Here is a 72089-nt window from a genome sequence, read left to right on the forward strand (position 1 = left end):
CCATCTGTCGAGCCGGTGCCCCTAGGAAGTTACACAAGTGTGTCAATTGATTAGCCACCTGCCTATTTGTTTTAGCAGATTCCTGTATCATAGGGTTAAAAATTGTACCCATTTGATTAGTTAACATATTAACCAACTCATGATTATTATCATCCATTTGCTGCCTCAACGCCGCTATTGAAGTATTCGACAATAACATGGTTCTATTCTGAGTATTATTCCTATTCTGAGCATTGCCCCCTTGCGCTAATCCCTGTAAGGATGGACTCGTATTTTGAGCGTTGTCTGAAAACAATGTTGCACTTGATGTTGACTGATATCCTGGCATTAAGGAATACGACATTCCATAAAGAGGATCTGTGGTGCCAAAGTGAGGCACATAAATTCTGAACGTCGTTATCGTTGATCCTGAACCTCCCGGTGAAGGTAAAGGAATTGATGCTCCAACCGCACCTGTAGTCGACATCGTTGAGGCTGCACTTGTCATCGGAGGCAAAGTTGCAACCTGTGAAATTACTGTTTCCCTAGTGGATAAAGTCCCTTGTGGCACTTCATCTGTATTGGAGTCTGACATTTTCACAGTTTCTTGTGGTCTACTATATAGTTTGCCACTTCTAAGTTTCATGCAATTGCGTAACTACACTAGCACTCGTCCCACTGGGCGTGCCATTTTGTTTACTGTGAAAATTGGTAAACAACCGCTGGTCCTCCCTAAGCCTTAAAACTAAGGGTTACTTGCAGGATCAACCAGTTGATCCTAAGACATGTGCTAATGTAACAGGGTAACTCGTTCAATTCGACGGACTATTAATTTTGTGAGAGACGGCTTCTGACAAAATATTGAACAAGCAAAGGTTTTTCCACACGAAATGATGATGCTATAGACTATGGGTGACTCGTGACCGACAATGCTATAACATTCAAAAGACATACACAACGAACACGCTTTTGGTGAATTCTATTATCGTAATAGAATTAGTGTCGACAGCGTAGACGACAACATAAAAGGATAATTCAAACGTAAAAGAAATTAAAATGAAGTGTTCAACGGGAACAATTGAAAAATAAGGAAGTTGCATTGAAGTAAATGTGGTGATTCACGTACATAGCACTCTTAAAAACTCTTGCTTCCTCGCGCTGGAAATGTGAAGTTTTTACAAGTGATTTTGATACAAAGTGAACACCCGGAGTCCTCTGTGGGATCCCCTATTTATAATGAACTAAAGAAACTATCTACAAGCAAAACTACTCAAAAATAATTGTCTGTAGACAGACGTCGTGCCACACGATCTAAAAACTGCTCCATATCTTTGGCGCTCGTTCTCCTTGTAACTGCTAGTCATTTTGAATTTCAAACTTATCCTGCTCAGGTATTCATGTCGACACCATCCCCTATGTGTTTGGTACAGTCAAGAATTTCTTAAGTCCCAATCTCCGGTCCAGTCGACAGAACGGATTTCGACCAAACTTGCTTCTTCCGTCGATTTCATCTTCTGGTAACTTGTGGTTTTCCCAGCTCTTGCTTATCTTGGGCTCAGCTTTTCTTTCAAACATCCCCTTGGTGAGGTATAATCCTTAAATCCATAAGGCGCTTTCATTAATTACGCCTTCAACATGCCCTATCAATTTCTTGTGGTAACACGCACATGTGGCGTTTTTTTTTCTTTTTTTTATTAACAAGTGACTTATGCTAATGGATAAACTCAAATAAATCAATACAAACAAATATGTAATTTCATTGATCTTTTAATTTGTTAGTTTATTTAAACGTTAGTTGAATTGCTTATTAGATTTTTAAGTAGATTAATAGGTTAATTAGATTTTTGAAAAAGTTTAAACTTAAACCTAAAAATAAACCTATGATAGTTTATAGACCAAATTTAAGTTTTGAGTTTTTTTAGCAAATCAGTCTCAAACTCAATAAAATCTAATTCGGTCCGGACTATTTCCACTTCTACTATCAACCAAAACTTTAATAAAAATTCAACTTATAACTTTTACATCAAACTTTTATGCTCAACTTAAAATCTTTATATCTTACAAATATAAAGGTTGTAAGATTTAAAGTAACAGTTATAATTGATAGGAGTTTCTTTATTATTACATGATATATATTAAATTTATGAAAATTATAAAACAGAGTGTGAGATGGAAAGAAATTTTATAAAATTTTCAATCAACTGTTGTATTTTACAAATAATCAATAAAAAAAATTTATATAGTTGAACTGTCATAAATTTTTGTAAATAAATAAAAAAAATTGTTGAAAAATGAAGTTCAAAATGTATTTTCTATCCACTAAGCCAACTAATTAAGTTATCTACAATATTGCAACACAAATATATTTTAAATAGGTATTTCAGTATTATCAAAATAATTTATTAAATATTTTAACTATTTTATATTTCAATTATTAGTATTTAATGTTTAAATTATTTAAATTATTTAAAAACTAAATAATTGAATATTAATAGTTGAACTATTAAATAATTAAAATATTTTATAAACTTATTATTTAATAAACTAAATAATTGAAATATTTTATAAACTAATTATTTAATAAACTAAATAATTTAAATATTAATAGTTGAAATATTTTATAAAATGATTATTAAATAAATTTAATTAGTTTATTTAATAATTTGTTTATAAAATATTTCAATTAGAAATATTTAAATTATTTAGTTTATTAAATAATAAGTTCATAAAATATTTCAATTATTTAATATTTAGACTATTAATATTTTAATGATTTATTTTATTAAATAATAAGTTTATAAAATATTTCAATTATTTAATAGTTTAACTATTAATATTTTAGTTATTTAGTTTATTAAATCATTAGTTTATAAAATATTTTAATTATTTAATATTTCAAATATTAATATTTCAATTATTTAGTTTATTAAATAATAAGTTTATAAAATATTTCATTTACTTAATAGTTAAAATATTAATATTTAAATTATTTAGTTTATTAAATGCATAATTTAAAAAATATTTCAATTATTTATATTTCAATGGATATTTCAATTATTTATTTATTAAATAATTAGTTTATAAAATATTATAATTATTTATTAGTTTAACTATTAATATTTTAATTATTTAGTTTTTAAATAATTAAAATATTGAAAATTTGTAAATATTAATAGTTAAAATATTTAATAAATAATTTTGATAATACTAAAATATTTATATTATATATATTTTATTGCAGTATTACAAACAACTTGATTAGTCGGCCTAGTAGATAGATTCTATTATCGAATCCAAAGGTTATGGGTTTAATTATTTATGAGACTAAAATTTTGGATTTTTCCTTTTAAGTTTAAGATTAAAAAAATGGAGTGAAAATACTTATAAATAAAAAAATAGAAAATAAAATTTGTCACATATGCGTCGTTAACCAAGTCAACGTTTTCTTAACAAAATTTTAACTCTAAAAACTAACAATAACAAAAAAGTTAAATATAAGGATTCAGACAAAAAAACTTACCGGTATTAAAATTAAAAACTCGCTAATTTATAAGAATTACAAATTATTTAAGTCTATTTTTTATATCATAGAATCTTTAATTATTTTTCTTTTTTATATTTGTAAGTCGGTGTTCCACTTTTATTAATAAATAAAAGTTTTTAATTAAAAAATGGTAAACTAACATTATATGCCTTCCGTTTATTTTTAAGTGTCATTTTCTTGAAAAAAAAATTTTTTTTTGAATTATCATTTGTAAATTTTAAGGTAGTATTAATTGCACTTTTATCAAAAAGTCCTTAAATAATTATTACGGAGAGAGAAAAAATAAAATAAATATGATAAATAATTAAGGGTATTATAAATAAAAGAAAAATTATTATTTAAAAAATAATAATTATTATTAATTTTTTTTAATATGGGTAAAAAATAAAATAATAATAAGTAAGGAGGGAGTATAGAATAATACACACATAATCTTAATAATACTAGTATCTTAAATAATCAAATATTTATTAACACTTGACTATGATTGGATAAAATTTTGATAAAATGTGAACCCGCTGTATCTCGTTCTTTCCATTACATTGAGAAGAAGATTCGACAGTTATCTAGAACAAAACAAAAGAATTATAGATGGACCCACTCATGCCACGTAAGCGAGCAGTTAATCTCATTCTTCTCTTCGCTTCTCTTCTCTTCTTCTAGCCTCATGAAACTTCTCGAACTTTTCCAAACCAACAAACAACCTCTCGTATCCATTATAAATTACTCTATTCTCCTTCTTCTTTCTCACATTATCATAACAGCATTTGAACAACCTTAATTCTCTCAAATATCATAAACATTTTTCAGATTATCAAAACATGATGCATTTTAACAACAACAGAACCACAGCACCTTTCCACTTGTACGGAGCCCAATTGGGTGCTCCTCGTTACAGCAAGACACCGTCAAAGGTGGTTTCCATTCCGGTTCGTTTCGTTGGGTCTGAGAGAAATAGAACCGATTCAGCCACCAAGATTCAGAAGGTTGCAAGAGGGTATCTTGTAAGAAAGAGTTTTAAGAAGATGTTGAAGATGAAGGTGGAGTTGGAGAAGATTGACAAGAATGTCAATAATGAGGAAACGGTGAAGATGATGAAGAAGGAGCAAAAGGAGAGGATAAGGATGGGTGAAACCATCATGAATTTGCTTCTTAGGTTGGATTCTGTAAGAGTGTTTCATTGTTGTGCTCTTAGGGACTTGAGAAAGTTGCTCATTAAAAGGGCCATTTTTCTTCAAGAATTTGTGGATCAAATTCAAATGGTGATGAGTCCGACATATAATGTTGAAGAGAACTCTTTGGAGAAGGAAGAGGTGGGGTGTGAAGAGGAACATGAGGGTGGTAAGAAAATTGAAGCTTTGGTGAGTGAGGATGGAGAGGGTAACTGTATGGGGAAAGAGGTGAATTGTATGGAGAAGGGAGAAGGGGGGTGTCAAGTGGAGAATGAGGGAGGTGAAAAAATGGAACTTTTTGTAAATGAGGATGATGTTGAGGGTAAATGTGTAAAAGAGGAGAATTGTTTGATGAAGGTAAAAGAGGAAGGGGGTCAAGATGAGGATGAGGAGAAGATGGAGATAGATGAGATGGAAGAAAGTGTCGGAACAAGTTTGGTGGAGGAAGGAATTGAGGATAATGGTGTGGATGTGAAAGAAGAGGAGAATTGTTTGATGAAAGTAAAAGAAGATGAGAATGAGAACAAGATGGAGGAAGAAGACAATGAAGAAAGTGTTGGTACAAATTTGGTGGAGGAAGGAATTGAAGAGGATAGTGTGGATGTGAAAGAAGAGGAGGGTAGAGATGTAATTGGGTATGAGGAGGAAGAGGAGGAGAATTGTTATGAGGAAAAAAAGGGTGGGAATAGGGAAATGTTGAGAAGGATGATGGATGATAATGAGAAGATGATGAATATGATGACACAATTGTTTGAGAAGAATGAGAAACAAACATCACTTCTCACATCTCTCACACAAAGAGTGGAACAGCTTGAGAGAGCATTCACTTGTGACAAGTTGAAGAAGAAGAATAAGAGGAGGAGACATGTTGATGCCAAACATAAATATCAATAATGCTTGCATATAATGGCTTTTGCTTTTGTTCTCTAAAGTAGGTGTCTTTTGTGATCAATGTAACTCTACTAAATTCAATGAAGTTTGCCTATCAATGAAGTTTGCTTTTATAAATGTTTTGCCTTTTCTTTAATTACTCTTGATAGCAAATCTTATTCTAAAGAACTACTAGTATATAAATAAAATGTATATTACATGATTACACCAAATCAACAGTGGAACACAACAATGCTGTAAAAGTTTGGTTTGGAGCTTCTATTAAGTTGTAGTGAAAGTAGGACCATTCACGCGATTAATGTCGGAAGCCTGAGGCGTGTTAAAAGTGTTTTGTAATGATCAACCAGAGACAGCATTCTCACCCCCAACAAAAATCTTACTCAGAAGCAGTCAATTGGCTTTGGAAAAGTTGTGCAGCAGTCTTACCCATGATCCATTCTAAATCAGATGAAGGCAAAGATATTTGATTGCCAATAAGTTTCACTGCTTCTTTGGCTTCTTTGTAGCCACATTCAGGAACAACAAATGGAAAATCACTGCAACAAACAACAAGGTTGATAGAAGAAGCTTAACATGATATTTTATCAACAGAAATTCTTACACTCCTTTTCTTGTTTTTCCTGTATGGAAGTTGCGTACCTGCCCCATATTACATGGTTGGCACCAAAGCTAGAGACTATTTGGGACAAGAGAGGAGATAAATCCAGATAAGGAAATTGTGTCCTTGATACTCTGAAGAGTGCACTGAATTTCACATATACCTGCCATCATAAATTCAAAAAATTTTACTATTCCTGATGCTAGAGTGTTCGCATTTTAACGTGTTAAAAACCGAACCAAATCAGCTCATTCGACCAGTTGAATTGAAAACAAGACAGTTTGTCGATTGGTTCAAATGTTGAAATCGATTGAACCAAGATCTAGATGTCTTACCAGGTTAATTTTCGGTCCGGTTTAGGGGAAAAACAAGAAAAAGATACAATTACTTTGACAAGCATTTTGTAGAGTCACATTAAGGAATCATATCTATGTTCAGGAAAATGAAATTAACAAATTAACAAAGGCATGCTTCACTTACTTGAGGGAATCTAGATAAATTTAAAAGCTTGGAAAACACAAGACCTTCTTCATCATTTCTGCAATAAAGTATTCATGTAAGTGTAACTATCTAAGCCTTTGAAACAATGAACACAGTGTGGCTTACAATGGTGGTTTGCAGAAGGCCAAGTGATCGAGCAATACAACTGTTGATGGAAATTCTGTGCACAGTTCCTCAATTTCAGAAATATGCAGATCAAGCCCCTGAAATTATTCATCCGTCTCTTATATTTCGATAAACTAATAAGGATTAATCAAACGGATTTAACAAAATGTTAGGGACGTAGTAATCGGATATGATGAACTTTGAATAGTAATTACTCGTTTTGAGGAAAAAATCAGAGAGAATATGTAAGTGTGTGTTTGATTTTGAGGTGACGAGAACTTCTTTTGAATTAATTAATTAATTCCATAAAACTAACTTCTGCTAAAAATGAGTTAAATATAAATGAGAAAAAACACCTTCATACACATGAAGCCCACTGATACATTGAGTTCACCAGCCCTTTTGAAAATTGCTTTCCCTATTTCATTTGTCATCTGCAATGATCATTCAAATATTAATCGGGACAATTTCGATAAAGTTCCGGTTACTAATAAGATGTGAGAAAAGAAAAGAAGTTTCCTACCTTTTCACCAGATGGCCATAAATAAGGGTTGAATCGAACAGCGCGGTAGCCATCCTAATACAAATAAAAAGAAAACATCAATATTTGTAAAGAACTCAATCGTGTGATGTGATTTATGAAGCACTGCCAAAGACACAGACACTATCAACACAGAGATAACTGATTGAATGTAACCACATGTGTTAGTACTGCATTACGGTATGACGCCAACATGTGTTTGACACTGGATACACCTTCATTATAAAGTGATTATGTTACGTAAAATGTGATAGCTAAAAATGAACCATTAGACCTTGAGAACAAGATGTTCAAACTCCTTAAGCCCACTTCCATCATCAGCTGGATTGGCAAGACAACAACCGACAAATTTGTTCGGATATTTCTTCAAAACACTGACCAATACACAAATTCATATGAAAATAATCACATACATATAACATTATAAAAATCTAAAAGAATTCATTCATTATATTAAAGATGTATATAACACATTTAGCAGAACAGTTGACGGTTAATCACGTTAACAATAACTTTGAAGTAGAACACCCCTATCTTAGCAAATCTAGCATGTATAAATGTCAAATGCTGAGATATCATATTAAAACTAGATGTTTCATCTTTGAATTGTCTACGGTCTTGTTTGAACAAACTGCTTAATTAAGCACTTATAGCATACGTTTATTATATAAGTACTTATGTATAAGTTATTTCTGTAACATAAGATAAAATAAACTTCTTTTAATTTGATATAAGTTATAAACTCTTTTCATAAGCTATAATAAAAGATTACAGAAATAAGCTAAAAACGGCTTATGGGTATGTCAAAAGTTGTTTCCATTGACACTCTCAAACAGTCTCACAAATGTTCAGTTTATGGATATGTTAAAACATGTTTCCATAGGCTCTCTCAATCAGTCTCACAAGTGTTCATATTAGTATATAAGTTCAAATATACTAATCCAAAAACAGGCCCTAATAGCAACAAAAGCACTGAAATATTGAGTTTTCCTTCCATCAAACATAAAAAAACAGAAGTGAAAAGAAAAATTGAACATATATACCTTGTGACATAACTATGATCAAATCTATGATTAATTGGCTGTACAATGAGTGCACCATCTACTCCTGCTTCCTCCATACACTACAAAACACAACTAATCAGAATCAGTTTTTATCTAACTAACTCAAATCAATGTTTTAAAAAGCGAACCAGTCATTTCAATTTCAACCAGTTGAACCTTGAACCAACATTTACAAAGATTCAGTTTCTTTGGCGGTTTGATCATGGTTTTATTCTTGTTCAAACAATTTAAGAAGGTTGAACCACTACTAAGAGGCCTTAGCGGTTCGGCTATAAAACACCAAACAATTAGGATTTAAGTAATATTATGATTGTTTGGTGTTAAAAAACGGTTCGTTACTGCAAAAACGGCCGCCACAAAACAGTATAGGAAGGTGCTGCAACAGATACTCTTATTCACCATTTTTGCGATAAAAAACAAATCGCGGTTAATTCACACTACGACGACCACCATCAATATTTGCAACACTTATACCGACCAAAATCACAATGTCGCCACATTGCTGTTATTTAAAACCTTAGTTAGTATCTCATTCCATAATCTATAAATGAAAGTGTCAACATTTGAAACATACAAGGATTAGGTCTCTACAAACTGTTTGAAAGCAAATATACAAAATTCAGCGACAAAATCATTAAAAAATGAGCACAAAGAGTCTAAAATACAAACCTGAAGCAAAAAATCAACATTTCCGGGTAAATTGGGCTCTTGTCCAGGAGAGTAAGGAAATTTACTAGCCTTAACATTCAAAATCATTACAATCATATCAAAACTATAACAAAATTTACACATAAAGGTAAAAAATCGTTAATTTTTTGAAGTTTGATGTAAACAAGAATTAACCTATTTGTTACCTCTTGAAGGGAAGCCCATACGTGGAGATGAGAATCAATGATTTTGGAAGTTGAAGTTGAATTTGGGGTTTGAGTGAAAGCCATTGTAATTGAATTTGTAGCAGCAAGAGTTGTGATTTTGAATCTGAAAGTGGGTTTTGTTGAACAATGATTTGAAGCTATAACAGAAACGGAAAAGAAAGTGCTACTCAATCTTAGCGCCATTTCATGTGATGAATGAATGATAAATTACCTCACTCGTGGACTGAATTTCTTAATAATTTATTATTATTATTATTTATTTATTTTATTTTATTTTTTATTCTTTTTGGATATAATAAGTATTGTTGTTTTTATAGGATTAATGGATATTTGAAAAATGTATTTGAGTTGTTTAAATAATTAGAAAATGTGAAATAATATATAATAGTGAGTGAATTTCATTTTAAAAAATCAAATAGGTATGATGGATGTGGATGCTCTTATAAAACAAAACAAAACACTAAAGCTGGAAAAAAAAAACATCAAATTGAACACAGCTACTGTAACACCCTTCTAAATACCCCAAAATATTTAATTTAAAATAATAACCTATCAATCAGAGTAATTATGCCCCGAAGGGTGTCACACAATCATTTCACAACATTTATCAAAACATCCTGTCATGCTCATTTATTTATCAAATAAAACAGTTGCATAATACGCAGCGGAATAGAATTCAACATCAGCATGAGACATGTAACACCATACATGTAAACTAATTCAACAATTTCCAACAATACAATGAAAAGGTTCCCTCCCGATGTTACATCTACCAGAGCATGACCCATAGGACACTACTATAGACTCCAAGCGTTAGCTTCTATTCAACTCATTTCTCGTTACCTGAAAAATAGGTTGTAAGGGTGAGTCCCTCAATCAATATAATAAGCATTATAGAACAACATGTAATGCTAAGTAAATAACACATCAATTCACCCTAACCAGACTACGCATTCAGCAACGGCAATATCCGTCCAAACATCATATTCAACAATAATATATTTCATATGTATAATCCTCAAACCATATTCAACACCAACAACACAACACAACGATTTACTCACTAATTCCTCACAATGGGAATTAGCTACAGCCCCACAGGCTATGCCATGCATTCATTATGCAATGAGACTCCATGAAATGCGGTACCGACTCTTCTCGAACATATAGTTCAAGCTCACCGATCCCTCCAGATACGGCTACTGAGCTCACTAGTCCCACTCATTTGAGACCTAGTGACTCACTCACTAATTCCTCACCATGGGAATTAGCTACAGCCCCGAAGGCTAGACTATGCACACTAATCATCTAGTATGCAAACATCAACAACAACCCACAATGGTTCACTCACTAATTCCTCACTATGGGAATTAGCTACAGCCCCGAAGGCTATGCCATGCATGCTAATCATCTAGCAATGCAACATCAACAATAATTCAAGAATAAACATATGCTCACACTCTGAGCCATACAACAGTCCATTCACACATACATGCATAATATATACATTCACAGCATCATGTACATCATTATACATCATCAATCTTTCATCACATAAGCACGTCAGATTATGCCAAACAACAACCACAATATTAGTACATTTCAATATTGCATATACTGCTCAAAACAGCGGGAATTAATCCCTATTACACCATAGGCAACATGGACCAACCCTCACATAGGTACACAACAATTAAAACAACAATTTTTCACTTCTGCAACAGTGTTAACCGGTTAACACCCTGGGTTAACCGGTTAACGCAGGACAAAACAGCATTTTCAGGCAAAACGCAACAGTGTTAACCGGTTAACGCCCTGGGTTAACCGGTTAACGCAGGCAAAAACTCAATATTTTCACATTTCAATACAGTGTTAACCGGTTAACACTCTGGGTTAACCGGTTAACGCAGACCAAACAACAACTCCTGCGCTAACACACGGCAGCGTGCAGAATTCCGCCGTTGGAGGACCTTCCGGACCTCCGATTCCGATTCCGTAAACAGCTATACGATCGGGAAAACATTACTCACACAAATACCGATTTAATTTCAACTTTCAACACAGTTCATCCAACAACATTTCAACATTTACAAATTCCAATTAGGGTCAAATTAACGGCTTATCACTACCCATGACATATTATCCCAAAATACCCATTAATCGACGATAAACCCCCCTTACCTTAACAATCCGGCAGAATCTTTGAGCTTCAAGCTTTCGTTCCCCAACCTTGGCTCTTCAGCTCCTCTTCTCTGCCCTTTTTCCCTTTTCTCTCACGATGCTTCTCTGTTCTGTTTTCACGTGAAATGCTTTTCCCAATGAGAACTTTTCCTTATTCCAACATATATATACTTTCCAATAATAATAATCCAAAAATAATAATAATAAAATTTCCAATTATTTAATTAAATTAATAATTAAATTATTAACTCAATTCAAATAATTATTTTATTATTATCGGGGTGTTACAACTCTCCCCCACTAAAAGAGTTTTCGTCCTCGAAAACATACCTCAAGCGAACAACTCTGGATAAGACTCCTTCATCTTACTCTCCAGTTCCCAAGTCACGTTGCCACCTGCTGGTCCTCCCCAAGCTACCTTTACCAAGGCAATCTCTTTACCCCGCAACTGCTTCAACTCTCGATCCTCTATCCTCATAGGTGATGTTTCAACAGTCAGGTTATCTCTCACCTGTACATCATCTATTTGGACTACATGCGACGGATCATGAATGTATCTCCTCAACTGAGACACATGAAAAACCTCATGCAAATTCGCAAGCGACGGCGGTAAAGCGATACGATAGGCTACCTCTCCTATCCTCTCCAAAATCTGATAAGGACCAATGAATCGAGGTGTCAACTTCTTCGACTTCAAGGCTCGACCAACACCAGTTATCGGAGTAACACGAAGAAACACATGATCTCCCTCTTGGAACTCAAGTGACTTCCTCCTCTTGTCATGATAACTCTTCTGACGACTCTGAGCAATTCTCATCTTATCCTGAATCATCTTAATCTTTTCCGTAGTTTGTTGAACAATCTCCGGTCCAACCACAGCACTCTCACCGGACTCATACCAACATAAAGGTGTCTGACATCTCCTACCATACAAGGCTTCAAACGGTGCCATACCAATGCTCGAATGAAAACTATTGTTGTAGGTAAACTCAATCAAAGGTAAATAACAATCCCAAGCACCTCCCTTTTCCAAAACACAAGCTCTCAAAAGATCCTCTAATGACTGAATCGTCCTCTCAGTCTGACCATCAGTCTGCGGATGATATGCAGAACTCAATCTCAGCTTAGTTCCCAAAGCCTTCTGCAAACCTTCCCAAAATTTCGATGTAAATCTAGGATCTCTGTCCGAAACAATACTCGACGGAATACCATGCAAACTTACAATCTTCTCAATATACAACTCGGCTAATCTCTCTAACGGATAATCCATTCTGATCGGAATGAAATGAGCCGACTTCGTCAATCTATCAACAATTACCCATATAGCCTCAAAATTCTTACTTGTCCTCGGCAAACCAGAAACAAAATCCATACTGATACTATCCCACTTCCACTCTGGAATAGCCAACGGTTGCATTAGCCCAGACGGCTTCTGATGCTCAATCTTTGACTTCTGACAAGTCAAACAAGAATAAACAAAACTCGCAATTTCTTTCTTCATTCCCGGCCACCAAAATAACTTTTTCAAATCATGATACATCTTCGTAGCTCCAGGATGAATACTCAAACCACTACGATGTCCTTCTTCAAGAATGCTCTTCTTAAGCTCAGTAACATCCGGAATACACACCCGATTACCAAATCTCAAAACACCATTCTCATCAACTCTGAATTCACCACCTTGACCTTGATTCACTAAAGTCAACTTATCAACCAAAAGCATATCGGATTTCTGACCCTCTCTGATCTCATCCAAAATATTACTCGTTAACTTCAACATTCCCAATTTAACACTATTGTGAGTACTCTCACACACCAAACTCAAGTCTCTAAACTGCTCAATCAAATCAAATTCCTTAACCATTAACATAGACATATGTAATGATTTCCGACTCAGCGCATCAGCCACTACATTTGTTTTACCCGGATGGTAATTCAAACCAAAATCATAATCCTTCAGAAATTCTAACCATCTCCTCTGTCTCATATTCAGCTCTTTCTGATCAAACAGATACTTTAAACTCTTATGGTCACTGAAAACTTCAAATCTTGACCCATACAAGTAATGCCTCCATAACTTCAGAACGAATACCACAGCTGCCAACTCTAAATCATGCGTCGGATAGTTCCTCTCATGAACCCTCAGCTGTCTCGAAGCATAAGCTATAACCTGCTTATTCTGCATCAACACACCACCTAAACCCAACAATGAAGCATCACAATAAACCTCAAATAATTCCGACGAACTCGGTAATATCAAAATAGGAGCAGTAGTCAACCTTCTCTTTAACTCTTGGAAACCTTCTTCACATTTTGAGTCCCAAACAAATGCTTGTCCCTTTCTAGTCAACATCGTCAACGGTAACGCCAACTTAGAAAATCCCTCAATAAACTTCCTATAGTAACCAGCCAAACCAAGGAAACTTCGAATCTCAGCAACAGACTTCGGAGCTTCCCACTTAGACACCGCTTCTATCTTAGAAGGATCAACAGCAACACCACCTCTTGAAATCACATGACCAAGAAAACTCACCTCTTCTAACCAAAATTCACATTTAGAGAGTTTAGCAAATAACTTCTTTTCTCGGAGAACTTCTAAAACCACTCTCAAATGCTCAGCATGCTCTTCTTCAGATTTCGAATACACCAAAATGTCATCAATAAACACCACGACAAACTGATCTAGATACGGATGGAAAATCCTATTCATATACTCCATAAATACTCCAGGCGCATTAGTCACACCAAACGGCATTACAGAATACTCATAATGTCCATACCTTGTTCTGAAAGCAGTCTTCTGAATATCTTCAGTTTTCACACGTATCTGATGATACCCAGATCTCAAATCTATTTTGCTGAACACACTCGCACCAACCAACTGATCCATCAAGTCATCAATCCTCGGCAAAGGATACCGATTCTTGATCGTCACTTTATTCAGTTGCCTATAGTCCACACACAACCTCATAGTACCTTCCTTCTTCTTAACCAACAACACTGGTGCACCCCACGGTGACACACTCGGACGAATAAATTTCTTATCCAACAGGTCTTCCAGCTGACTCTTCAATTCAGCTAACTCAACAGCAGACATACGGTACGGAGCCATCGATATCGGTCTAGTACCAGGTACCAAATCAATCGAGAACTCAACTTCACGCTCTGGCGGCAATTCATTCACCTCTTCCGGAAACACATCAGGAAAATCACACACCACAGCTAGATCACCAATCACCAGTTTATCTTTAGCTTCCATAGTCGCTAACAGCATAAACAACTCTGCCCCATCTACTACTGCCTCATTCACCTGTCTTGCAGATAGAAACAAACTCTTTCCTTCCTCAATCCCAGGAAATATCACAGTCTTATCAAAACAGTTGATAGAGACTCGGTTAAACACCAACCAATTCATACCCAGGATAACATCAATCTGCACTAGTGGAAGACACACAAGGTCTATCCCAAAGTCTCTACCAAAAATACTTAAAGGACAATTCAAACAAACCGAAGTAGTAGTCACTGAACCCTTCGCAGGAGTATCAATCACCATACTACCCAACATCTCAGATATCTCTAACTTAAGTTTCACAGCACAATCCAAAGATATAAAAGAATGAGTCGCACCTGTGTCAATAATAGCTACAAGAGGAAAGCCATTAATATAACACGTACCTCGGATCAAACGATCATCTGCAGAAGTCTCAGAACCCGATAAAGCAAAGACCTTGCCTCCTGACTGATTCTCTTTCTTCGGCTTAGAACACTGTGGACTGATATGACCCACTTCTCCACAGTTGAAACAAGTCACAGTCTTCAACCGACACTCTGCAGCCAAATGACCACCTTTTCCACACTTGAAACACTTCATCTCAGCACTGGTACACTCATGGACACGATGTCCAGCCCGACCACATCTATAACACTTAACAGGGGCACTAGAGTCTCCCCCACTAGGCCTCTTCATCCCACTCTGTCTCTGAAAACCTTTGCCAGCTGCATACGGTTTTCCACGGTCATTCTGACTCTTGCCTTTCCTATCAACCCTCTGCTGATAGCTCTCTGCTCTAGCCTTGGAATCCTGTTCAAAAATCCTGCAACAGTCAACCAAATCAGAAAACACTCTAATCCTCTGATATCCAATCGCCTGCTTGATCTCGGGACGCAACCCGTTCTCAAACTTCACACACTTCGAAAATTCTCCAGCAGCCTCATTATAGGGAGTATAGTACTTTGACAGCTCTGTGAACTTCGCAGCATACTCAGTAACAGTCCTGTTACCCTGTTTCAATTCCAAGAATTCTATCTCTTTCTTCCCTCTGACATCCTCTGGAAAATACTTCCTCAGAAATCTCTCCCTGAACACAGCCCAAGTAATCTCAGCATTCCCAGCAGATTCCAATTCAGTGCGGGTAGCAACCCACCAATCATCAGCTTCTTCTGACAGCATATGTGTACCGAACCTGACCTTCTGGTTATCAGCACACTCAGTTACTCTGAAGATTCTCTCAATCTCCTTCAACCACTTCTGAGCACCATCTGGATCGTATGCTCCTTTGAACATTGGAGGATTGTTCTTCTGGAACTCACTCAGTTGACGAGCAGCTCCCGCTCCCACAACATTCGGATTCCCTCCAAGTACTCCAGCTAGCATACCCAGAGCCTCAGCAATCGCAGCATCATCTCTACCTCTTCCAGCCATCTCTATTCTGAAAACCCAACAAGCCAATAATAATAAGTACTGATAGGGTTAAACAACACCTATCCCGTACAGGGGAAACAGAATAATTACGACTCGACACGACCGACTATGCTCTGATACCACTAATGTAACACCCTTCTAAATACCCCAAAATATTTAATTTAAAATAATAACCTATCAATCAGAGTAATTATGCCCCGAAGGGTGTCACACAATCATTTCACAACATTTATCAAAACATCCTGTCATGCTCATTTATTTATCAAATAAAACAGTTGCATAATACGCAGCGGAATAGAATTCAACATCAGCATGAGACATGTAACACCATACATGTAAACTAATTCAACAATTTCCAACAATACAATGAAAAGGTTCCCTCCCGATGTTACATCTACCAGAGCATGACCCATAGGACACTACTATAGACTCCAAGCGTTAGCTTCTATTCAACTCATTTCTCGTTACCTGAAAAATAGGTTGTAAGGGTGAGTCCCTCAATCAATATAATAAGCATTATAGAACAACATGTAATGCTAAGTAAATAACACATCAATTCACCCTAACCAGACTACGCATTCAGCAACGGCAATATCCGTCCAAACATCATATTCAACAATAATATATTTCATATGTATAATCCTCAAACCATATTCAACACCAACAACACAACACAACGATTTACTCACTAATTCCTCACAATGGGAATTAGCTACAGCCCCACAGGCTATGCCATGCATTCATTATGCAATGAGACTCCATGAAATGCGGTACCGACTCTTCTCGAACATATAGTTCAAGCTCACCGATCCCTCCAGATACGGCTACTGAGCTCACTAGTCCCACTCATTTGAGACCTAGTGACTCACTCACTAATTCCTCACCATGGGAATTAGCTACAGCCCCGAAGGCTAGACTATGCACACTAATCATCTAGTATGCAAACATCAACAACAACCCACAATGGTTCACTCACTAATTCCTCACTATGGGAATTAGCTACAGCCCCGAAGGCTATGCCATGCATGCTAATCATCTAGCAATGCAACATCAACAATAATTCAAGAATAAACATATGCTCACACTCTGAGCCATACAACAGTCCATTCACACATACATGCATAATATATACATTCACAGCATCATGTACATCATTATACATCATCAATCTTTCATCACATAAGCACGTCAGATTATGCCAAACAACAACCACAATATTAGTACATTTCAATATTGCATATACTGCTCAAAACAGCGGGAATTAATCCCTATTACACCATAGGCAACATGGACCAACCCTCACATAGGTACACAACAATTAAAACAACAATTTTTCACTTCTGCAACAGTGTTAACCGGTTAACACCCTGGGTTAACCGGTTAACGCAGGACAAAACAGCATTTTCAGGCAAAACGCAACAGTGTTAACCGGTTAACGCCCTGGGTTAACCGGTTAACGCAGGCAAAAACTCAATATTTTCACATTTCAATACAGTGTTAACCGGTTAACACTCTGGGTTAACCGGTTAACGCAGACCAAACAACAACTCCTGCGCTAACACACGGCAGCGTGCAGAATTCCGCCGTTGGAGGACCTTCCGGACCTCCGATTCCGATTCCGTAAACAGCTATACGATCGGGAAAACATTACTCACACAAATACCGATTTAATTTCAACTTTCAACACAGTTCATCCAACAACATTTCAACATTTACAAATTCCAATTAGGGTCAAATTAACGGCTTATCACTACCCATGACATATTATCCCAAAATACCCATTAATCGACGATAAACCCCCCTTACCTTAACAATCCGGCAGAATCTTTGAGCTTCAAGCTTTCGTTCCCCAACCTTGGCTCTTCAGCTCCTCTTCTCTGCCCTTTTTCCCTTTTCTCTCACGATGCTTCTCTGTTCTGTTTTCACGTGAAATGCTTTTCCCAATGAGAACTTTTCCTTATTCCAACATATATATACTTTCCAATAATAATAATCCAAAAATAATAATAATAAAATTTCCAATTATTTAATTAAATTAATAATTAAATTATTAACTCAATTCAAATAATTATTTTATTATTATCGGGGTGTTACAGCTACCACCAGATTCAATCAAATGCCCCTAAGCAACATCAAAAACAATATGTAAAATTACAATAAATATAGCCAAAAATCAATTGGAAAAACCAAACTTTATTGCGCACCAAATCGTTAGGGCGACTAAAAAAATAAGCCCCTTGATCAGACACTCAAAATCTTCTTCAACTCTTTCAAACAATGGCTCACCACGAGACTTCTACAAACACAAACCAGTTACTCCTAAATCCAACAAACTACCTAGCAATTAACAACTAACCAGCTCCAACACATAATCAGACTGGACGGATCACCAAATTGCACCAAGAATTGCAGAAACACAGATAAGGAGCTATGAACCACTCAAACCCGGTTACAACACAGAACTGACACCAATAAGGCTTAAGAAAAAAGAGCTCATTAAGCACACAAAAAACAAATTACTTTCTCCAACTCCAAATGGAAAAAACATCAGAAAAGCAATTATTCATCTCTAAAGCCTATACTTGCCCTTGGATTCAAGCACCAAAGTGTTATGTTGTGTTCCATTTCCTATGCTTTTATTTTCATCCATTTCAAAACATACATTTTCACCTTCTCTATCAAAATTTTAGGCTCAATATTTTTGTTTTGAAATGATTTTTCGTTTCTCGCTTTCCAAATATTCCACACGCCGCGCGAACCAAATTACTTGGGTATGATTATCAATTTTTCTGCCTTCACCTAACCGCCCTTCAAATTGCTCCAATGCAAAATACTATCATTATGCATCGCCCTAGTTATGCTTAAACAACGACACACTTCATGCCAAACTCCTGCAAAAACAAGACACTCAAAGAATATATGTGACACTGATTCTTCTTTACTGCACTCTCCCACGCATTGACTAGATCCATTATTAATTACACTTCTCCTAATCAAGTTTTCTCTAGTAGCTATTCTGTTTTGAAATATTCTCCAAACTAGACACAAAACTTTCGACGGGATAGCTTTATTCCATCATCTATCACCCCATATCTATTAACTAAGATCTTATACCATAAACCTCTCCTCTCAAAGTTTATTTTTCACTCCCACTTCCCAAGAGTGCATAATTGAAATCCCTCAAGTTTCTACTACATAACCCTCCATCATCAAGAGGCCTACACACTTTATCCCAATGGATCCAATTTATTTTTTCTCACCCTCACTCTCACCCCAAAAAAATTATTTAAAGAGAGATTCGAGTTTTGAAATAATATCAGTTATGGCCTTAAAAAAGAAGAGAAAGTATACTAGAAGAGCTTGCAAGACTTATTTTGTAATCATCACTCACCCCCGACGGGTATATGTTTCTTCTTCTAACTTGATAATCTTGATCTCACAATCTTTACCACCAGCTACCAAGATACAATTCTATTTGGACTTGCTCCGATCGGGAGTCCAAGATAATTGAAGGGGATTCTTCCTATTTTTCATTGTAGGATATTTGTGACCTCTTCAAGTCACCTTTGAGATATATTGACCCCCACTAAAACACTTTTATAGTAGTTTACCTTTAATATAAGAAGAAATATTACATCAGATACAAATACTACATCTATAATAGAAGAAGAAATATTGAATAATACACCACTAGAGCATACATTGAAGGAGGTAGTACAATGATATTTTATTGATTAAATAAGTTTGGGTAGACATGACAAAGAAAGCACAACTATTCATTTCAAAGTCTAAGGAGAATAAACATGATAGTCTGGTTCGAAATGCTTGAAATGTTATACTCGCTCTAAAGGTGTAGTGAATCAATTAGCAAGGAAAGATAATGTTTGACATGAGCGATGTTGAGCATTGACGTGTTTTATTTTTATTTTAAATTTAATATATATTTTTTATTTTTAGTTTTTGTTATTTTTTTTATTGAGTTAGGTTTAGTCTTTCAAATGTAATTATTTCTTTTATAATTTAGCATTTAATTTTTCAAAAAAAATAATCATGTGTTTGGAGTTTGGTTTGCTTCACCGTGATCCAATAAATCTGGTGCGACACAAACTTTATTATGATATAGTAATATCGGGACAATACGATATTGGTTTATCATTCAGAGGTTCTTCACCACCCGGAGAAGGTACTCCGGTAACAGATCTATGCCAGAAGTTGTTACGAACTTGCCATATCTTCGACGTTGTCAGGATAACGGCCGTGTTGATGATGGATAATTCATGTGATGCGAGAGTGGAAGGTTGATCGAGGATCTTCTGCGTGATCTTAGAGGTACTTACCTCCATTATTCGGTGACTCTGACATGGATCTCAATTTGGATATAGAATCATCTATTCATGGAATTTTCACGGGAATTAGGAGTCAAATCAGAAACATTGTGCCATTGTTCCGTATTTTTTCACATCAACATCCTTACCATTTTCATTCCTTTCCAAGTTACCGTTTGTAGGCATGGGAGTGTCAATCGATTTTGCATCTTCCATGTCAAATCTCTTTAGAAATTCATTGCAATATTTGGTTTGAAAAACGAATGTGCCTTTATTGAGTTGCTTGATTTGAAGTCCTAGGAAGTAATTCAACTCCCCCATTAGGCTCATCTCAAACTCACCCTGCATAAGTTTAGAAAACTCTTTGACAAGTTGCATATTAGTTGATCCAAAAATGATATCATCGACATAAACTTGAACAAGAAAAGTATCATTTCTATGACGCTTAATAAAAAGAGTAATATCTACTTTCCACCTTGAGTAGCCTTGATTAATTAAAAACTTACTAAGTCGTCATACCAATCCCTAGGTGCTTGTTTGAGACCATACAAAGCGCGGAGAAGTTATGATCAATGCCATGTTTTTCACAATACTTATCATAAAGGAGGTTTTCAAATTCTTCTCCATGATCACTTCAGATGGAAACAACTTTCAAGTTCATCTTAATTTGAAACAATCTAGCAAATTGTTTGAAAGTTGGATAAGTCTCATCTTTACTATACAAAAACATAACCTACCAAAATCTAGAGTAATCATCAACAATCACAAAGCCATAATAATTACCACCTATTTTCATTCCCTAAAATTGACCCTCCTGTAAGACCCCAATTTTGACCCTAAGATCCCTCATGTAATTCCATCATAAGCATTAGCATTGGGATCATACCTTGGCATCCTCCTTACCCCTCCTTCATTGGGTTTGTTTTGGGAGAGATCACCAAGCACTTTATGATTATATCATACTTGTATTTTATCATTTCACTAACCAAAATACCAAAAATATGTCTTTTCATTTGCCTAACTCTTTTGTAGGAAGGGCATGATCTCCATTGATCTATCAAGTTCACATCTAGGGTTTGAGACCCTCATGAACAAAGATCACAACCAAGAATTAATCCAAGAATGGTTATGAGCATCATATATGAGTCCCAATGTTCTCTACATGTTATATTGATCAAGTTTTCTTCAAGAGTTTGAGGGTGATTTGCCTTGGAAACCCTAGTTTGACTGGGTATCTTGAGTAACTTCTCTAACAAGCTATCTCACCAATTGATCAAATTTCTCAAGGGATACTTCAAATTTTATCATATTATGCATGTATTATCTACCAAGAACCAAGAAAGTCAAGAGAATTGGAAGTTAGCAAGTTGGTTGATGGTGGTTGGCCATATGAATTCATCTGATCAAAACTGGGTCTCCCTAGACCCTATCTCCTATAATTTTCACTATATTAAAATGATTCCAAGATAAAACTTACCCTAAATGACATTCCAAACAACTTTCATGTTGAGACCTAGAGCTATTTTTTCTTGGAAAGTCATTTTCTATGTTGAAACATTATAGGTCATTTTGTCTAAACCCTAATTTGAAAGTCAACTTCCCAAGGCCATAACTTGCTCAATTTTTATGAGATAAAAGATTTACAAGTTACACAATCAAATTCAATGTGTCTAATTAAACTTTTATGTTTTAAGTGGGAGTTAATTCAACTTTTTTGAGCATGTGATATGAGGTTACATTATAGGTCACTTTTGACCTATACCATTGATCAAGTGATTTTTCCAAACTTCAAAAATGCATAACTCTATCATTTCAAATCCAAATGACATGAATTTGGTGACTAGTTTTAAGGTATTTGAGAGAGCTACAACTTTGATGAAGACACCTTTCTCATTTGAAGCTCATATAAAAAGTTAATTAAGGTGGAATATTGAGACATATGGCTTGACACTTAGAAAAATTTTGATATGTCAAATTTTTCCAAACTTCCACCTCAAATATCTCCAAGTTCCAAGCTCCAAATTAAAAAGTGTTCAACATCAAACTTGTTCCTCTTGATCTCACCTTTCCAAAGAGCTCAAATTTATTCATTTTGGATGAGAAATGCATAGGATGCGTATGGCATGAACATGGTGTCATCACTTGGCAAGGATCAAACTTCAAATCAAAATGTACACTTGCCTTGCAATCCAAGCTGAATTCAGATCATCTTACACTCATTTGTGGATTTAAGGCAATGATTTTATGGGCCTGTATGCGCCCATGCACCCATGCATCATCAATGACCAAATTTGGAAAGTGAATTCAAGTGTGCAAAAAGCAATCGATTCAGCTATAAATAGAGCCTCATATGCTCAGCAATTCACACACATTCGCGCCAGCTTTGATCCCCTAACTCTAACCCTCACATTGCAAAGGATAAACTTGAGAAATTCACTTGAATTTTGGTTTGAATTTCCACTATTTTGAAACTCAAATCTCCAGGAATCTATAGCCTTTTGAGCATTCAATCCTTCTCCTGCAAGCATTTGGAGTGAGATCAAGCACGAGCAAGAGCAAGATCAGTTGAATCCAGACCTCCATTGAAGGTATTTTCCAGAAATTTTGATCTCTTCGATTCTCTTTAATTCTTGCTCAATTCTATTGATTCTTTGGTTGTCTGAAGTCCTACCAATGTAGGCAAGAAGATTAAGTTGCTTAGAGGCCAAATCGAAGCAACTCAGTTCATGTACCTCAAATTTCAACTCCATGTATCTCTCAATATACTTGGAGTTAGAGTGAATTTAGGCCAGATTCGAACTCAGTGTCATTTTTACTTTGAAATCATGTCCTTGTTTTTAATTTTGGTGATGGTTGAAGGTGGACCAGTCCGGTGAGGTCCACCGGAGAAAAAGAGCGGAGCTACAGCTCCGGTCATGCGCTGTCATGTCTCACAGCCACATGATCCTCTTGATTTGTTTTAATCTGGAGCGTGCATTTGAATTACTAATGTTATAGCGTGCTGACTAATGTCCATCGTGGATAACGCGTTCTCCACCACTTGATCTGCCACCTCAATTAATGAGGGAGATCAAGTGGTCCATGTTTTTTCTGATATTTTAATTTTTATTTTAATTGCATTATTTTCAATAATTCATATTAAATTTAATATTGATCCAAAAAATATGGGACTTTCACCAAAAAATTTAAAATATTTTTCTCTTTTATACTCTGAATTAAAATTATTTTTTGGATCATTATTAATATTTTTCATGAATTAATTGATTTTGCATTTATTTTTAATTGTTTAAAAATATTTTTAAAATGTCCAAAAATTATGAAATTTTTTCTCCCAGGTCCTTTGACCTTGTTTGATGGCCATTTCTTTGGTGTTTTGATGAGATTTTAGGAATTGGACAAAGCATATTTAATTTAAATGCACTATTTTAGTATTTGAATAAATGCCAAATAAATTTGTTGACCAATTGTGATGACTTGTTTATGTTTGACTCTTGTTGTTGGGCCTTGGTCAAGGTTGATTTGACTTTGTCAAATTAATATCATTGGATTTAGGGGATTGATGGAATGTACATTCCATCTCCCAAAATGAATGACTGATATTAATTTGGTAAAAGTCTTCCTTTGACCAATTTGTGTTTTGATCCATTCCTCTCCCACTTCATCTTATTCCCTTTCTTCATTCATTCATTCCATTTGGCCTATGATATCTCATAATCCTAATGCTAGTTGATTGAAAAATTGACATGAGTATGGATGAGATTAGGCCACACCTTTTGCATATTCTTTTTGTGTGTGGTATGTTTCATGAGCATAGTCCATTATACTATGTCTCTAACATGCATTAACACCAAAATTTTATCGCCCGACCTCAAATAGTCGTGACTTCTACATAAGTCCAATTACGATTGCTTAACATAGCGCTAAATTTGTGACATAAAAGGCATAAGCATTCTAGTTAGTGAGATTGTAAGTCTCCCCTCTTTCATGGTATTGTGTGGAAACTTGGCCTTTTTTCCTTCCTTTGGAAGATGTCTTGGTTCAAGGATCCATGCTTATGATAAGTGGGTTGAGTGTTTCCAAATAATGACTTCAATTAAAAAGCAAAAGCAAAACAATACTAACTTCTAACCTATTAACTACTAACTTTTAATTTCAAGCCTTTACTTTAATGCAATTTACCTTTAGTACTTTATATTCATTTGCCATTGTTCATATCATTCTAATTGTTTATGTTAATGCAATTTTCACTTTGTCCACTTGGACCATATTGTGTGATATATTGTGTTTGTATACTTTGTTTGTTTGTGTGATCTTTGACCATTAATATACATAATAACAACAAAAACCCTAAAAAACTTTTGTGTGGACTGTTGGCTTGATCTTGGACAAATGGACTTAGAATCTAGGCAACCTTCCTATACTAAAGGACTTGGCCAATGCCAACTTATTGAGAAACCAAGTGCTTGCAATTTAAAACTTCATCTGATACATCATTCAAGATCCTTTTGAGTTCATCTGCAACATGATCATTATGAAGCCGTTATTTTGAACCTGTGACTTGTGGAATTCCTCTGTTACATGGGCTATTTTGGAGAAGATCATGGAATGGATAAGCTTGGATGTGGCTATCTTTATTTGATGCCTTGCTCTTCAAGATGATTTAATTGTGCATTTGTGTGTTGCTTAATTCTAAAAGTCCAAGGGAATTTTGGGTTTCTATTGACATTCTTATCTATTGGATTGCTACCCATTTGGTCAGATCTTTTCAAACTCTAAACTTTTAATTTTGTACATAAGATAATCTCTTCATCTTCTCCCCATTTCTTTAATTTCAAAATCTCTCCCTCCATTTTTTAAACTCTTCTTTGTGTGAACTATTTTTGTTCTAAACTTTGACCATTTTTGCAAAAAGATAGAAACTTTGGTCTTATGCCATTGCATTTTCAAACTTCTTTTCTTAAATCAAACTTGTAAATAAACTTAACTATACTTAACCTAAACTTTCAAAAACCCAAAAAGAACTAACTCATTCAAACCATTTTAGGCCCTTGTGCCTTTCAAACTTAAATTTTGTTAAAAGTAATGCATCCACTTTGAAATTTGTATCACGAACTACGAGGTTTTGATCCCTCATTTTTATGTTGGTACGTAGGCACAAGATCGAAGGTCTTGTCAAACATAAAAATATAATTAATGAATTCTTTTCTCATCCCCCATTCTATTTGTTTGTAAACATCACTTTATACCAAGTACATATGCATACAAAAAGGGCTCCCTAGGAGTACCTAAGACACTTTGGGTGCTAACACCTTCCCTCTGTGTAACCAATCCCCTTACCTGTAATCTATGACATTTTATTAGTTTTGATTTTAAAACTTCTTACTCTTGGGTTTTGTTCGTACTTTTTCCCTTTTCTCTTGGAAACAATAAAAGCGCGGTGACGACTCTTGTTATTTAATCTCTAGCTTATCAATAGCTTGATGATCATGAATTTCCCGCTACATTATCCTTCACAATGTTCACCTATGTCCATAACCCTAGTTCATATGCATACATTCATATTCAATCATTTCACATGTATTGGCATTATTTAAGACAAGAGGACATGCATCTTGGATTCAAGGTATAGTTGGGTGTACCTAGTGAAAGCTAGGGTTTCCTAGCAACTTGAGGTTGCTTAACCAAGCCAAACCCTATTGTGTTTTCACCTTTGATCTTTGTGTGTTCATCTTGCTTTGAGGATCCACTTGTATCTCCATATCCAAGCCAAACCCTAATTATGGCTAGCATTCATTGTATGTGCATCTAACCCTAATTTCATTTGATACACTATCATCCAGTGTGCATGTTTCATTTACTTGTTCAAAGATACATTCAAGGCCACCTGTTCTTGTTCTATCATGAGGTTCCATTGGTTGGATTGAGTTTCACTTCAAGTCCCACATGCCCATGGCATTGCTTGGCTTATGTTCACTGGTTCAATCTAATATATCCATGACTTTGCAAGATCCATTTGTCCCATTCATGGTCATTTCATCTGGTCACTTCTAGTGCATGGGTTGTTTATGGTGTGCCCATTGATTCATATTTGCAATCTTATTGTCCATTAGTCTTTGATCCATCTAGGTCTTGTCATTCATTAGGTCATTCCCTTCATCATTCATTCAAGTTTATTGAAGTTTAGGTTTGATTATGTGTGTCCAAGTAGTTGGTTATTCAAATCCATTCCCATTTCCAATCATTTAAATATTAATACCATTCATGTCAAATAATCAATGTCATTCATTACATTTATACATATCACTTACATTGTCCATATACATTTCATTGAAAAAAATACAACGAAAATTTCATTTTTGCATGAGTTGACTTTTGGTCAACTATTGACTTTTTGGTCAACCAGTTGATCAAAGTCAACTCATCATGTCAAAATCCCTAAGTCCTATTTTCCCTTGTCTTTAATATCCAATCATGCACCCATTCATTTCCTACAAAAATAAATCCAAAAACTATATGCCATTTATGTCATTTTCAATTTCAAACATACATCACCAAGCATCACCACATCCCAAGCATATTCGAATGTAACTAAACATACATTCAAAGTCTAAAGACCATTTACCATTTAAAGTTACAAGTCCAATAACCATTACAAACAATTCAAGCTTAGCAATCCAAAACAAAACCTAGACAAGACCAAGCAATTTCATCATAGCAAACCTAACATACACCTCAAGTCAGCCACAAAACCATGAACAATTAACAAAAACAAGAGCAACGCAATGCATATGCAATAAACACTTCTCAACCATTCACGTTGAAACCCATGCCAAACCTAACCTACAAGCAAGACCATCATGGCCATACATCAACCATAGCATATGGACATCAAGGCCCACACCCTGCAAAGCATCAGCTCAACCAACCATTGCAAACAGAGCTGCAAGCATACCAATCATTATACAAGATCAAGCAGTATAACATGATCATTTAATACATGACAAGAGACATGGATATCAAGCACAACAACTTGTAGAGCCATTGCATTCAAGTCAGACCTGCATCAAGTGAACAACAATAACATGTAGCAGACCTGCAATGCAAAGCAAGTCATGGCCTGCAACATGCAACACTGGCCTAGTATAACAACATATCATTAACCCTGCAGTTCACAAAGAAAAACAACATTGCAGTTAACCATTCATTAATAACACAGTGGCATGGCAACAACATCATACAATCAGTGTCTAACAGAGCCATGATCGTTATAACATTACCAAGCAGCAAAATAGAGCAAAATAAAATTGAATTGAACTCCTTTCCAACTAACCACAATTCACCTAACTAACCAATTAGAATTTCAACATAATTATAATCAACTCATTGTGCCTCAATTTCAGCATAAATTCAGTTACAACTCTACTTATTTTCTAACTAACTCAATAACAATTCATTAATCCCAATTCATCAAAACAACCTATATAAACTACACTAACAACCCTCATCAAAATCTGAATCATTTTTCATTATAATCATCACCTGAATCAAATTCCATGATTCTTTCTCATTCATCATAATCTCCCAAATTTTCATCAATCCCTGAAACCTCTGAATCTCTGCATTTCATCCTCTTCAATCAACCTCCATCCATTTTGAACCTTCAATAACTCTCGAAGCTCATTCACATGAACCCAACATAATTTAGAATGCTCTCGAAGTCACTCCTCACCAATCATTTACATGAATTCAACATAAAAAAAGAAGAGAGGAAGGGTTTGTTGAAAGCAAGAAGGAATAAGGATTTAGAAAGTTTACCTGAAATTTTTTCAAATTGTCTTCTCTGGCGAGGTAATTTTACAAACTCTCATTTTTCTTCAATTGCGCGATACCGGGATGTAGAGGATGATGAGAGGAATCAAATCCCCAACCTCTTGGGCTTTGATTCCTTATATTGGCCATTTAATTTATTATAGACTGATTAGGGTTCTTGAGCATGTTTTTTCGATTTGAGCACTTGTTTGAAAATCTCATGAAATTAAGGACATATTCATAATCAGCGTGGTAATACGGTTCTAGTGATGTATTTTATTTGGACTTTGGTGGCCCTCCGCTTCCGAGGGAAACCTCTGATACGGTGGATGGTGGTGGTTGTCTGACCTGAGTCTTTGAAATGTTTGAATTTATAGTTCATTGCTTGCGCACGTTTTTTGGTTAGCTATAGAATTCATTTAAATCTTTCCATTCTTAATGCATACATATATTGCCCTTGTTCAAACAAATTGGGCCTCATTCCAATGGGCTTGATGATTTTTACTTAATGGTACCACACTTTGCCCCTGAACCCTCTATTTCTAGCAACAATTGTAATGGGCCCTTCAACTTTGGGCCATGCGCAGGCTTTACTTTTACACCCCATTTTCCTAATTTGAACCCCCTATTTTTGACTTGTTTTTTTAATTTTTTATATATTTATTTTCAATATTTTTCCATATTATTTTCTAGCATATTTTTCAATATTTTTGTGATATAAAAATGTTAGATTTAATCATGTTTAGTGTTAATTTCATTAGGTTTGAATTATTTTAATTACTTTTAATTGTTGGTTTTTAGTCACTCTTAATTTCCATCTCAATTACCATGTTAATCACCACTTTAATCACCATGATCAATATGTTTGCCTAGGCCTTGTTTGGATTAAAAATGTAGTATTGATTTTTGTTGTTTCACGTTAATTCACTTAGATAGTTGGTATGACATATGCATGATAATTTTCCATTTTCATCATTAAGTTAATTCCCATTTAAATGTACATTAGATTTTGATTTCTTTTAAATTTAAAATGGCATTTCAATTTACCTTGATGCATGCCTTGTGTATGTCATTTCTCATCTTGTTGATGTGGTTAATATTCATTAACGGTCCATTTTGAATTCATTCCCCTTTTGATTGAATAATGCCATTGGATATGTTTAATTTTGATGCATGGTTCTATCAACTTTGATTCCATTTTAATTCCATTTTCCTTGTGTGTTCATTTTGATTATTTGACTTCAAGCTTGATCCCTAATGTGTTTCCATTATCATCATTGGTTGCAATTTTCATTTGACTTGTATTGTATGTTTATGCTTAAGGATGCCATGGCCAATTGATTGTTTTAGACATGGTATTTGATTTGTAACTTGTATTGATTCCATTTCCCATTTCTTGTATTGTTTGGTATCATCCCTCCATTGTGGGTCATATGTCCTCCACTCCCATAAACATGTATTAGCTTAGGTTTAATTTCCTTTAATGCTTTCTATTGCATGCTAAATAAAAAGATAAAATCAAATGATAAAAAGATATTTTTCAAAAGACAAAAAGCACCCTTGATCCAACGTCGAGTGTTTTCCAAATCAAACTCACTTCAAAGTAATGTGAGTTCTTGATCCAATGTCAAGTATCTCATCATCACTCCATTCCATTCTCTCATTCTATTTATATCCCTATCTCATTCTTCACACTTTTTCATAATAAATTTCAAACACTTAATTCAACGTCAAATGCCCTTTTCAAAACCTATTTCTCAATAAACTGGAATGCAAAAGTGGGGTGTACGTACTTGTCCACAACACTCAAGTACTTGGGTTATCGGCCATACCTAGCTTGGGCCCGATTGCTTTAATTCCTCCTCAAAACACTTAACAATAAAACGAGTTCAATATGGTGATCTAAGAAAGAAAAAGAATGGTTAGGATGCCACTGCCCTCTCAACTCCCGAGTATTCTGGTTGTTGGTCGTACTTAGCCAAGGGTTAGATACTTGTCTCCTTCTAAGTACCAATGATTAAAATCGCCAAACCATTTCATAATCAAAAACTATTTGGATGAAAAAGAGGGGTTAGGATGCAATTGTCCTCTTAACTCCCAAGTATTCAGATTGTTGGTCGTACCTAACTCGTGGTCTAGTACTTGTCTTCCTACTAAAATCAACCACAACCAATCAAATCCAATTTTCCACCTTAGGGCTTTCAAAACCTTTTTTAGAAATGGCATGTTACTTCCATTCTACCGTGAACGAAGCTTACGCCTCTCATACACGAGCATACAAGTAATGTTTAACTGCTAGAATGTGATCCAAGCACATCCATTCTACTGCCAACAAACAAACACTTAAGCATCCCATGACGTGAGTATACAAGAAAAGTTAATCACTAGAACATGAATGTTAACATTTTCCACTAAAAACAATCAACACACACTCTGTTTTTTGATCGGAACTACAAAGCTCTGACTTCCTTATTGGACAAATGAAGATACGTAGGCACAAGGGTTCAAAACCTTGGCGAGCACATTAATTATTATTTTCTTTTTCACACTAATTTAAAACCTTTTTTCCCATCTCATGAGTAACCTTTAGATAGTAACACCCGTTCGAGCAGAGAACAATCAAAATGATTCTCGTTGAGTGCAACGGATGTGAGGGATGCTAATATATTCCCCTTGCATAACCTAATTCCTTACTCTTTTCTCTTCCCCCGGGTTTTATCGATTTTTTTCCTTTCCTTCGGGAATAAATAAAGTTCGATAGCGAGTCTGTTGTATCTTTGAGCGTGCGATGCGCTCGGCTGTATTTATCGCGATGCGACAGCTGGCGACTCTACTGGAGATGACCTAAGCAAGTCAGACCTAGTTGTGCTTATATCCTTTTTGCCTTGGATGCTAACTCTATATTGCTTTCCTTTATCTATTTATGTTATATATCCTGTATATATCTTTGTGTTCTCGTGGGTTGGTTTCTGTTGCTTGAGTGAAAAGCCCAATACACAAGCTTAGAGAGTACACTTGAGATATGAGGGGGCTTCGTATTGACTTGTTGGACATAGTTGTCTTGATGGGAAGGTACGAAGACCCCTCCTATAGTATATGACTTTTGGAGTTTTATTAGTATGTAAGTCATTTTGCGTTGACATCCATTCTTCCAAAAGGGATCTGTGATTCTAGGGACCTTTAGAAAACTCGTGGCTTTTGAAGTTGAGGGTGACCTCACTTAGAGTAGATCCTCTCGAGGGTATCGTTGTCTCACAAGTTATTTTGTGGCAACAACGATATTTTTTCCTTAGGGTCCGTGACTCTAATCATCTTCATAAAGTCTTAGTACTCACCTTATGATTGGATATGGGTTTCTTGCATAGAAACTAGACCTCTAACATACCTTGAACTTTCTATAGTCATATCTTATTGTATCATGAACATTTATAACATTTTCATTTCATACACTTGCATTTGGGCCTTATTCTCAGGGAATCCTAAAGGTTTATATTGTGCAATGAGCATTTGAGAATGGGTTCAGATAAGAACACACTTCTACTCAAGTTCAAGCTACCAAAGATTGATAGCCTGTTAACATTGAGCAGGAAGATCACTCCTTGTAAGAAGAATATCTTTGTTAGCAGATATTGGACCTTTTGACCATAAATCTTGACGTTTCAACTCTAGTGGCCTTGGCTCAATATTATGATCCTCTTCTTCAATGTTTCACTTTTAGAGACTTTTAGTTGGTTCAGACTATTGAAGAGTATGAAAGACTGCTGGGATGGTATTTGAAAGATCATCCTCCTTTCACAAGCTTGGATGAAGAGTTAATGTCAGAAGCGGTAGCTGAAGCCTTACATATGATTGTCACAAAAGTGAAACTTGGCCTAGCACCAAGAGGGTTCTCTAGAAAGTTTCTAGAGGAAAAGGCTTGGGCCTTGGAGAAGGAAGGGAAGTGTTTACCTTTCAGTGTTGTCTTGGTTCCCCTCATTTATGGGGTCACCATGTTCCCCAATAATGATGATTTCATATATCCCTCTACCATCAATGTATTATTGTCCAAGAATCCAGTTCTTACTTTGTTGGCTGATGTGTACTATTATCTTCACACCAGACACGAGAAGAAGAAGGGTGCAGTCTTGAGTAGTGCATGTCTATTATACTATTGGCTTCTATCTCACATACCTCATAAGGGTCCATGGGTAGAATTCTTGAAGGATCTGAAGTGGTCCCAAAAGTTATCCTTTCTTACATCCGATGTTATAGTATGGTATTTTCCTGCTTGGAAGGTGGAGCAACTTGTCACCAATTGTGGAGAGTTTTCGAATGTTACTTTAATGGGTTCCTGAGGCTGTATCAACTATAACCCATCATTTTCCTTGAGACAACTTGGATATCCATTGGAGACTAAACCAAACACATAATTATTGAAGGACTTCATCTTATCAGGTTTGGGAGCAGAGAATCCAAATTTGTTGTTGAAGATCAAGAAAGCTTGGACTTTAATTCACAGAAAGGGGAAAGAACTTTGTAAGCGAGATTGTCAAGCAAAAGAACCTTACCGCTAGTGGGTGATAGAAAGAGTGAAGGAAGTCAAGCTTCCTTACAATACTGAAGTTCTAGTTCCTACACCAAATCCAGAACCTATTCATGCTTCCAAGGAAGAAGTTGATGCATTAAGATCTACGACTGCACAGTTGACTAGAGAAAACGAAGAGTTGTAATCTAAACTCCATACCATGGATACAGATAACAAAAAACTCGAGAGGAAAAGTGAGGATGATGTTGAACTCTTGGCTGAAAGCAGGAAGAAAACTAAGATAAAAGAGGATCTCAAGGAGAAGTATCAGGATGGCCTATCCTGAGCTGACTTAGGGTTAACTTCTCTTCGTAAGTAGTTAAAAAAACCGAGAAAGAGCATGGGGAAGCTCACCGTTGGTTTGAAATAGCTCTTAAAGAGAAGAAGATCTTGAGGTATGAAACTAATGTTAAGATCAAGAAGCTCAAATTGTCTCTCCATAATGCCAATACCAGAGTTAATCAGGAGCATCATCTTAAGGAATAAGTTGTATGAACTTCCTATGTCACTCCTCAGATTTAGAATGACAAATGCCAAAATGTCGAGCTTTCCATAAAGTGTGTCGAACACTGGAAAGAACAGTTTGAGGCTTTGAAGAAAGAGAGTTTAGAGTGGCTCAATGAGAAAGCACACCTGAGCGGACTCTTGGACACCTATGCAAAGTCCATCTACATCTTACTAAGTATGATGGCTTAGTAAGTTTTTGCAACGAGCTGACCAGGGAGGTTCCTTGGAGATTAGAAGATGCCTTAAAGGATGTAGATGAGAATAATACTCATCATTCCATACTTCAGTTTATATGCCTCTGTGAGAGGATGATAAAGAGGTTTAAGGTCAAACTGAAGGAGTTGAAAGAGCGCAAGGACAAGCGTGTCATCTGATTGTTGCCCTATATCTTCCATTGTTTTGTTTTGAATTACTGTATTTTATCTCCTGCAATTGTAATCTCAAATCATGAATAAAGCTTGACTTGTTTAAATTCGGTGTGCTTACTGTATCTGCCATTTTTAATGTTTACTAATCATTATCAATCATATAAGGTTCCCCGAGAATAAAAACAAACAAGCATAAATCATGCATCGTTCATGCATCATATTGCATTACATAATAAAAGACCAGTTGATCTCACTATTACATTGGCCTTCTGTTTAGAGAATCTGTTGTCGCCAAGCTGACTTCTCAACACTTGTACAACACCTGCAACAATAAGAAGATACTCATGGATCAATTGGAATAAAATCAAGCTGCTATCAGGGAGGACATGATGACTATGAGAGCCCAGATGGGCCAGCTCATGGAGGTTATGTAGAACCTAACTAGGGGTCAAGAAGAAAAACGTAACGCTAATTTAAGAGTCAATGTTGCTAATCCTGTTGTAACACTTCCGGTGAATCATGTATGGGGTAATGGTGCTCTAGTTATAACTCAACCACCACCTGAGGATGGCCCCGTCAATCAGAATGTTGCTCATACTTTCAACATCGCTGACCATGGGGGATCTCAAGCTGATATGGATGATCACCAAGATACCTTTTTCATGCCGAAAGCTAACTCGGTTTATGATGCCTATGGACCCTCACCTGCTGAAGTGGATATGATTTTTCGTATTCTCGAGGAGAAACTGAAAGTTGTTGAAGGTTCAGGTGCCTTCGAATTAGATGTTGCAGATATGTGTTTGGTACCCAGTGTGAAGATACCTGCCAAATTCAAGATCCCTGATTTTGAGAAATACAAAGGGGTGAGCTGATCAAGAACCCACATCCGTTCATTCTACAGAAAAATGGTTGTGTACTCTCACAATAAAAAACTGCTAATGCATTTTTTCCAAGACAGCCTTAGCGGGGCTTCAGTCGAATGGTATATGTAGCTAGAACGCGCGCATATACACACTTGGAGGGGGCTAGATGAAGCTTTCCTAAGAAATTACCATTTACAATACCGATACAACTCCAAATTAGACTCAGATCCAGAGTCTTACTTAGAATTTAGAAGAGTCATTCAAAGAATATGCCCAACGGTGGAGAGACCTAGCTGCTAGAGTCCAACCTCCTATTTTGGAGAGATAGCTCGTGGACATGTTCATGAGTACCTTGCAGGGACCTTACCTTGACATAATGGTATGATGCGCTTCTTCAAGGTTTTTGGATTTATTTATTGCAGGTGAATGCATTGAAAACTGTTTAATAAGAGGGAAAATTTAGGGTGCTACTGCTGTATCAAATGGGGAAAAGAAGACTTATTTCGAGTTTGCTAAAAAAAAGGATGGAGAAGCCAATGTTGCTTCAACATCCAAGGGAAAAGGTAGGGCTTACCAAGTTCCATATTATCAAGTTTCAGAGGTGGCTCCTAACCATTATCAGCAACAAACATATGCCGTTCCCACCGATCAATAATCGTTCTAGTATCAAGCTCCTATAAAATATCAACAACCATATGTTCAATGTCAGAATAACTGCCAACAAGGCCAACAAAGACAGAGGAGACCTGAAAGGAAGCTTGATCCACTTCTTATGCCATGCAGTCGGTTGCTGAATCATTTGATAAATGGTTCTTTGGTCAGACTAAAGGAAGCTAGGCCTCCCCCAATGCCTCTTCCTCTAGGTTATGACATTAATGCTCACATGGAATTTCATATCGGGGCACCTAAGCATTCTATTGATAATTGCAAAGCCTTCAGGTATAAAGTGTAGCCTAATCGATTCTAAAGCCATATCCTTTATACTTGGTGGCCTCAATGTCAATAATAATCTCATGTAGTTGTATGCTGGCCACTCTGTAAGCGTCATTGAAGAGTCTGCATAACGCAACCTGGTCTTGAAGGTTGATAAGTTGAAGACTCCTTTAAATCCGGTAAAGGAACAATTGCTGATGAATAACGTGTTTCATGGTTGTACCTCTGACTATGCACAATGTCTCTCCGACTCTCAGAATTGTAAAGAGCTGGAAATGGTATCCAACTACTAATGGATCAAGGTACCTTCCTAGTAGAGCAAGTCCTTGCTGATGAGGATGTATCTACCATGGAAATTCCTTACTATCCCGTTCAGATACCAGTTTCAACTACTCCAGTAACTCCTATAGTCATTACAATTCCAACCATGTTTCCCTATGGGAGTAAGAAGGTTATTCCTTGGAACTACGGTTCCACGGTCTACCTATACAGGAAGAAGCAAGAGGAGAAGCCTCTTGAAATTCAGGAGCCAATTGTCAATATCACTGGGACAGGGGGAATGACCAAAAATGGTCGGGTGTTTGCATCAGCACCACATCCTGAGAAGGATAATCTTGGAGTTGCATCTAAAAACTAAGGTAAATAAGTTGTTAATGCTTAGCAAGGGCAGGTTCTTCCTTAAGGAAAATCTACTTCTGACGATGTCGAGGAGTTCCTCCGAATAAGAAAGAGGAGTGAATATAAAATGGTTGACCAACTCAACCAAATTCCAAGATATCCATATTGTCTCTGCTACTATGCTCTGAAGCTCACCGGGACGCTCTAATCAAGTTCCTCGTTGCAGCACACGTACCTTAGAAGATTATTGTGAATCAGTTTGAAGGGGTGGTAGCTAACATTGTACCAGGTGGTTGTCTAGGCTTTTGTGATGATGAGTTCCCTCTAGAAGGAAAAGCCCACAGTAAAGCTCTTCACATTTCAATTGAATGCATGTACACACTCTTGTCAAGGGTCTTGGTTGACACAGGGTCTTCACTGAATGTTCTTCCAAAGAAATCCCTAACGAAACAGACCATAGAAGGGCTATTGATGAAGCTGAGTACGCTGATAGTCAGAGCCTTTGATGGTTACCTCAAAGGTATGTAATTGGATAAGTGGATCTCCTTATTAAGATATGTCCACACACCTTCTTTGTTACCTTCTATGTCATGGTTATCTATCCAGTGTATATCTATCTCCTCGGACGTCCCTGGATCCATTCAGCGGAAGTAGTTACTTCTACCCTTCACCAGAAGTTAAAGTTTAACGTTAATGGCAAGTTAATTACCATTGATGGTGAAGAAGATATATTGTTTAGTCAACTATCTTCATTCAAATACATAAAAGTGGGTGGTGAGATTCACGAGTCCTATTTTCAGGCTTTCAAAATCTCCAACATGATAATGGCTCCCCTCCGCAGTGAGGTATCAAAGAAGTATGAATTCCTTATGTCTTTCCTGAAAGATTCCAAGACAATGATAGAAGCGGGTCACCCTAAAGGTTGGGGTTAAATCCTTGAATTATCGGTGAATAAAGACAGATCTGGTTTGGGATATCAGACACATCAGGTGGCGCAACAGAAGATCCCTAAAGCATCATAGAAGTAGGTTCTCTCGTTACCTGAGACGTTCTTCAGTGTTAGACATCTCTTTAAAGGTCAGATTGCTCTCATTGATGACAAAGTCAGCATCCCTGAGGCAGAATGATTTGTGTAACAAAAGGCACCAGGCCAAGTGCTCAACAACTGGAATTCAGTGGACGTCCCTGAAGTCACTTTAAGAAAAACGTAATTTTCTTGTTTTCATTTTCAGATCCCTATGCCCTGCCCAAGGCATAGTGGATGCTGGTAGGGCCCCCCGTTTATTTTCAAATATTGTTTATCATTAATAAAACGAACATTTTCGCATTCAATTGTGCTCCCTGTCTTTCTTTTTTCCTTTTTTTTACAAAAAATGGCAATGTTTTCATATTTTTCTTCTTGTTCATCATTCTAAAATAAAGCATGAATCATCATTCATACAGATCCGTCTCGAATTCCATTAATAACAATACTACTATGGCCCACTATGACTTTGAAAGTCCAATCTACCATGCTGACGAGGATTGTAATGAAGATTATGAGCTCCCTGAGGAGTTGGCCTGACTGTTACAGCAAGAATCAAAGGTTATTCAACCATACCAGGAATAAATGAAGATTATTAATCTCAGGACCGAGGATAATATAAAAGAAATCAAGATGGGTGCTGCCCTGGATGATGATATCAAGAAGGGGGTTAATTGAGCTTCTACAAGAATATGTTGATTTGTTTTCTTGGTCGTATTAAGACATGTCTGGGCGGGATATAGATATTGTGGTGCACAGATTGCCACTTAAGGAAGAATGCCCTCCAGTGAAGAAAAAGTTGAGAAGAACCTGACCTGAGATGGCTATCAAGATCAAGGAAGAGGTTCAGAAACAGCTCGACATAGGATTTTTGGCAGTATCTAATTACCCTCAATGGGTTGCTAACATTATCCCAGTGCCTAAGAAAGATGGTAAGGTACAAATGTGTGTTGATTACAGGGATCTGAACAAAGCGAGCATGAAAGATGATTTTCCACTACCTCACATCGACATGTTAGTGGATAATACGACTCAAATACTTGTGTTCTCATTTATGGATGGATTTTTAGGTTACAACCAGATCAAGATGGCTTTAGAAGACATGGAAAATACAACATTCATTACCCCATAGGGAACCTTATGCTACAAGGTTATGCCTTTTGGTTTGAAGAATGCTGGCACAACGTATCAATGTACAATGGTGACTCTCTTTCATGATATGATTCATAAGGAGATCGAAGTCTATGTCGATGATATGATTGCAAAGTCCCAGGTTGAAGATAAACATCTCATTCATCTACAAAAGTTGTTTGTATGATCGAGAAAGTTCAGTTTGAGACTAAATCCCAATAAGTGTACCTTTGGGGTGAGATCTGGCAAGATGTTAGGTTTCATTGTGAGACAACATGGAATCAAAGTCGATCCAAACAAAGTTAAAGTCATATAGAGTATGCTAGCACCGAGAATGAAAAAAGAGGTTCGTAGTTTTCTAGGAAGATTGAACTACATTGCTAGATTCATATCACACCTTATAGCCACGTGTGAACCTATATTCAAGCTACTCCGTAAAGATCAAGACATTGAGTGAAATGATAATTGTCAGAAAGCCTTCGAAAGAATAAAGTTGTAATTACAAGAGCCTCTGATCTTGATGCCTCTAGTGTCGGGTAGGCCTCTCATTATGTATCTGACAGTTCTGAAATAATCCATGGGCTATGTACTTGGGCAACATGATGGATCAAGTAGAAAAAAACATGTCATCTACTACCTAAGCAAAAATTTCACCAATTGTGAAAAGAGATACTCACTGCTTGAGAAAACATGTTATGCCCTTGCTTGAGTTGCCATACATCTGAGATAATATATGTTGATTCATACAACTCTGTTGATCTCCAAGATGGATCTGATCAAATATATATTTGAGAACCCTGCTCTCATCGAAAGAGTTTCCCATTGGCAAATGGTCTTGACAGAATATGACTTGCAGTATGTCATTCATAAGGCTATCAAAGGCAATATGCTATCAGATTATCTAGCACACCAACCTGTGGAAGATTACCAACCAATGCGGTTTTATTTTCCAGACGAGGACATCTTATTTATCAGAGATTGCAATATTCTAGGATCTGAGGAAGGACCCAAACCAGGATCATGATGGATGCTCATGTTCAATAGTGCTTCAAATGCACAAGGTCATGGAATAGGGGAAGTAATCACCTCTCCAGTTTTCTATCATCTTTCGTTCACTGCAAGATTGTGTTTCGACTATACCAATAACATAACAGAGTACCGAATCATGTATCTTAAATATTGAAGCAACTATTGACTTAAGGATCAAGATCCTTAAAGTATATAGAGACTTAGCTCTCGTAATCAGTTGGGTCAGAGGAGAATGGGAGACTCATGATTGCAAGCTAATCTCTTACAGAGAACATGTCATGAAGTTGGTTCCTTAATTTGATGAAATCACTTTTCATCATATCCGAAGGGAAGAGAATCAACTAGAATACTCTCTTGCTACCTTAGCATCTATGTTCAAGGTTAAGTGGAAGAATGAAGCTTCTTCTACTCACATTGAACATCTGGACAAACTGCATATTGTCTAGCATCTGAGGAAGAGTCAAATGGAAAACCTTGGTTCTACGACATCAAGACGTATCTTGATAAACAAGAGTATCCTAAAAATGCTTCTATCATAGATAAGAAGGCCCTGAGAAAGCTCTCAGCCAAATTCTTCTTGAGCAGAGACATGCTCTACAAATGAAATTATGACTCGGTTTTGCTCAGATGCATGGATAGACACAAATCAAACTGGATTACAACGGAAGTCCATGAAGGCTCATTTGGAACTCACTCTAGTTAAAATGTCTAGAAAGATCTTGAGAGCAGGTTATTATTGGCTGATAATGGAAGTTGATTGTTATCGCCATGTGCAGACATGCCACAAATGTCAAATTTATGAGGATATAATACATGTGCCACCAATGTCTATGAATGTCATATCATCACCTTGGCCTTTTGCTATGTGGGGGTATAGATGTGATCGGTCGGATTGAACCAACTACTTTAATCAAACATCAGTTCATCCTGGTAGCCATTGACTACTTCACCAAGTGGGTGGAGGTTGCATCATATGCAAACGTCCCCAAACAAGTGGTTGCACGCTTTCAGAAGAAAGAAATCATCTATCATTATGGGATTCCCAACAAAATCATTACTGACAATGGTTTAAATCTCAATAACAAGATGATGAAAGAGTTGTGTAAAAGCTTCAAGATTGAACATCACAACTCATCACCATATCATCCGAAGATAAATGGCATTGTCGAGACAGCAAATAAGAACATAAAGAAGATTGTTCAGAAAATGGTGAAGACGTATAAGGACTGGCATGAAATGCTACCTTTTGCTTTGCATATATACCATACCTTGGTACGAACTTCAACTAGGGAAACCCTGTTCTCTCTTGTATATGGCATGGAAGCAGTGTTCCCCATTGAAGTAGAGATTCCCTCCCTAAGGATTTTGACAGATGTCAAGCTTGACGAAGCTGAGTGGGTTCAAACGAGGATCGATCAACTTAATCTCATCAAAGAGAAGCACCTGGAAGCTCTTTGTCATGGATAGTTGTATCAAAAGAGGTTGAATAGGGAATTTGACAAGAAGATTTATCCTCGGAATCTCCAAGTTGGAGACTTGGTATTGAAGAAGATTTTGCCGACTCATATAGATCCACGGGGCAAGTGGACCCCCAATTACGAAGGCACATATGTTGTGAGAAAGGTTTTCTCTAGAGGATCCTTGATTCTCTCAACTATGGACGGTGGAGATCTTGCATCACCATTAAATGCAAACGCGGTCAAAAAATACTTTGCCTAAAATTTGACCCGCTAAGTCGAACATCCGAAAGGGTGACTTAGGCAAAAATGGGCATTCCGATGGACCACAAAAAGAAAGGTCCGAGAATTTTTTTTGGGATAAAATCAAAATAAATGACAAATCCACTAAGTTGAAAACCCTGAGGTGCAACTTAGGCAAAAAAGGGTATCCCGATAGACTAAAAACCCGAAAGGGTGGTCTAGACAAAAGTTAGGGATTTAAAAGGTAAAAGGTTGTGATCTGCCAAGGATCTGTGAATCCATCTTTCCGATAATTGAAACCCCGGGTGGGACGAATCAATCCAGTCACTCTCATCAGAAGCAGAGTACAAGGAATCTCTAAGACATAACAAGGGTTATAGCATAATCGAAAAAACCAAAACATATGTCCCCACCCCTTGAATAGATAGGGATGGAAGGGCAGAGGCCTTTGGTGTCCTCTCCAGTCAAGAATTAGGATTTCACATTCACAATGAAAAGTAAATATATTTTTATCTCATGTCTTTCTTTCGTTTATGGTTCGATATTTTGTTGTCCTAGGCGTGGAGGAACCACACCAATCCATCCCGGACTTGGTGGTTAAACTCTACTACGGTGATGATACTATAGAGGAAGCCCTGTGGAAAAATAGCTCGGCGCCAGGATGATAAAAGGATTAAGACTTTTCATTATTATTCTCTTTTTCAATAGCAAAAGAAAATAATAATGAAAAGGTCGTCTTATTCTAAACCCCAATTATCAAATTTATCCCACTTCACACCTCGGAACGCACAATCCTTATTCTATTTGTATTCTTATAAGGAGAGAGGCGCTTTCACATCTTCTTAACCAAAAATAGCTGGGAAGAGTAAATTTTTCTTATAGGGTACTCTAGGGAATAGATCTAGTGGAGACAAGGTGGGGCCTGTAGCTTAGAGGATTAGAGCACGTGGCTACGAACCACGGTGTCGGGGGTTCAAATCCCTCCTCGCCCACAACTGGCTAAAAGGGGAAGGACCTTGGGGATAAGAAAATAAACTATGATTGAGATTGAAAGAAAATAGTCTTACATTTTTTATTTCTTATAAATACTATACTTATATATAGTATAAATAATAGAATAGCCCCACTGTAGAACAAAGGAATATCCCCAATCTACACATAGGTATTGTATTGACTGAGAGTCCCCAATATAATAGAATAGTATACGATGAGATAGAATGTAATAGAAACAAAATTTACACTTCCTTTTGATTCCAAATTCTTTAATTGGAAATGAATAAAATCTCCCCAAATAGGATTTGAACCTACGACCAATCGGTTAACAACCGACCGCTCTACCACTGAGCTACTAGGGAATAACGACAAATTCTATCCCATCTATATTATCATATAATAATATATATAATAATATCTTATACTATATATTTGTAATATATTCCATAAGATAGATACCATATTCATAGAATATGATTGATGCCTTGGTGGTGAAATGGTAGACACACGAGACTCAAAATCTCGTGCTAAACAGCGTGGAGGTTCGAGTCCTCCTCAAGGCATAATATTGAGATCTATTGTTGAATTGGAATAAGTTCGCCAGCAGATCACGAAGTTTGGGTGAGCTTATCTATCTAATGAAATGAATGGAGGGTCTATTTGAAAATCTATATCTTTTTATTCGAAATAGATGATTTTCTATTAATATTTGTTTCTATTAAGAATTCTTAATATATAAATATATATTCTATATATATAAGATATATATTATTATTCTATATTCAGAAAATAATATGAAATTCAGAAAATAATAGGAATATTTTAATATTCAAGTTTTTAGTTTTACTATATATCTATATATCATATTAAGTATAAGATATAAGCTTTTTCCAATAGAAGGAGTTTGACCCCTCCCATTAATAATGTTTTAGTTTTCTTTATTTGTGGGGTCTTATATATTCCATTTTCATGTGCCTCACACACAACCCGAAAGAATTCGGGCGGAGGGGTCATTTCGTTTTTTGATTCAGAATGAATAGTTTCAAGAGATGAGAGAATTCAGATTACCCACTAAAAATACTAATCCAATCCATAATGATGTACCAGAAAAGACAACATTTTTGTTACTTGACCAACCATCGGGAGAAGCAAATACAACAAGTACACTAATTAATAAAATGGACGAAGTAACAATTAATGCAAAAACAACTAATTGAAACGCAATAGTCATATTTATAATCCTCTAATTTAACAACAAAATAACTATACCATTTGATCCCCCAACCCCTTATTGACCCCTTCCAAAAATAAACAAAAAGGACATTCTCTTTATGGAGGGTTTTATCATGAATCCATTGATTTTAGATGACACTCGTTATTGAGGCATGGATCGAGGGGTAGTTTTTTTTATTTCACAAAAGAGAATGCTGGATCATGTATATATATATATATATATATATATATATATATATATATATATATATATATATATATATATATATATATATATATATATATATATATATATATATATATATATATATATATATATATATATATATATATATATATATGGATAGAGAACTAGACTAATAGATTCACACTGGATATCTTTATCATAGAGAAAAGGGTATTAATTTGTATGGTCATGTTCTCTTGAGTGGAATAAAGATAAAATAGAAATTATCTTTTGGAGAGATGGTTGAGTGGTTGATAGCTCCAGTCTTGAAAACCGGTATAGTTCGAAATAAAGAACTATCGATGGTTCGCATCCCCCTCTCTCCTTTTTCTTGGCGAATGGATTTTTTTTATTGATTTTGGTTGGCTCAGTTTTTTCGGGTTCGGATAAGTGGTGATATAGCCGAGCCCGGAAAAAGATTAGATATAAATAAAGTGAAAAACAAAACCTTTTTTCAATATGATATCCTCGACTCAACCCAATATGTATACTAAAATCAAAGTGATTCTTACGTCAAGCATTGGATTTCATGTCTCAATTAAGAGGAGTCATGGAAAGAGCAGGCTCAAAATCTATATCAATTCCTTTTTCAAATTTTGAGACAGCTGCGCGAGCTCTTCCCGCGTGCCATAAATGACCTATGAATAGGAAGAATCCTAGAACAAAATGAGAAGTAGCTAACCAACTTCTAGGAGAGATATAATTGACTACATTAATCTCTGTAGCTATGCCACCCATGGAATTTAAAGAACCTAAAGGAGCATGAGTCATATATTTTGAGGAACGATGTTCTTGCCAAGGCTGTATATCTTTTTTCAGTCTACTCAAGTCCAAACCATTAGGACCTCTTAGAGGTTATAACCAGGGAGCACGCAGATCCTAAAAATGCATAGTTTCTCCTCCAAAAACGACTTCTCCGGTCGGAGAATGCATTAGATATTTACCTAAATCGATAGGCCCTTGAGAGGAGCCTACATTAGCTCCAAGACGTTGGTCTCTAACTAGAAAAGTAAATGTTTGAGCTTGAGAAGCTTCCGGTCCAGTGGGACCATAAAACTCACTAGGATAAGCAGTATTATTAAACCAGACAAAGCAACAAGCTATAAAACCAAAAAAGGCTAAAGCACCTAAACTATAAGATAAGTAAGCTTCTCCAGACCATACTAGTGCACGCCGAACCCATGCAAAGGGTTTGGTTAAGATATGCCAGATTCCACCAAGTATACAAATGGAACCTGTCGCTACGCGAAAAATACAGATCGCCATCGGTTTTTATTTATTCCAAAGGAAAGGGTAATATCGAGAAACCCCCAAAGAATGGTCATCGCAACCACGAACAGGTTCGGAAGTCGGTTATGCAAGGGGAAGGTATTATCACCCCTCACATCCATGGTACTTCATGGGAACCATCTAGGATGTTTGCGCTTGAATGAATGTTGTTTATCGAAATGTTTGCTTTCCAAAGGTTTGCAGAGTGGAGGTAGATTTTAAATTAGTGTGCTCGCCAAGGATTGGGTCCTCATGCCTACGTATGCCCACTTGTCGAAGTGAGGAATCAGAGCCCCGTAGTTCGTGGATATAAAAGTTTGTTTGTTTTGTTGATTTTATTACCTTGAAGAAGGGTTTTCGATTGTGTCGCCCTAAGGCTCAAACAAAAGGTTTGAATGAGTTGGATTGTTTTTAGGTTTTTGAAGAAAGTGTTATTGATTTCGGATTGCACTAAAGACTATGGATAAAGGTGAATACGTTGAACTACCAAGCCAAACATCTTGTGCTCGAAGCATTCAGAACGAGTGTAGGAAAGCTCCATTCTCATCCCTTCTTTACCACTTAAGGCTCGTGGCATACAATCCTAATTGTATTTATTGTGTTTTTGAATTTGATTTGGAAAAAGACCGCCTAACATTGGAACAAGGGTTTGCTTATTGATTTTGAAATAATGGTTGATTGAGGAGATAAGATGGGAAAGAAAGGGTGGGGAATACTTGGCGTCAAATCGAGTATTCGCGTTGCAATGGTATGAGTTTTATTCAGAAAAAACATGACATTGAATCAAGTACCTTCTGTTTCTTTTGGAAGTGCTTTGTTTATCGTTTTGTATTTTATCTTGGTTATTAACATGCATGGTGAACTAACTAGAAAGCAGTAAATCTAAGCTATTACATGACTAGGGGGAGAGGGAACATTTAACCCATAATGGGGGAATGAATCCACATAATACAACATGAAGGCATGAAAGGGAAATACAATTTACAACTCATGTGCCATGCCTAAACCATACAAGTGACATGACACTTTGCATACTACAAACTAATGAACAAAAATAAAAGGAACTTGGACAGTGTTGAGGTTTCTTGTTTGTATGTCGCCACAAAAATCAACAACGGTTAGTATGCATCAAATAAGAAGGAACTAAAATGCCAATTCAAATGAATGGGAGGGTATGATTATTACATGGTGCCATATGATGATCATGACGAACAAATGGGTATAAAATTAAAATGAAATGGAATTTTCAGTTCATCCCCTAACTACAAATGAAACGTAATCTAGTCAAAGTGAGATTACTCATGTACATGGAAATTAGCATGGTAAACCAAAGGAAATTCTAAGCCTAGAATGGTTGATCATATGAAAACAGAATCTGGAAAAATTAGGAAATTAGTCTAACATGTACATGATTAAGCCTAATTCCTAACTAATCACCTAATCCTTATCCTTAATTGAACATGAATTAAGCTATTTATCTCTACAGTTATGTGACTTCAAAATGCCAAAAACAGGAATTAAAAACTATTTCATACACAAACAACATCAAGATTAATGTCAAAAACAGAATTGGAATTGGAATTGACTAAATCAATTACGAGACTATCGCGATTAAGATGAATAGTAGCTTGGCCTAAGGCCCAAACAACACAGTTAGCAAGAATTCAGCACAAATAATGAAGATGCAAAAAATGCTATCAACATGCATGTTACATTGTGATATCAACGGTTCGACCGAGATAAATATTCACCAACCTGCAAGACGGAGGATTGTCTTGGAACTTGTTAAAATTCAGAATGATGAAGATGAAGAGGAGAAAAATAGATGTATGCTACGTTGAACCTTGGATCTTCCGCTTCTACTGTAAACTCCTATTCTTCAAGAATCAACTCCAAAAAAGTTCTGAACCGGACCGTTGTTGTCGATGTTGATTCGGTGAATGCAAGGATGATTGTTGAGTGCAAGAGATTTAGCTCAATTGATGACAAGCTTCAATATGAAGCTTGATCCAATGGTGGGTTTAGCTTTGGTGTAGGGTGAATAAATGAGGAAGATGAAGTGAGAGAGGTTGAAGGTGATGTTTGCAGAAAAGGTGAGATAGTAGTGAAAATAGTCGAGAGCCTCAAATGATGGTGAATATGGGAATTTATAGGGATTAGGATTGGGATCCCTAAGGCTTGGAGTTAGGCTTGGAAATAGTTAAAAGAGGTTTGGAGTTAGTTGGGATGAACTTAGTGAGTTTTTGTCGATTAACTCACTGAGTTGGAAGTTAGTTGATTGGTTTTGGGAATTTGTTCAAATAGATTTTATGACTGGTTATTGCATGTTAACTTGAATGAAATTAAGCTTTAATGTTGGCTAATGACCTGCTATTTATTGGCTTAGGTGCAAGGTAACTCACAGCTATGGGTTAATGCAAAGTGTGAATCATTGTGATTGTGTAGGCATGGCAAGAATTTGCATTCTGCAGTGTTTCAACAACAAGGAATAGGTTGAGTCGACTAAAACAGGGAATGAGTTGAATCAAACAGAGCATTCTCCAAGGTAAGTTGACCTCCAGGTCGACCTGTTCGGACCCGCGACGAATTGGTTCACAGGAAAATGAGGAATGAGTCGACGCAAAGACTGGATGAGTCGACGCAAACAGGATTCCCCAGTAATGAGTCGACCAGCGAGTCAACCTGTTCGGACCCACGGCGAATTGTTTTAAAGAAAAATGAGGAATGAGTCGACTCCAAGACTGGATGAGTCGACACAAATAAGATTCCCCAGAAATGAGTCGACCGGCAGGTCGACCTGTTCGGACCCGCGGGTGTTGTATCGAGTGAATGAGTCGACCCATAGAGCAAAAAATTCCAAAAAAGAGTTTTGCAATGCGTTATACATCTTTTTGCACCTTTTTTTGAATGTAATGAGTATTTTTATGGACATGAATGAAATTGGCTAGTTGAGCGAATTGACTTGAGAAATAACCAGGTTACTTGAAATGGAGTGAATCAAGACATATAATGGGATAGAATCCATACACAACCTATGAATGAAACATTAACTAAGACCCAAAACGAATCAAAGGCAAACAAATGAAATGACCAATGACCAAATGACCGGATGACCGGGTACGGACAAGCACAAGATGCACATTGAAAAAGTGATATATGGAATCAAAGTCAAGAAACCAATATGCACGACCCCTTACAAGGAGGTTGTTAGGTGAAGCGTTAGAGTTTGTGGCAACCATGCTCAAGTGAGGATCCCAAGATTAGGGCTTTGCTTCATCACCTAGCCAAAGTTGAGTTACCGATGATAGGAATGCACCTAAACCTCGAGATCCACCTCCGATTAGGGTTTGATCGATTGAGCCCCCTTCATCAGTAGAGGAGACTTAGCTTCCACCAAGCGTGAGCACAAATCTCGGAATTCACGATACCTGCCCTCTTGTATCAGACAAATGGCTATGCAGATGAAATGAATGATATGAAGACATGCATATGAGTAGGGTTAGTAACCTAAATGAAATTAGTGAAGGATAGGGTGAATTTTGGGGTATGACAGCTGCCCCTATTTAATCTTCTCGGACCTGAATGTACGGATAGCAACGGTGTCCGTACAATCAAGGTGGGAGGGGATTAAATACTAGAATATCGGAAAATTTGCCCACCAGGAACAAATGGAATGTAATGTGAATATAAGTCATAAGGAGGTCTCTTCACTGGGAAATCGGGTGAACAGGCTAGTCTTTGTGCAGGGCAATTGCAGGGAATTTGAATGTTATTTGGTGGATGTTCGCATGAGAGGTTATGCATGACGTATGGAATATGCTTAATGCAGTATGATTGATCATTTTTCCGCCTCTTTTCTCTTAGCTCTTTTTTCATTCATTTTTGTTTTTCGTTTTTTTTATTCTTGCCTCCCCTATCATGTTTTGGCATGTAACAGGTGATCGAGGTATTCCCACAGGATTTCGTAGAGGCAAATGGGGTGTCTTGCTGGGGGATACATAATTTTCTCGCACAACAGGTAGCAACGACTCCTCTGTACTAGAAAAAGGGTCTTCCGAACAAAAGGTTAAGAAGGAGGGTGAGGTCCACACATAAGAGTGATGGATGCCAATACAAATGAATATCAAGCGGGGTTTAACAACATGGATGAACGTTGAGGTCAATACGAATGAGTATTGCAAAGAGGACCAATACAGACGAGTGAATCAATTCAATTCGGACGAGTATCGAAAGGAGGTATCAACACGGGTGAGTGTCAGAAAGGAAGAGACAACATGGACGAGTGAAAAAGATCAATACGAATGAATCTTGAAACAGAGGAACGACACGACCGAATGTTGCAGATCAATACAGATGAGTATTAGAAAAAGGTAATAACACGGACGAGTGTTGGAGATCAATATGGACGAGTATTGAAAATGAAATGATTAACACGGACGAATGTTGAAGATTAATACGAACGAGTATTGAAAGGTAAAAACATGGACAAATGTTGAAGATCAACATGAACGAGTATCGAAAAAGAATGACTAACATGAATGAGTGATGAAGATCAATACGAACGAGTATCAAAAATGAGATGATTAACATGGACGAGTGTTAAAGATCAATACGGACGAGTATTGAAAAAGAGAAGATTAACACGGAAGAGTGTTGAAGATCAATACGGAAGAGTATTAAAAAAGAAAAGATTAACACGGACGAGTGTTGAAGATCAATACAGACGAGTATTGAAAAAGAGAAAGATTAACATGGACGAGTGTTGAAGATCAATACAGACGAGTATTAAAAAAGAAAATATTAACACGGACGAGTGTTGAAGATCGATACGGACGAGTATTGAAAAAGAAAAGATTAACACAGACGAGTGTTGAAGATCAATATGGACGAGTATTGAAAAAGAAAATATTAACACAGACGATTGTTGAAGATCAATATGGACGAGTATTGAAAGAGAAATGATTAACATGTACGAGTGTTGAAGACCAATGCAGACGAGTATTGAAAAAGAAAAGATTAACATGGACGAGTGTTGAAGATTAATACGGAAGAGTATTGAAAAAGAAAAGATTAACACAGACGAGTGTTGAAGATCAATATGGACGAGTATTGAAAAAGAAAAGATTAACACGGACGAGTGTTGAAGATCAATACGAACGAGTAATGAAAAAGAAAAGATTAACACAGACGAGTGTTGAAAATCAATACGGATGGGTATTGAAAAAGAAAAGATTAACACAAACGAGTGTTGAAGATCAATACGGACGAGTATTGAAGAAGAAAAGATTAACACGGATGAGTGTTAAAGATCAATACGGACGAGTATTGAAAAAGAAATGATTAACACGGACGAGTGTTGAAGATCAATATAGACGAGTATTGAAAAAGAAATGATTAACACGGACGAGTGTTGAAGATCAATACAGACGAGTATTGAAAAATAAATGATTAAAAGTATTGGGAATATGAAAGACGAGTGTCTGAAGATCAATATTGGGAATGTGCTCAAATGGTTTTTATGACTGGTTATTGCAGGTTAACTTGAATGGAATTAAGCTTTAATGTTGGCTAATAACCTGCTATTTATTGGCTTAGGTGCAAGGTAACTCATAGTTGTGGGTTAATGCAGAGTGTGAATCATTGTGATTATGTAGGCATGGTAAGAATTTGCATTCTGCAGTGTTTCAGCAGCAAGGAACAGGTTGAGTCGACTCAAGCAGGGGATGAGTCGACTCAAACAGGGGATGAGTCGAATCAAATAGAGCATTCTCCAGGGTGAGTCGACCTCCAGGTCGACCTATTCGGACCCACAACGAATTGGTTCACAGAAAAATGAGGAATGAGTCTACGCAAACAGGATTCCCCAGCAATAAGTCGACATGCGAGTCGACCTGTTCGGACCCACGGCGAATTGGTTTACAGAAAAATGAGGAATGAGTCGACGCCAATACTGGATGAGTCGACATAAACAGGATTCCCCAGAAATGAGTCAACCGACGGGTCGACCTGTTCGGACCCGCGGGTGTTGTGTCGAGTGAATGAGTCGACTTACAGAGCAAAAACTTCCAAAAATGAGTTTTGCAATGCGTTATACATCTTTTTGCACCTTTTTTTGAATGTAATGACTATTTTTATGGATGAACATGAATGAGATTGGCGAGTTGAGCAAATTGACTTAAGAAATAACCAGGTTACTTAAAATGGAGTGAATCGAGACATATAATGGGATAGAATCCATACACAACCTATGAATGAAACATTAATTAAGACCCCAAGTGAATCAAAGGTAAATAAATGAAATGCCCAATGACCAAATGACCGGATGACCGGGTACGGACAAGCACAAGATACACGTCGAAAAAAGTGATCTATAGAATCAAACTCAAGAAACCAACATGCACGACCCTTGACCAGGAGGTTGTTGGCGGAAGCGTTAGAGTTTGTTGCAACCATGATCAAGTGAGGATCCCAAGATTAGGCCTTTGCTTCACCACTTAGCCAAAGTTGATTTACCGATGATAGCAATGCACCTAAACCTCGAGAGCCACCTCTGATTAGGGTTTGATCGATTGGGCCCCCTTCATCAGTAGAGGAGACTTAGCTTCCACCAAGTGTGAGCACAAAGCTCGGAATCCACGATATCTGCCCTCTTGTATCGAACAAATGGCTATGCAAATGAAATGAATGATATGAAGACATGCATATGACTAGGTTTAGTAACCTAAATGAACTTTGTGAAGGGTAGGGTGAATTTTGGGGTATGACAGAACTCAACCTGACATGTCCCCCAATTATATCTTCCAAATCGTCCACACTAACAATCCAACCTTCTCCCACAAAAGGGGATTTTAATAAATAACCAAATAGAATGCTTGGACTAAGGGTGAAGTTGGTAATTTTTCTTGCATCTCCCCCTCCTGGAGCCCAGGTATCATATATACCTCCAAAATAAAAAGCCTTAAATACTAGAAGAAAAGACCCTATACCTAACAAAATTAAGTGAATACCTAAAATAATAATCATTTTATTTCTATCTTTCCATACATAACCAAAGAATGGAAAAGATTCTTCAATAGTCTCAGGTCCTAGAAGTGCATGATAAATACCGCCAAAGCCCAATACTGTAGAGGAAATTAAGTGAAGTACTCCAGACACAAGTATGGAAAGGTTTTGATAACTTCCCCTCCAGGACCTACCCCCAACCTAGAGTAGCTAGATGGGAAAGTAAAATTAAGCCATGTTCACACATGGGCTTCCCGTGTACGAAATGAGCAACTTCAAATAGGTTCATTACTTCGGCCCAGAATACTATTAATCCGACCTGGGCTACATGGGCCCCCAGTAGTTTACTAGATAAATTGATAAGTCGGGTATTCCCGGCCCACCAAGCAAAACGAGTAGTTTCTTGGTCACGACCAGTTAAAGCTAAAGTTCCATTAAAGAGCGTTTCCACGTGGTAGAACCTCCTCAGGGAATATAAGGTTTTCATGAGGCTGATCTTGAGTCGCCATCCACGCATGAATACCTTCGTTTAAGAGAATATTTTTGGTGTAGAAAATCTTAAATTCAGGATCTTCCGCTGCATAGATTTCTTGAGAAACAAAGTCATAGACACGTAGGTTCAGAGCCAGACTGACTACTCCAAGAGCACTCATCCATAAACCAGTTACTGGTACAAATAACATAAAGAAATGTAACCAACGTTTATTGGAAAAAGCAACCCCAAAGACTTGGGACCAAAAGTGGTTAGAAATAACCATTGAATAAGTTTCTTCTGCTTGGGTTGGGTTAAAATCCCGGAATGTATTTACGTGATCACCATCTTCAAGTAAGGTGTTTTCTAATGTAGCGCCATGAATAGCGCATAGTAGGGCAGCGCCCAATACACCAGCAACTCCCATCATATGAAATGGGTTTAATGTCCAATTATGAAACCCTTGGAAAAAGAGAATGAATCTAAATATAACTACTACACCAAAACTAGGCGCAAAGAACCAACCAGACTGGCCCAGTGGATAAATAAGGAATACAGAAACAAAAACATCAATTGGACCGGAGAATGCAATTGCATTATAAGGCCGCAATTGAACAGATCGAGAAAGTTCAAATTGACGTAACATAGAACCTATTAATCCAAAAGCATTGTGAAGAGCAACAAAAATCCACATACACCTAATTGACACCAACAGATCAAATCTCTCTGTGTTTCAGGACCCCACAGTAACAATAAAGAGTGTGCTAAACTATTAGCAGGAGTAGAGATTGCTGCAGTTAAGAAGTTACAACCTTCCAAATAGGAACTTGCAAATCCATGAGTATGCCATGAAGTTACAAAGGTGGTACCTGTGAAGCAACCCCTCACGACAAAATAGGCGCAAGGAAATAGCAATAGACCATTTACAGGCCAATTGTCATCAATAAATTTTCTTTTTACCAAAAGTGCTCCTTATTTTTACTTTTTTTTTGCTTGTTTGTAAAATGTGACTGTTATTTCTAATAAACAATGCATCGAAAATTTTGGGGATAACGATAAAAGCATTGAAAGAAAACGTGAATTTACTTTGATTCTAAAGTGTCTGAAGGGACAACCACCATGCCCAAATGTTGCATAAGTGCACAAAGACATGAGGTTGCAAAGGTCATCTTGACCTAAGAGATTACGAGAATCGTCATTCGTCAGAGTAATCATTTCCAGCTTACCTAATCAGATTAAGCTTGGGGCATCATAAGACCCATACCAGGCTTATCATTATCCAGCAATATCAAGAGACCGGGATGTCAGGAAGTCATGCTAGAAACATCCCATAATCTATTAACAAGAAGCCTTGTAACCAAGCAAATATCTCTCATTTGTCCATCACACCATACCTAAACTTGGGGCATCTGTTGACCCTTAAGACCATTGCATAAATCGTCATGCACTATTCATATCATTTCACTCATGCATATCATCAGGCATAACATGAATCTCTCTCTAACAAGAAAGAAGTAAGCCTAAACCCTTTTGGCACATCCTTGAAGCCCGACCTTTCTTGGCCCCTCCAAAAAGCCAATCTCCATTTGGCGACCTCCTCAAGACAATTGTATAAACCATCATGCATTATTCATATCATTTCGCTCATGCATATCATCTGGCATAACATGTATCTCTCTATAATAAGAAAGAAGCAAGCCCAAATCCTCTTGGCATGTCCTTGAAGCCCAATCTCCATTTGGCCACCCCTTCTCAAGCCCAAACCCCGTTTGATCATCTCCTTTCAAAGCCTAATCCTGTTGGCACCTCTCCAAAGCCCAATTCCATTGGCACCTTTCCAAAATCCCAATCCCGTTGGCACCTCTCCAAAGCCCAATTCTGTTGGCACCTTTCTAAAACCCAACCCCGTTGGCCTTCTTGCAAAAGCCCAATTATACCTGGAACTCTTATAAAACCTTTCTAATAAACCTGTCTAAGCCTAAACCCCATTTAGCCTCTCTCTGCAAGCGTGAACCATGTGTTTAGCATCTTTTTCTCCTTGAAGCCTAAATCATCATTTAGCAATGCTCTCTTTCAAGCCCAAATCTCATTTGGCTCTACATTTGTTCAAGCCTAAACCCTACATTTAGCCTCTTCTTTTTCTCCAGTAAGGCTAAACCGTTGTGTAGCCTCCTGTATCCCCTAAGCCCAGGCTTCATGTTTAGCTAACTCCCTAGCAAGTTTGAACTGTTGTTTAGTATTCTATACTTTTCCAGCCTGAACTTTTGTGTAGCCAATTCCCATACAAGCCTAAACCTTGTTGTTTAGCCCCCAATCTCCCCAGCAAACCTAAACGTTTTTTTTTAGCCCTCTAATCCCAAATCTTTGTATTTGGCCAATTCCCCAACTTAAAGCATAAATTTTTTGTTTAGTCCTCCTAGTCCGAACTGTTTGTTTGATCAATATCTCTTTCTCCAACAGAAGCATAAACTTCATATTTAGACCCTCGATCCTTAAAGCCCAAACTGCTGTTTGGCTAACCCTCATCAAGCCCAAATGTCAAATTTTGCCCCTCTCCCACATAAAGCCTAAATGTCGAATTTGGTCCCTCTTCCATATCAAGCCCAATTGCAGATTGGCCTCTCTTTCATATCAAGCCCAAATGTCAGATTTGACCACTCTTCCACATAAAACCCAAACATCATTTTTTACCTCTCTTTCTCATAAAGCCCAAATGTTAGATTTGGTCCCTCCCCATTAAAGAACCCACATTTCTATTTTACCAATCCTTAAAGTCTAAACTTTCAGGTTTAGCTCTTCTTCCCCAGCAAAGCCTAAGCTGCGTGCATAACCCATATCCAACAAAAGCCCAAATTCGGTTTCACTTTGCATTGTACCCCCAACTTAAATCCTAAACTTTCAGGTTTAGCCCTTCTTCCCCCACAGAGCCTAAACTTTATGTTTAGCCGATCCTCTCTAGTAGAGCCTAAGTTGCATGCTTAGCCCTTTCCATATCCATCAAGCCTAAGCTGCATTCTTAGCCTTTCTTCTCCGTCAAGCCTAAGTTGCGTGCTTAGCGCATTTCTCATTCATCAAGCCTAAGTTGTGTGCTTAGCCCTTATTCCGCGTGAAACCCAAATTTCTTTTGGCCCCCTCTATCCCCATCAGAATCCAAACACTTTGTTTAGTCATTTCCACTAAAGCCCAGTACCTGTCTGGTCCATCTTTAAAAGCTTATTTCCTGTCTGGAAAATCCCTTTCAAAGCCCAGATCATATTTGAATCGTCATTTCAAATGTCAGATTTGACCCCTCTTCCACATAAAACCCAAACATCATTTTTGACCTCTCTTTCTCATAAAGCCCAAACATCATTCCCATTTCCAATCATTTCAATATTAATACCATTCATTTAAAATAATCAATATCATTCATTACATTTATACATATCACTTATATTGTCCGTATACATTGCATTGAAAAAAATTACAAAGAAAATTACATTTTTGCATGAGTTGACTTTTAGTCAACTATTGACTCTTTGGTCAACCAGTTGATCAAAGTCAACTCATCATGTCAAAATCCCTAAGTCCTATTTTCCCTGGTCTTCAAGATCCAATCATGCATCCACCCATTTCCTACAAAAAAGGAATCCAAAACTATATGTAATTTATACCATTTTAAATTTCAAACATACCATTCACCATTCACTACTTACATGTTCATGACCTAAAAGAAACATAATCACCAAGCATCGCCAGATTCCAAGCATATTCAAATGTAAAAAACCATACATTCAAAGTCTACAGACCAATGACCATTCAAAGTTACAAGTCCAATAACCATTACAAACAATGCAAGCTTAGCAATCCAACACAAAACCTAGACAATACCAAGCGATTTCATCATAGCAAACCTAATATACACCACAAGGAAGCCACAAAACCATGAAAAATTAACAAAAACAAGAGCAAGGTAATGCATATGCAATAAACATTGCTTAACAATTCATGTTGCAGCCTGTAAGATCCCAATTTTGACCCTAAGATCCCTCATGCAATTTCATCATAAGCATTAGCATTGGGATCATATCTTGGCATCCTCCTTAACCCTCTTTCATTGGGTTTGTTTTGGGAGAGATCACCAAGCATAATGTGATTGTATCATACTTGTATATTATCATTTTACTAACCAAAATACCAAAAATATGTCTTTGCATTTGCCTAACTCTTTTGTAGGTAGGGCATGATCTCCATTGATCTATCAAGTTCATATCTAGGGTTTGAGACCCTCATTACAAAGAGCACAACCATGAATTGATACAAGAATGTTTATGAGCATCATATTTGAGTCCCAATGATTTCTACATGTTATATTGATCAAGTTTTCTTTAAGAGTTTGAGGGTGATTTGCCTTGGAAACCCTAGTTTGACTGGGTTGAGTAACTTCTCCAACAAGCTATCTCACCAATTGATCAAAATTTTCAAGGTACACACTAAATTTCATCATCTTATGCATATATGATCTGCCATGAGCCTATAAAGTCAAGAGAATTGAAGTTTAGCAAGTTGGTTGATGGTGGTTGGCCAGATGAATTCATCTGATCAAAACTGGGTCTCCCTAGACCCTATCTCCTACAATTTTCACCATATGAAAATGATTCCAAGATTAAACTTATTCTAGATGACATTACAAACAACTTTCATGTTGAGACCTAGAGATAGTTTTGCTTGGAAAATCATTTTCTATGTTGAAACATTATAGGTCATTTTGTCTAAACCCTAATTTGAAAGTCAACTTCCCAAGGCCATAACTTGCTCAATTTTTATGAGATTAAATATTTCCAAGTTGAACAATAAAATTAAAGGTGTATACTTCAACTTTGATGTTTGGAGTGAGATCTAATTCAACTTTTTTGAGCATGTGATATGAGGTTACATTATAGGTCACTTTTGACCTATACCATTGAACAAGTGATTTTTCCAAACTTCAAAAATGCATAACTCTATCATTTCAAATCCAAATGACAAGAAATATATGACCATTTTGAATTTCGTTGAAAGATATACAACTTTTATGAACAAACTTTTCTAATTTGAAGCTCACATAAAAAGTTAAGCAAGGTGGAATATTGAGACATATGGCTTGACACTTAGAAAAATTTTCAACATGTTGAAATTTCCAAACTTCCACCTATCATGATACAAGCTTCAAATGCAAAAATGTTGAACATGAAGGTTGTTCCTCTTGATCTAACCTTTCCAAAAAGTCCAAGTTCATCCATTGTGGACAAGAATTGCTAGGGTTGCGCATGGCATGAAAATGGTATCATCATTTGTCAAAGATTAAACTTCAAATCTTCACACACACTTGCCTTGCAGTCCAAGTTGATTTCAGACTCTCTCATACTCATTTGTGGACCTAAAGCAATGATCTTATGGGCCTGTACATGCCCATGCACCCCTGCATCATCAATTGCCAATTTTGGAAAGTGATTTGGAAGGTGCAATTATCACTTGATTCAGCTATAAATAGAGCCCTCTAGCATCATAATTCAAGAAACATTCGCGCCAACTTTGATCCTAAACCCCTAACCCTTCCATATGAGAGGATAAACCTGAGAATTTCATCTTGAAATTGAGTTTGAATCTCACTGTTTTGAGATTCAAAACTCCAGGGATCCAAGACGTTTTGTGCATTTCATTTTACTCCTGCAAGCATTCTGAGTGAGATCAAGCACAAGCCAAGGCAAAAACAGTTGAATCGAGACCTACATTGAAGGTATTTTCCAGAAAATTTCATCTCTTCGATTCTCTCTCAATCTTTCTCAATTCTCTTGATTCTTTGGTTTTCTAAAGTCCTACCAATGTAGGCAAGAAGATTGAGTTGCTTAGAGGTCAAATCGAAGCAACTCAGTTGACATACATCAAATTTCAACTCCTCATATCTTTCTATATGTGAGGAGTTAGTTAAAATTGAGATGATATTCGTGATCTACACCATTTTTCCTTTCAGATCATGTCCTCCTTTTTCATTTTTGACATGGTGATGAATGGACCAGTCCGGCCAAGGTCGCCTGAGAAGACGACCGGTGCTTTGCTCCGGCAATGATGTGGCGTGGTCCTGAGCCATTGGATGAGTTCAAATTGTTTTAATCATGAGCGTACGTTTTAATTACCAAGTGTGTGGACGTTTGACTCAAGCGCACCATGGAAGGCACGCTGGTGGCCACTTGATCTGCCACCTCAATTAATGAGGGGGATCAAGTGGCCCACGTTTTTCCTGATTATTTGAATTTCATTTTAATTTATTTATTTTCATTAATTCATATTAATTTTAATATTGATCCAAAAAATATGAGCGTTTCACGAAAAAATTTCAAATATTTTCGTCTTTCATATTCTGAATTTAAATTATTTTTTGGATCATTATTAATATTTTTCATGATTTAATTGATTTTTCATTTGTTTTTAATTATTTAAAAATACTTTTAAGTCTTTGAAAAATACTTTAAAGTTTTTGATGTGTGTTTTATCAGGAGGTCTTTAGTGCAAATGCATAAGGATGTTTGCTTAGTGAGTGAGTGTGAGCACGACCATGATGATTGTGCTGTTTGTAGTGTTAACCCGAGGGGTTCCGAAGTTATGAAAAAGGACATACAAAGTCTGATGGATGAAGGCATGATCCAAATTGTTCAATCCTGTCATGTAGATGACGATGTTAATGTCATAGTGCCTGTTTTCAAGCAGCCTGAGAAGTTGGTGATTCAGTATGACTCCAGTAACAGCAACAGTCAAAGATCAGTATCGCCATTGGTAATACGGTTAACGGGCCCAGTCCCGTATTCATCTGATAAAGCTGTGCCGTATCAGTATAATGCTACAATGATGAAGGATGGTCAAGAGGTTCCGTTACCTACGACTAGTTCAGTAGTGAGCATTGCTGATGTTACTAAGGTGACCCGCAGTGGTCGAGTGTTTGGGCCGGTGTTCCCAAAGGATAAAGAAGAATCGGTTGTGAGTAAGAAAGTGGAAGTTCCTGTTAAAGACCTAGTTGGTTGTTCAAAAGGTAAGTCTGGTGAATTCAGAAACTTGAAACCCAATGAAGATGATGAGGTACTTCGTTTGATTAAGAGGAGCGAGTTTAATGTGGTTGAGCAGCTGCTCCAAACCCCCTCAATGATCTCAGTGTTGTCTCTGCTCATGAATTCCAAAACACACAGAGAAGCACCGCAGAGAGTTCTAGAGCAAGCTTTTGTAAAACATGATGCTATAGTGGATCAATTCGATCATATTGTGGCTAACATCACTTCTTGCAATAATCTCAGCTTCTGTGATGAAGAACTCCCTAAGGAGGGAAGAAATCATAATTTGGCTTTGCACATCTCGATGAATTGCAAAGAGGATGCTTTGTCAAATGTGCTTGTTGACACCGGGTCGTCATTGAATGTACTTCCAAAGTCAACTTTGTCAAAGTTATCTTACCAAGGAGCGCCCATGAGGTATAGCGGTGTAATTGTCAAGGCCTTCGATGGTTCGCGCAAAACGGTTATTGGCGAAGTGGACCTTCTAGTTAAGATAGGTCCGAGTGATTTTCAGATTACTTTTCAAGTAATGGATATCCACCCGGCCTATAATTTCTTATTGGGAAGGCCATGGATCCATGAGGCAGGAGCTGTTACTTCCACTTTGCACCAAAAGCTCAAATTTGTGAAGAATGGCAAGCTAGTGATTGTTGGTGGAGAGAAGGCGATGTTGGTTAGCCATTTGTCATCTTTCTCTTATATGGAAGATGAGGATGAGGTTGGAACTCCATTCCAAGCCTTATTTATTGCTGCTGAGAAGAGGGTTAGGGCACCTATGTCCTTATTGAAAGATACTCAGAAGATTGTGGAAGAAGGCAATGTTGATCAGTGGGGGCGCATGGTAGAGGTCTCCGACAACAGAGGAAGAACTGGTTTGAGGTTCCAGAAAGGTTCATCAACTGCAAGGTCTGAAGATATGCAACTTAGCTTCCATATCGGAGGGTTCATTCATGGCAATGAACAACACTTAGCTGATGTGCTAGAGGATGACGAAGAGGAAGACTGCACCAATTTTGTGACGCATGGAAAGGCTTGCAACAATTGGACTGCTGTTGATATTCCTGTTATTTTGCATCGATCTAAATAATTGCTTATATATGTTTTTAAATCCTTCTCCCATGCCTAAGGGAGAAGTGAATATTGTTTGGGCATTTTCAAATTGATCATCAATAAAATTAATTTTATTCATCCACATCTATGATGTTTGTTTTTACTTTTTGCTTTATTCTAAAAATGGTAATCACAAAAAACATAAATAAACAATATAATTGTCCATCTGCATAATATTTGGTCACAAATTCACTTCTCTAAAATCAAAATATCAAATCATTATGCAGGTTGGTTCCTAACCTCATTGAATACAATGATCCTTTTCCTTCTCCAAATTTTGAATTCCCTGTGTTTGAGGCCGAGGAGGAAAGTGATGTAGAAGTGAGACATGAATTATCTCATCTTCTTGAGCAAGATGAAAAGACCATTCAGCCATTCGAAGAGCAAGTCGAGTTAGTCAATTTGGATTTTGAGGATGATGTGAAGGAAGTCAAGATTGGGTCTCGATTGTGTCCAGAGGTCAAGAAGGGGTTGATTGATCTTCTCTGAGAATATTAAGATGTGTTTGCTTGGTCCTATCAAGACATGCCTGGGTTGGATTCTGAGATTGTGGAGCATAGATTGTCGTTGAAGCCAGAATGCCCGTCAGTCAAGCAGAAGTTTAGAAGAACGCATCCTGATATGGCTGTGAAGATCAAAGAGGAAGTGCAGAAGCAGATTGATGTCGGTTTCCTTGTAACCGCTGAGTATCCGCAATGGGTGGCCAACATTCTACCAGTGTCGAAGAAAGATGGAAAAGTCCGTATGTGTGTTGACTATAGAGATTTGAATAAAGCCAGACCGAAAGATGATTTCCCTTTACCACACATTGATATGTTGGTAGACAATACTGCTTTCAAAGTCTTTTCGTTTATGGATGGATTTTCCAGATATAATCAGATTAAGATGGCACCCGAAGATATGGAGAAGACCATATTCATTACACCCTGGGGAACATTCTGTTATAGAGTGATGCCTTTCGGTTTAAAAAATGATGGTGCAATATACCAGAGAGCAATGACTACTCTTTTTCATGATATGATGCATAAAGAGATTGAAGTTTATGTTGATGACATGATTGCTAAATCGATTAATGAAGAGGAACGTGTTGAGCATTTGTTGAAACTATTCCAGCGTTTGAGAAAGTATAAACTCCGCTTGAATCCCAATAAGTGTACTTTTGGTGTTTGGTCTGGTAAGTTGTTGGGCTTTATCGTTAGCGAGAAGGGTATTAAAGTTGATCATGCCAAGGTCAAAGCAATATAAGAGATGTCGGCGCCCAAAACTGAGAAGCAAGTTAGAGGTTTTCTCGGTCGCTTGAATTATATTTCCATATTCATTTCCCACATGACTGCCATATGTGCGCCTATATTCAAGCTTCTTCGGAAAGATCAGTCTTGTGATTAGACCGAAGATTGCCAGAAAGCTTTTGACAGTATCAAGGAATATTTGCTTTAGCCTCCAATTTTATCTTCGCCCGTTGAAGGAAGACCGTTGATCATGTATCTGACTGTGCTCGAAGATAGTATGGGTTGTGTTCTTGGTCAGCAAGATGTGACTGGAAAGAAAGAATTTGCAATCTACTACCTCAGTAAGAAGTTCACCGACTGTGAGACTCGGTATTCTATGCTTGAGAAAACTTGTTGCGCATTGGCTTGGACTGCTAAGCGTCTGCGTCAGTATATGTTGAGTCATACCACTTGGTTGATATCCAAAATGGATCCAATCAAGTATATATTCGAGAAGCCTGCCTTAACTGGGAGAATTTCCCGTTGGTAGATGTTGTTATCAGGGTATGATATCGAATACCGATCTCAAAAAGCAATCAAAGGTAGTATTTTGGCTTACCATTTGGCTCACCAACCGATTGAAGATTATCAGTCAATGCAGTATGACTTTCCTGACGAAGAGATTTTGTACTTGAAAATGAAAGATTGTGATGAACCATTGCTTGAAGAAGGGTCAGAACTTGGTTCCCGTTGGGGCATGGTATTTGATGGAGCTGTTAATCAATATGGAAATGACATTGGGGCAGTGATCATTACTCCTCAAGGCACGCATCTACCATTTACAGCTAGATTGACTTTCAAGTGTACAAACAACATGACAGAATATGAAGCTTGCATTATGGGGCTTGAAGAGGCAATGAATCTCAGAATCAAATATTTGGATGTCTTCGGTGATTCGGCTTTGGATGTGAATCAGATCAAAGGAGAATGGGAGACAAATCAACCCAGTTTAATACCATATAGAGATTATACGAAGAGGATTTCAACTTTCTCTACAAAGGTTGAGTTTCATCATATCCCTCGAGATGAAAACCGGATGGCAGATGCTCTCGCAATGTTGGCATCAATGATTGTAGTGAAGTATTGGAATGAAGTTCCCAATTTGTCTGTGATGCGTCTTGATAGGCCAGTTCATGTGTTTACTGTTGAAGAGGTCAAAGACGAGAAGCCTTGGTATTATGACATCAAATGTTTCCTCCAAAGTCAGATTTACCCGCCCGGGGAGTCTTTGAAAGATAAGAAGACTTTGAGAAGATTAGCCGGCAATTTCTACTTGAATGGTGATATACTATACAAGAGAAACTTCGACATCATTTTGCTCAGATGCGTGGATAGACACGAAGCAGACTTGTTGATGACTGAAGTGCATGAAGGTTCCTTTGGTACTCATTCCAATGGACATGCAATGGCAAAGAAGATGTTGCGAGCAGGTTACTATTGGCTGACAATGGAATCTGACTGTTGCAAATTTGTGAAGAAGTGCCACAAGTGTCAAATTTATGCTGATAAGATTCATGTCCCTCCGACACTATTGAATGTTATTTCTTCCCCATGGCCTTTCTCCATGTGGGGAATTGATATGATTGGGATGATTGAGCCCAAAGCTTCGAATGGGCATCGTTTCATTTTGGTGGCAATTGACTATTTCACAAAATGGGTTGAAGCGACATCGTATACAAATGTAACCAAGCAAGTTGTTGTAAGGTTTATCAAGAATTAGATTATATGTCGTTATGGTGTGCCAAGTAAGATCATTACTGACAATGGATCGAACTTGAATAATAATATGGTGGAAGCTCTTTGAAAAGACTTCAAGATTGCACATCATAATTCTTCTCCCTACAGACCCAAGATGAATGGGGTTGTTGAAGCTGTGAACAAGAACATCAAGAAGATTATTCAGAAGATGGTTATCACATACAAGGATTGGCATGAGATGCTCCCTTTTGCTTTGCATGGGTATCGTACATCCATCCGCACTTCAACAGGGGAAACCCCTTTCTCTCTTGTGTATGGTATGGAAGCAGTACTCCCCGTAGAGGTTGAGATTCCTTCATTGTGTGTGCTCATGGAAGCCAAGTTGACTGAAGTTGAATGGTGTCAGACCAAGTTCGATCAGTTGAATTTGATAGAAGAGAAAAGATTAACTGCCATGTGTCATGGTCAGTTATATCAGCAAAGGATGAAGAAAGATTTTGATAAGAAGGCCAGACCTCGTGTGTTCAGAGAAGGTGACCTTGTGCTCAAGAAGATTTTACCGTTTAAACCAGATTCTGGAGGGAAATAGACTCCTAATTATGAAGGCCCATATGTTGTTAAGAGAGCCTTTTTAGGTGGCACTTTGATACTTACAACTATGGATAGTGAAGAGTTCACTCGTCCTATGAACGCAGATGCAGTCAAGAAATACTTCGCTTAAAAAGAAAAGAACAACTCGCTAAGTTAAAAACCCGAAAGGGCGGCTTAGGAAAAAATGAGTGTCTCGGTGGATTGAAAACCCGAAAGGGCGATCCATGCAAAAATTAGAGACATAAAACAAAAAGAATTTCCCGATAAGTTGAGTACCCCACTCTGGGACAACTTATGCAAAAATTAGGTATTATGGCAAGTAACTGCATTCTGCTGATCTTCAGTGTTTTGAAAACTTGTTTGAGCACAAGGGTTGATATCGGTTCATCACCCCGGCAGCGGTCGAGAGCACAGTGGATATCAAGAGTTGGTAGAAGGATTAAGGATCATTTGTATTCAATGTAACCCTTTTCCATGTAAATTACCATTTTCAGCTTTGTAAAAAAAATCTATGGGGTCTTGTCATTTATAGACTACCATTCTATCAAATAATGTTGAGCTTTTATCCAATTATTTCTACTCTTATTTATTTTAGCCAATAATTTAAATTTTATTATGATCATTTTCTTTTTTGAAAATTTAAATTTTTTAATCAAAATCTCTTTTTCTTAAAAAAACATATAAAAGCAAGAATTTTCCAAAGCAATTAAAAGAAATATCAACAACATTCTGATGGATAACAAGTCCTTGAGTGCGAAACATTAGAGGTTCCCCAAGCAGTTAACCCTTCGGGTATCCCTGGACGTTTGTGTTGATTCAGTTCCTCGGCGGAGGTTTGCATTCCCCGGTAGAGCTTTGTTTCTTTTCCTAGCTGAGTTGGTTAGTTCAGGTACCCCGTGACTTGTCTTCCCCGACAGAGTTTCTGCCTTCCCCAGTGGAGTTTGGATTCCTTTAGCAGAAGTGGTTGATCTCCCCCAGTTGATCGCATTGGTTTCCCCGCCAATCTCCCGTCGACTTGCTCCCCAGTCAGACTTTCCTCCTGGTTTCCTGAGCAGTTCATTTTCCCCTGTAGGGTTATCTCCCATTTTTATGGTGTTGACCTAAAATTCCCCATAGGCTCAGTGATATTTTCTCTTTCCTCGGCAGATATCCTCTTTCCCCAGTTAGGGTTGAGCCTTTTTGGATTGTTGATCTCTCTGTTCTCCAACAGTTGTCTCCATTTTTTGTGGATTGATTAAGGATTGTACAGATGATTCAATTTATTTGCGACACCTTCGTATCCTTTGTGATCATCCTTGTCAGCATAATCATCATATATACATACATTCATATAATTTCATATTTGCATATTCACATATCTTATTAAATTGTTGGTTTGAGATTCTCATTCCCTGTATGGCGGTACTTGATCCCCATACAAACTTTAGTGTCTGTCCTCCCTCAATTGTAGAGCGTCAGCCCCTTAGGCAAAAAGACTTTAACCTTTCTCCTCTTACCCACTAATTTGTTTCCTTGTGGATGATTATTACTTTAGTTTCCTCCCCAGTTGTTTATTTGGATGGAATCGCTCCCCTTGAGTTATGTCCTCATTGGGTTGAGTCTTGATTGATTGTTTTCTTTCTAGCTCCTACCTAGATAGATACTTTGAGTCCCCTAAGAGTCTATTGGCCAGTAACTGGTAATATTCTTCTTAGTTTGCAGTTTGTTACTTCTTACCCAATATCCGGCAAAAGTACCCCAGCTTTCCTAGCAATAGAGTCCCCAGTGGATCTGATTCCCCAGGAAGTATATCCTTGATATGTTCACCCTAACTAGTGACAGGTATCTTTCTCTCCCCTACTTGAGTCTATCCTTGATATGTTCATCCTAACTGATGACGGATATTCTCTTTTTGGTATTCTACCCAGAAAAAGGTAGTTGTAATCCCTATTTTGTTCCCCAGAGAGTTAATCCTTGATATGATCATCCTAACCGATGATGGATTTCCTTCTGTTTACGGTCTTCTACCCAGTAACCGGTAGTTGTAAAACCTGCTTTTGTTCTCCTCGCAGAGTCTATCCTTGATATGTTCATCTTAACCAGTGACATATTTTCTCTTTGACGGTATTCTATCCAGCATGTGATAGATGTAATTCCTACTTTTTGTTCAGTTGGTTTATCCTTGATATGTTCATCTTAACCGATGACGGGTATCCTCCTTGACATTTCCTAGGCAAGTCTATCCTTGATATGTTCATCTTAACCGATGACGGGTTTTCTTCCCTGTTGAGTTTATCCTTGATATGTTCATCCTAACCGATGACGAATACTCTCACCCTTGGTCTTCTGCCCAGTAACTAGTAGTTGTAATTCCTATTTTCTACAGTTTTCCCCAGCAAGGCTATTCTTACCCAATAACTGGTAATGAATTTCCTTATGTTATTTCCCAGCGAGTCATCCTTGATATATTCATCCTAATCGGTGACGGATGTCCTCTCTATCAGATTTTTATTATCTCCTTAGCCAGTAACAGGTAGTAGATAATACATTTTTGCTCCTCTTGTGTTGAAATTTATTTCTCCCCAGTTTAATTGAGTGCGTATTTCCTTAGTGAAATCATTTTTCCCTGCATGATTCAAGTATTTCAGTTTTATCCTGACTTACTCGTATCCCCTACAGATGTTATTAGTTCCCCGGCTGAGTCTTTTCCATGTTTGTATGAAATCCCTCGAGTCCCCCAGTAGTTTTAAGTCGTAGCCTGGCCTACACATAACCCCTTTTTCCCCCTAGAGTCTCTATCTCCCTAGTGAGTTTTCCTTACGAAATGCATTATACTCTTGCGGACCTTCGGTCTCTCCGATTTCTTTTTCTTTGTGGCAATATTTCCCCACAGAGCATTAACTTTTGTATTCGTATCATATGCATCATGAGGTCTCTTAGGGACCAAAATTTGTTTCCATGTGTTGTTATTTAAGCCCATTCTACTAAGTCGACATGAATATTTTAACCTTCGCCTCCTCAGTAAGAATGTCCTTAAATAGGGGCAGCTCTAAGACCCAATTTTGACCCTAAGACCCCTCATGCAATTTCATCATAAGCATTAGCATTAGGATCATATCTTGGTATCCTCCTTACCCCTCTTTCATTGGGTTAATTTTGGGAGAGATCACCAAGCACAATGTGATTGTATCATACTTGTATATTATCATTTTACTAACCAAAATACCAAAAATATGTCTTTGCATTTGCCTAACTCTTTTGTAGGTAGGGCATGATCTCCATTGATCTATCAAGTTCATATCTAGGGTTTGAGACCCTCATGACAAAGAGCACAATCATGAATTGATACAAGAATGGTTATGAGCATCATATTTGAGTCCCAATGATTTCTACATGTTATATTGATCAAGTTTACTTCAAGAGTTTGAGGGTGATTTGACTTGGAAACCCTAGTTTGATTGGGTATCTTGAGTAACTTCTCCAACAAGCTATCTCACCAATTGAACAAGTTTTTCAAGGGACACTCAAAATTTCATCATCTTATGCATATATGATCTACCATGGGCCTATAAAGTCAAGAGAATTGAAGGTTAGCAAGTTGGTTGATGGTGGTTGGCCAGATGAATTCATCTGATCAAAACTGGGTCTCCGTAGACCCTATCTCCTACAATTTTCACCATATTAAAATGATTCCAAGATTAATATTACTCTAAGTGACATTCCAAATAACTTTCATGTTCAGACCTAGAGCTAGTTTTTCTTGGAAAGTCATTTTCTATATTGAAACATTATAGGTCATTTTGTCTAAACCCTAATTTGAAAGTCAACTTTCTAAGGCCATAACTTGCTCAATTTTTATGATATTAAATATTTCCAAGTTGAAAAATCAAATTAAAGGTGTCTACTTCAACTTTGATGTTTGGAGTGAGAGCTAATTCAACTTTTTTGAGAATGTGATATGAGGTTACATTATAGGTCACTTTTGACCTATACCATTGAACAAGTGATTACTCCAAACTTCAAAAATGAATAACTCTATCATTTCAAATCCAAATGACATGAAATTGGTGACCATTTTGAAGGTCTTTGAAATATCTACAACTTTGATGAAGACACTTTTCTCATTTGAAGCTCACCTAAAACGTTAAGCAAGGTGGAATATTGAGACATATGGCTTGACACTTAGAAAAATTTTCAACATGTTGAAATTTACAAACTTCCACCTCAAAATTCATCATGATACAAGCTTCAAATGGAAAAGTGTTGAACATGAAGTTTGTTCCTCTTGATCTACCCTTTCCAAAAAGTTCAAGTTTATCCATTTTGAACAAGAATTGCTAGGGCTGCGCATGGCATGAACATGGTATCATCATTTGGCAAAGATCAATCTTCAAATCTTCACACACAATTGCCTTGCAGTCCAAGTTGATTTCAGACTCTCTCACACTCATTTGTGGACCTAAAGCAATGATCTCATGGGCCTTTACACGCCCATGCACCCATGCATAATCAATTGCCAATTTTGGAAAGTGATTTGGAAGGTGCCATTATCACATGATCCTAAACCCCTAACCCTTCGATTTGAGAGGATAAACCTGAGAATTTCATCTTGAAATTGAGTTTGAATCTCACTATTTTGAGATTCAAAACTCTAGGGATCCAAGACCTTTTGTGCATTTCATTCTACTCCAACAAGCATTCTGAGTGAGATCAAGTACGAGCCAAGGAAAGAATAGTTGAATCCAGACCTACATTGAAGGTATTTTCCAGAAAAATTCATCTCTTCGATTCTCTCTCAATCTTGCTCAATTCTCTTGATTCTTTGGTACTAAATTCCTACCACTATAGGTAAGAAGATTGAGTTGCTTAGAAGTCAAATTGAAGCAACTCAGTTGATATACCTCAAATTTCAACTCCTCATATCTTTCTATATGTGAGGAGTTAGTTAAAATTGAGGTGATATTCGTGATCTACACCATTTTTCCTTTTAGATCATGTCCTCCTTTTTCATTTTTGACATGGTGATGAATGGACCAGTCCGGCCAAGGTCGCCTGAGAAGACGCCCGGTGCTTTGCTCCAGCAATGATGTGGCGTGGTCCTGAGCCATTGGATGAGTTCAAATTGTTTTAATCATGAGCGTACGTTTTAATTACCAAGCGTGTGGACGTTTCTCTCAGGCGCACCATGGAACGCGCGCTGGTGGCCACTTGATCTGCCACCTCAATTAATGAGCGAAATCAAGTGGTCCACATTTTTCCTGATTATTTGAATTTCATTTTAATTGCTTTATTTTCATTAATTCATATTAATCCAAAAAATATGAGAGTTTCACCAAAAAAATTCAAATATTTTCCTCTTTCATATTCTGAATTAAAATTAATTTTTGGATCATTATTAATATTTTTCATGATTTAATTGATTTTTTATTTGTTTTTAATTATTTAAAAATACCTTTAAGTCTATGAAAAATCTGAAATTTTTTCTCCAAGGTCCTTTGACCTTGTTTGACCTATGATAAATCTCATGGCCATTTATTTGGTGTTTTGATGAGGTTTTAGGAATTTGACAAACCATATTTAATTTAAATGCATTATTTAGTATTTTAATTGGAATAAATGCCAAATAATTTTGTTGACCAATTGTGACTACTTGTTGGTGTTTGACTCTTGTTGTTGGGCCTTGATCAAGGTTGATTTGACTTTGTCAAATTAGTATCATTGAATTTAGGGGATTGATGGAATGTACATTCCATCTCCCAAAATGAATGGATGGTATTAATTTGGTAAAAGTCCTCCTTTGATCGATTTATGTTTTCATCTATTCCCCTCCCTCTTAATCTCATTCTCCTTCTTTATGCATTCATCTCATTTGGCCAATGATATCTCAAAGTCCTAAAGCTAGTTGATTGAAAAATTAACATGAGTATGGATGAGATTAGACCACACCTTTTGCATATTCTTTTTGTGTGTGGTATGTTTCATGAGCATAGTTTATAATACTATGTCTCTAACATGCATTAACACCAAAATTCTATTGCCCGACCTCAAATAGTTGTGACTTCTACATAATTCCAATTACGATTGCTTAACATAGCGCTAAATTTGTGACATAAAAGGCATAACATTCTAGTTAGTGAGATTGTAAGTCTCCCCTCTTTCATGGTATTGTGTGGAAACTTGGCCTTTTTTCCTTCCTTTGGAAGATGTCTTGGTTCAAGGATCCATGCTTGTGATAAGTGGGTTGAGTGTTCTCCAAAGAATATCTAAGAATGAAAAGCAAAAAAAAATCAAAGAAATACTAACTTCTAACCTATTAACTACTAAATTTTAATTTCAAGCCATTTACTTTAATGTCATTTAATTCTAGCTTTATACATTTGCCATTGTTCATATCATTCTAATTGTTTATGTTAATGCAATTTTCACTTTGTCCACTTGGACCATATTGTGTGATATATTTTGTTTGTGTATACTTTGTTTGTTTGTGTGGTCTTTGACCATTAATATACATAATAATAATAAAAACTCTAAAAAAAAATTGTGTGGACTGTTGGCTTGATCTTGGACAAATGGACTTAGAATATATGCAACATTCCTATGCTAAAGGACTTGGCCAATGCCAACTTATTGAGAAACCAAGTGCTTGCAATTTGAAGCTTCATCTGATACATCATCCAAGATCCTTCTGAGTTCATCTGCAACATGATCATTGCGAAGCTGTTATTTTGAACCTGTGACTTGTGGAATTCATCTATTACATGGGCTAGTTTGAAGAAGATCATGGAATGAATAAGCTTGGATGTGGCCATCTTTATTTGATGCCTTGCTCTTCAAGATAATATAATTGTGCATTTGTGTGTTGCTTGATTCTAAAAGTCCAAGGGAATTCTGGGTTTCTATTGACATTCTTGTCTATTGGATTGCTACCCATTTGGTCAGATCTTTTCAACTCTAAACTTTTAATGTTGTACATAGGATTAGTCTCTTCATCTTCTCCCCATTTCTTTAATTTCAAAATATCTCCCTCCTTTTTCAAAACCTTCTTTGCTTGAACTTATTTTGTTCTAAACTTTGACCACTTTTGCAAAAGATAGAAACTTTGGCCTTATGCCATTGCATTTTCAAACTTCTTTTCTTAAATCAAACTTGTAAATAAACTTAACTATACTTGACTTAAACTTTCAAAAATCCAAAAAGAACCGACTCATTCAAACCATTTTTAGGCCTTTGTGCCTTTCAAACTTAATTTTTGTTAAAAGTAGTGCATCCACTTTGAAATTTGTATCACGAACTACGAGGTTTTGATCCCTCATTTTTATGTTGGTACGTAGGCACAAGACCAAAGGTACTGCCTAACACAAAAATATAATTAATGAATTCTTTTCTCATCCCCCATTCTATTTGTTTGTAAACATCACTTTGTACCAAATACACATGCACACAAAAAGGGATCCCTAGGAGTACCTAGGACACTTTGGGTGCTAACACCTTCCCTCTGTGTAACCAACCCCCTTACCTGTAATCTCTGACATTTTATTAATTTTGATTTGAAAACTTCTTACTTTTGGGTTTTGTTCGTACTTTTTCCCTTTTCCCTTGGAAACAATAAAAGTGCGGTGGCGACTCTTATTATTTGATCTCTAGCTTATCCATAGCTTTATGATCATGAATTTACCGCTACACAACCCATGCCAAACCTAACCTACAAGAAAGACCATCATGGCCATACATCAGCCATAACACATGGATACCAAGGCCCACACCCTGTAAAATGTTAGCTCAATCAACCATTACAAGCAGAGTTGTAAGCATACCAAGCATTGTACAAGATCAAGCAGCAGAACATGATCATTTAATACATAACAAGCCACATGGACATCAAGCACAACAACCTGCAGAGTCATTGCATTTAAGCCAGACCTATAACAAGTGAACCACAATAACATGTAGCAGACTTGCAGTGCAAAGCAAGTCATGGCCTGCATCATGCAAAAATGGCCTAGCATAGCAACACATCATTAACCCTACAGTACATAAAGCAAAATAACATTGCATCTAACCATTCAATAACAACACATTGGCATGGCAACAACATCATACAATCAATGTCTAACATAGCCATGACAGTTATAACATTACCAAGCAGCAAAATTGAACTAAACT

At 36.9% G+C, this 72089-nt stretch overlaps 2 protein-coding genes, 2 non-coding genes and 1 pseudogene across 4 annotated transcripts; 2 read left to right on the forward strand and 3 right to left on the reverse strand.

Moving 5' to 3' along the window:
* The first annotated feature begins 4169 nt into the window (after positions 1-4169).
* LOC127128316 (uncharacterized) lies at positions 4170-5703 on the forward strand. The gene has a single exon (XM_051057567.1). It carries the CDS (start codon positions 4345-4347, stop codon positions 5587-5589), a length of 1245 nt encoding a protein of 414 aa, XP_050913524.1. The 5' UTR covers positions 4170-4344; the 3' UTR covers positions 5590-5703.
* On the reverse strand, positions 5673-9495 carry LOC127128317 (uncharacterized). Its single transcript, XM_051057568.1, has 10 exons — positions 9250-9495; positions 9065-9133; positions 8375-8454; positions 7606-7705; positions 7314-7367; positions 7147-7224; positions 6791-6888; positions 6665-6722; positions 6226-6347; positions 5673-6122 (listed from the first exon to the last, which is right to left on the reverse strand). Exons 1-10 carry the CDS (start codon positions 9451-9453, stop codon positions 5963-5965), a joined length of 1023 nt encoding a protein of 340 aa, XP_050913525.1. The 5' UTR covers positions 9454-9495; the 3' UTR covers positions 5673-5962.
* A 32812-nt stretch (positions 9496-42307) lies between these two features.
* On the reverse strand, positions 42308-42379 carry TRNAN-GUU (transfer RNA asparagine (anticodon GUU)). The gene has a single exon. It is a non-coding gene; the product is annotated as a tRNA-Asn (tRNA).
* Positions 42380-42499: 120 nt separating this feature from the next.
* On the forward strand, positions 42500-42580 carry TRNAL-CAA (transfer RNA leucine (anticodon CAA)). The gene has a single exon. It is a non-coding gene; the product is annotated as a tRNA-Leu (tRNA).
* A 1293-nt stretch (positions 42581-43873) lies between these two features.
* Positions 43874-52234, reverse strand: LOC127129509 (photosystem II CP43 reaction center protein-like; annotated as a pseudogene).
* Positions 52235-72089: the final 19855 nt, after the last annotated feature.

Source organism: Lathyrus oleraceus, chromosome 3, assembly GCF_024323335.1.
Source record: "Lathyrus oleraceus cultivar Zhongwan6 chromosome 3, CAAS_Psat_ZW6_1.0, whole genome shotgun sequence".
In the NCBI taxonomy this organism is placed as follows: domain Eukaryota; kingdom Viridiplantae; phylum Streptophyta; class Magnoliopsida; order Fabales; family Fabaceae; genus Lathyrus; species Lathyrus oleraceus.

Coding starts and splice junctions, on each gene's coding strand:
- LOC127128316 (XM_051057567.1), top strand. CDS start 4,345: ATGATGCATTTTAACAACAACAGAACCACAGCACCTTTCCACTTGTAC.
- LOC127128317 (XM_051057568.1), bottom strand. CDS start 9,453: ATGGCGCTAAGATTGAGTAGCACTTTCTTTTCCGTTTCTGTTATAGCT. Junction 6,889..7,146: donor TGGGCTTCATGTGTATGAAG/GTGTTTTTTCTC, acceptor GAATAATTTCAG/GGGCTTGATCTGCATATTTC. Junction 6,348..6,664: donor ATTTATCTAGATTCCCTCAA/GTAAGTGAAGCA, acceptor TTATGATGGCAG/GTATATGTGAAATTCAGTGC.